Below are 72,089 nucleotides of genomic sequence, written 5' to 3'. Positions count from 1 at the left end.
CTGTTAAACAACACCCCCATCCAACCATACAGCTCAATCAATGTGAATTGTTCCGCAGAAACCTAATCCCTGCCACCCGCCGCCGCGACACGAAGTCAAACACAAGATGGCGGCCGTCGCGCGGATCACGTGACCGGCACGCGTCAATCCCCTCCAGTGGTGAGCGCGGGAACTAGACTTTCGCGGGTAATTCTCTCACGCTTGACTGCGCGAATAACGTGGAATAATAGCCGCGCACAGATATATGCGTTCGTTGGGATTCTAAATTAAACTGTGTGGACTGTAAATGGGTGCCATTTTTCTTCTTTCTTTTTCCCACGAGAGGTCGTTGGTGGCGTGATAAGGGAGATATACATTTGAAGGGAATATCCTAGTGGAAGTTGTCTTTAATGGAGGTTCGGAATAGGTTGGGGGGCGAGGAGGAGAGGCCTAGGCGCATATTTTTCAATTAGGGTGTGAATTGGTAGTGGAAACGGGGAGGGACGGCGCGAATGCGGTTTGGAGTGAGGAAAGATTGAGTTTTGTTTTGGGGAAGCGAGGTAGACGAGGGAAAGTTAAGTGGGAATATTGGGAGTTCCATTCCATTTGGGTAGAAGGGGTGAGAATATTGAGGTCTACACGGGGCAATGCTACCGTGATATGTGTACGGTCCTAAGCGTGTAGGCCGTCCATCACTTCGTTGCACGCGTTTCGTTGACAGTTCGCGTGTATTATTGGTTTATGTTAGGTCATAGCAAGAGTGACTATGACCGATGCCGGGCGACTGCATGTATTTCCCTAAGTTGAATCAACCTTGTGTCGCTGTAAGAGCACGTCAATTGTTGTAATGTCCTCTACACACCGATATTCAAAAATTCGTACGTCATATCTACGGTCGTATGCAACGATGAGAGAAATGTAGCATCACGTTCTATGAAGCGTGTATCGTGTCATTGCCTTGACAACATCGGAGACGTTCCACATGTATACAGGAGTGATGGTTATCAGTGACGCTTACATGGCCTGCGCACAATTGCAACTCATTTGTTTCTCTCGACAGATTGTAAATTCTCATTCGTTGTCTGCGTGCAGAACTCAAATCGATGATGGCTATTTTTTTTTTTTTTTTGCCGATTTTGTGAATAACTAGAGTCCCCTGCCGTTCGCATGTGATTTGCGAATGAGTTGAGACATTTCTTTTACGGATTGAGACTGCGGACAATTCTTCGCCTTCTCTCTCCCCGTTTCTTTAATTTTTTTATTCTGCCTGTGATGTACAGAGGTTCTAGACAGCCATGTAAAGTTTCGAGGGTTACATGTTCTTCTTCGTGCTCCTGCTAAGATGGCGGAGGCACTGCAGTTTCCCGTTTCAGTGTCTTCCTCTCTCGCAAGTGAGTCGTATCTCCTTCCACGTGTAACGGCAATAAAGTCATTATCGTCGTTCGAACATTTATTTTGGTCCCGGAAATAACTTTTAGATTTCTAAGGTTTGTGGACACATTGCATTTGTGATGTGTGCGCAACAAATTAAAAATGTAAAATGAGCACGTATATTCAAAGGCTGTTTCAAAAGGCAGTTTTGTGATTCGCAGTTGATGTCTTGTATCATCGACATGGCATTGCGTATGTATCACATGCCGAGGAGTAAATATGCCTACATCTAAAATAACATGGTATGACGCGAATTCACATTCTATGCAGTGCAGTTCACACACCACTAAAAAGGGCCGGAACACAATATGACTCATATCTTAATTATATTACTAAAAGAACTGCGAAAACACGGACACACACGGATAAGTTCTCAATTGAGTGAGACTTTGTCCTTGTGCGTCTGTTTTCTTTCTATTCTGTTTCTTCTTTTTTTTTCCCATCACTTGTACTCCCTCCGCAACGAAAACGACCGTGCCAGCATCGAACTCGTGCCCAAGCGATCATTTAATCCAGCCACTTTCAAAATTTTCGATACTACACAACAAAGAGATTACTCCCCCCTTTTTTCTTCTTTCCCACTGCTAAATTTGTACAGATGTTGTTCGGTCATGTAATCTAACGACCTTCCCCACCAGGCGTCACACGCAGCATGTTTACCCAAGTGGTATGTTGACACATGTCGTGTATTGTACTTCATGCAGTAGTGAGACAGGCGCCCATTGAATATCGGTGATAAATTTATTATAGGTCTCTAAATGGCCTTCAACGACAGCTTTTTAATCCGGATACGGATTAAAAGAGGCTTAGTAGCGGAACGGGCTGGCCGTATAAACGCCGCATGTGTGGGCAGTGCTCCAAGTTCGTGTTCCCCATTGTGATGTTTCCGGTTGTTCGCCCGGGTTGTAACATATTTTCCGTTATGAGGGGACGTCCTTCAGTGACGCCGTTCTGTGTCTTATTTCTTCGTCATTAATCTTCTCAAAATTTAAGCGGGGGGAAAGAGATGGGTGGAAAGGGCGTGGTGTCGAGGAAGTATGTGTTCTTGCTGCTATTGAATTATAGCGGGAGTTGTCTCTCCATTTGATTTAAAAAATGAGGAAAAAGAAATAAAAAAAGACGGAGAGAATGGCTCGACGTACACAGAAAATAGTTTTTTCTTCAACTATTCAGCTTGTGTCCCCTCAAAAGCAGGACAGACTCAGAGCAGGACATCATGACCCGCCTCATAAAAGTTGGGTACGAGTCTCAGACTCATTCTCAATTACGTGTAAAATCGACTCCAATTATATTCATTCTCAATTCTCTCGTGCTTCCACCCAGGGGAGGAAGACTTATAGTTACCCTTTCGTCCTTCAAGATAGGAAAGGTTCAGAAATAGGTGCTTGCACCATGAAGAACTCTCGATGAACGCTTTTTTTTTTTTTTTTGCGTGTGTGTGCATTAATTGGGAACGCTCAGATTGGCGGGTTTTACTGCCAGATTTCCAAAAGTATATGTGTTCCACAGAGTCCCGTGGAAGGAGATTCCAGAGTGGAACACACCTTGCTGATATAGATGTCTGGCCCGTGACAGAGTACTTTCTTGATGCCAAGGAGTCATCTGACTATCTGTCCAATGCAGTTCGTAGCATTTCACGACTTCTTATGTCTATCACTTGTAGCTGAGCAGAATGTGCTCCACGTCACTTGGCACGCTCCACATATATAGGGTGCCGTTTTGTATGATGCGGCTATCCCGATACGATATAGGAACGCATGACCAAGGGAGACCGCTGAAGTAATGATTTCAGTACTCTACAGGCATCCTTGAAGGTATGCCATACGTGAGGTGCATGATATACCTTGTGGAGCTAGCTGCCGCGTCAGTTCCTCGCGTTCAACCAATCAGCTTTCGCTCAACCAGTTCAACCAACCAGTTCGCTCCGTGAACATACGCTGGTGATAATCTAAGCTTTGCAGTCATCTACCTCGTTGCCGCGGATGCTCACGTCATCCGGTATCCGGTATGTAGCCGGAGACCGCGCTCTCTGTCAAGAGCGAGTGTTAGTAGCCCGCTACCGGTAGCCCGGTAGGCCACCACGTCTACCGCACCCTATCATCAGATAAGATTCTGAGTCACGCCCTCTGTCATTGGTTCTGGTAGGCACGGTAAGTTAACGGCGACGTTATCAGCGGCCTACCAACACTCGCTAAGAGCTCCGGTAGCTTTCCATATGACTCACTTTGCCATATGGTCATAGCTGTTTCTTTTTTTTTCTTTTGTGTTAGCGCGGCGAAGCAACTGTGGCGCTGAGCGGCGTCGAGATGTGGACAGGTGGAGAGAGGACAGCAGGAAGGAGGAGGGGATATAGGGGGTTAGTACGCGTCCTGGACCGACTTCAGGGGGAACTTGTGCCGACATTCGTCTGGAAAGTACTCGGGAAACCCAGGGAAAACCTCAGACAGCACAGTAGGTGGTAGGATTCGAACCCACCACCTCCAATAGTCTTCAGCATGACCTTGGCTACCACCAAGGAGCGGGACGCCTTAACCTGCTCGGCCAAGCAGCTGATCCATTTATTTGGACTGATTTGTTATTTTTTAAGTGTCATTTTTATCCGATATCATCTGAAGACAGCGCAGAAGCTCAAAGATTCCCTCCTGTCAATTCAGAGGCTTGCAATCTTTCACTTCCGCAAGTACAACCGGGGAACCGGAACCGGAACCAAAACACCGTGGGCCAGTACGTTGAAGACACTCACGCACATATACGAGCATTATATTTCCCTAAAACCCTACGCTTTTTTTTTTTTGAGCCCTCTCCCCCGCTCAACCTCTTATATATAGTCTCTAAACTATCGTCGGCTCCTCTCAAGCGTGCCATATGGCCCTTATTTGTCTGTCCAGGTGGGCAGCTAGAGGTCGCCCTTATACCGGTTGCTATGGACACCGGATAATCCTGCCTTTTACCGCAGCTATACGCTGTGTGCCCAGGCAGATCGCTTTCAGTAAACAAATATTCCGATAAGCACCGTTGACGTCTGCGCCCATATTATGAATATGCAGACCCCTCTTCTGAGCGCGCGGCCATTTCATTTGGTGTTAGAGCTTTATTTTTTTCGTTCGCCATTGTCGAACGTGGGAGACCATCCGAGATTTTGTCGATTCAGTTTCGTGAATCGGGATTGAATGAGGGAATTAACGTTTTTTCTTTGTGATCGTGCGAATAAAGATATTCGAGGACTATTTTGCCTCTGTTAGGAAATCGTCTAGGAGTAGTCGTGGACTCATTCTCTCGGTGCCTTCTCCATTCAATGTTAGGAAGGGACATCGTCCAAAGACTTTGTTCCTGCCGTTCAAGGGATTTGATACCAACTATGTTGTGCATAACAGAGTCCACCATGATCTGACTGCTTTGTACAATACTCGAATGCGCTCTGTACACCAATGAATAGGCATACAAAAAGTAGGAAGTAAATAGACGGAGTCTTCCTTACATTACAGCCAATCGGCCCTACAATGTTGTGGTCAACTCGCCAGGCTCTTGTGTCTGCTAGTACCTGCTAACTGCGAAACCATCGGCCTTATGCCCGATGTAAAATATTTTAAACACCCTCAACCCGAAGGGCCACTGTGACAGTCACCTCAGTAAGGCCGGCTGAAATACCTTGAAGAAGGCACTTGGTATCTTCTTGAATGTGAGGAGGACGAGAACGGTCCAGGCCTTTCGTTTTTCTGTCCCTCACTGTTTCTTCCTCGTCCCCCTCTCCTCTGACTCAAGGACATGATACCTTCCTTACATTAACACCAGCTCGCATGCTTACAGCTCCTATGTTCAATCTTCTTTCGATTGTCAAGAAAGCACCGCTAACACATCGCTTACCTGAGTTTAGTCACCTACCTTCGTAACACCATTTCGAACTCCAATCCATGCCTGAGTCGGTACAACATCCGTCAATTGCTGCTGCTTCCAACACCACGATAAAGAGGCGGGAGGTTGAACTCCTACCACCAGCAGCACTGTCCCATGTCTTCCCTTGCTTCTCCGACAGACCTTTCGGACAGCTCCTGGTCGAAGGCGGCCCAGGACGACACGCAAACCCTCTATCATCTCACACCTCCCAGCTGTCACCTCTCCATCTATCCGCATCTGTTACGTCGCCAATAGCCTCAGTTGGTTCGCGGTGCTAATACCGAATAAAGGAAAGAAGTATGGAAACCACGCCGATCACGCTGCGCTGCAGAGGGGGCACACGACGCGAGGTCCTTCCGCTGTGTGATGTGGTAGGGTTTTCACTCGTATTTATAGGTTCGGACTAAAGTGGTCAAAGAAGTGCCACTCCAAGACGCGAGCCCCATAATCAGCCACACAAGTGCACAACTCCACTCAATACATGAAGGATCCACTTCGCACACGTTATACGTATACAAACATACACAATGTACGCTATATGGATTTCGTCAGTCGTTGAGTCAGGTGTGTGTGTGGGAAGCATCTCTTGTTGGTCCTGCTTCCGGTCATCTGGCTAAATCTGGATATTTTTTCCTCTGAATGTAGTCGGCCATCGTGCAAACGTTGATGTGAAAACGGAAAGAGGTGTTAATAACTTTGAAGCGGATGAGCAAGTATCCACCGTAGATGACATAAAGCAAGTAAGAGTAACAACCTAAAGACTCGAAATAAATCACCAACAGTGAAAAAATTGTAAAGATTCAGTGCACACATAAGGTAACAAATAGGACACTGTTTAATAATGGAATAAATATTTATATCTATAATCAGATAGTTTCGCAGTTGCTGGAGCCACTTTTGACGTTGTATCTCCAACAGCACGACCTATCGTGCGAGAGAAAGGTCCTTGACTTTGCGCGGCCTCTAGACACTCTTCCCCTCCTTCAGAGAGCACATAAGTGAATGAGGGATGTTGACGTCATTCTGTGACGTGGAGAGTCCGCCGCAAGTAGTGTCGCGCCGTGTCCGTAGCAAAACGAATTTGAGAAATGAGACCTCGCGTCTGCTTGCTATGGTGATGCTACTGTGACCGATTCCGTGTTTTTTGTTTCTTTCTTCGTTTTCTTTTCTCTTTTTTTTTTTTTTGCTGGGCATAGCGAGCCGCCGTAGCGCAGGCTAACCTTTCACTCCTTGTTATTTTCATAATAAACATATACCCCCCCCCCCTTCCTACGTCACACGCACCTGATTATATCACCCCAGGTGATCGAGCCTGAACTCAAAGATGGCGCTGCACGGCTCGTGACTGCCTTTTCAGGCTGTTTTTGTAAAACAGCCTGAAAGAGAGACACAACACAGCGTATACGTTGCGCATGATGGCTCCTGATATACTACTCAATTAATGATACAGGTGTCGTGTAATTCGAAATCAGAGTTCGGACTCAAGAACCTTTGCTTTCGAGATCTCCGAACAGAAGCCTGCATCTCTATACTCCACTCGTGAAACCCTTTAGAGACTATTATACCTCCATTTCTTCTTAACTTTCGAATTCCGGATCGCCTTGTGAGTTCTAAGCCGCGGATTTATTTGAAAGGCGAAATCCAGTTGAGCAAATAGGTGAAATTAATCCCTTTTAGTAGCAAACAGTGGGTTTGTCAGCAGAGGTGGACCGAGGGTGCCATGCCCACCGGGCGAGCGCGGCCCGCACAATGGGAGCGGAGCGGGCACGCATGCATACAAAAGGGGCGAAGCAGTCGCCCGGCCAGAAAGGATCACCAGCAACACGCACCTGCGGGCAACTGATGGTGACTGACTGCGTGGCATGCATGACCCTATATCCCCCGGGGAGGAGGACTTGACCCCGCTCTTTTTGTTCGTGTGGCTGCGATAGGCGAAGGTGACGAAAGGATGGACAGGATGAAAGATAGGATGTGCCAAAGGGGGTTGAGAGGACGATATTGATATCTAACTCTGGACGATTCGCTTGCGAAGGCATTCTACTTGCCATAGGAGATTAGAGGACCAATAACAACAACAACAACTACATGAGTGACGGTGGAATGAGGTGATTCACCGCAACAATTGCGATACCATACCTCGGTGCACGTAGGTTAATATACGAGTGGGATGACGATGAAAAACATGAGACATACACACACGCACACACACACATGACAGAGCACATAGCGAATGAGACTGATGATGAGAGCAAATGAGAGGGGGCGTCATAGCGGTAGGTGTAGGTGTAGTGCGGTGAGGTTAAAGAGGATCAATCAATCAATCAATCAATAATTTATTTAATCTAGAACAGGTGAGGAGTTGGGAGAAAAAGCTGCAGAACAGCTTGACAGGCTCCCAGGCCGGTAGACGTGAAGAAGCTATGAAATAAGACCAGGCATTGGACGGTGTTGCGCAGGGTTAGAGGATGAGATGAATTGAATATCGCTCTGTGCAATAATGATATGAGTAGAGACAGGGAAAACTGGAATTATGGAAATGATTTTGGTAACTAGAATTTGCCGCACCAATTTTCGAAAGCAACAGTGCAGTTTTTTTTTTAAATGTAAAATGGGTCAGTATACTATTTACCGAGTTGGGTGGACTTATCTTGAAAGTGATGTAAATTAATTTATATCGTTATTACAGAGAGCCGTTTAAATAGTAATAGGTGATTAGAATCAGCGACGTCGTATGTGCGATGGGCTCTATTAACTGTATGTTTTTTTTTAATACTGCCAGGAAGGCAGGAACAGGAAGAGAAACCAAGCATTCAATTACTCGTAAACTTGTTGTATCCCACTAACTACCAGCCCACATTCGAACACTATTGCAGAAACGCAAGAAGTTTCACAAGTTAGGTGCTCTGAATCCATTCTTTATGAGTAAGAGGCAATAATCAAGAAACGTAGCAATTTTACCAAGTGCGGTCAACACAAGTGATAAAAAGATAAAAACACTGAACCTACTGTTCATTAACGTACGAGTGTTCTTGAAGTAGTCTGCATTTCGTCAGGTACAAAATCACTTTTGTATACCTGACGAAATGCAGGCTGCTGCAAGGAATCTTGTACCTTAATAAACAGAAGGTTCAGTGTTTGTATCTTTTTATCACGAATAGAGGTATAATGTAAGGGCTCAAAATAGATTTGGAATCATTAATTCACGGTAGAGTTCGAGGTAACTCGTTACAAGTAACTCGTTCATGTAACTAAGTTTCTTTTTTTTGTTGTTGTTGGTAACTTGTAACTTAACTCGATACTTTTGCGACGGTAACTTTCAGAGGAACTCGTTTCTTTTTCAGGTAACTTTGCCAAAGTAACTTAAGCTAAGTTCCAAGTTACTTTTAATCGGCCTTTCACTCACGTCCACTTATATTCTTGCTTTCTCTCCGGATCTTTCATGGCATTTTAGGCCATAAAACGTGATATTCAATCTATGACAGTATTCTATTCAAGAAGTAAGAATCGCTGCCCTTGAAATGACGCTGAACCATTGTGTGCCCAGCGTTGGAATTGTTGGACATAAACGAAAACGATCTAAGCGTGTTGCACTCCTCCGCAGGCAACTCAAGGTCGACCTCAACTGCTCACGCGCCCAGCACCTGTGTAGTGCTATTTTGTGTCCGAAATACCTTAGAAGTAACTCGTTCTTTTTTTAAGTAACTCCGTAACTGCGAGTTACGTTTCAGGCTGAAGAACTCCGTTATTAACTTCGTTACATTTTTCACGCGGTAACTTAACTCGTAACGAGTTCTTTTTGACGGGTAACTTCTCGATCTATGATTCACGGTTCTGTGCGGGTGACCGTTCTAAATTTGTGTAGCAGGACACATAAGGAAATGAATTGGTTGTCAATGAGTCGCCTTAATTTGTACGTATATTACAGTAATGCGTTCCAATTCACGCTCTGGTTTACGAAATTTTTCTGCTGGCTATTGCGTAGTCATGCCATTCTTATCCTTTTAAAAGGTGTCCAACTGTACGTAATTCTACCGCCGTTTTCTGGGGTTGTCACCTGAAAGCCAAAAGTAAGAAACGCAGCTCGGTATCAGTGATTATTATAATTTACATCATTAAATAAATAAACAACTGTAAAAGCTTCCACGTACCCTTAAATTCGAGGCAGTGCTCGCGCCGCGAAAGCTCTTCTCCACTCTTCCCCACTTACCCCTTTCTAGCCCTTTCTCTCGTCATATCTGAGGGCGAATATTTATCGATTAAGAAATTATTAATCTGCCCTCCATAACAGCCCAAGGCTAATTTAGACAACAGCAGTAGTGACACCAAACGGACGGTGACTCAACCCCTTGAGGTCACGGCAGCGTCAATGAAAAGAAGGCTTATCCCTTTTATTCCCTCTTTTGGTCTCGTTTTCCCCGATCTTCCGAAAGCCCCGGGGCGAGATGAATGGCGGGCACAATAAACGGTTCGATGGTGAAATTAAAGCCTTCATGAATACCATCAGCAGCCGCTCAATAAAAGCCCCGCGACAAGAAAAATGTTTTCCAGCAATTTATGCGCCTCTGTCCTGGGCCGGGCTTGACTCTCGTATCGACTTTCATGACTGGCCGCAAGGGGGAGGTAATGTCGATGTCGATCCTGCTCGCTTCTAGTGCGTTTCTGATTTGTACTTTTTTTTTTTCGGAGAACTCCGTAAAAGCGCTCGGTATTGATTTTGTCTTTCAGAGCATAGTCACAAAGAAGAGAATGAAGAGGAAAATAAAAAGAGAGTCAAAGGGGGAAAAAGTAGGGGAAAACGGGGACTTGATTTTTCCCGCTGTTTATGGCGGAAATAACGAAAGTCGTTTCATATCACTTTGTGTTTTCTTTTCGGTATTGCCATTGGTTTTCGATGGTTACTGATTGTTACAAGTAAAAGGGATATATTTGACCCAGTTTAAGTGGAGTTCTTTCCGTATCGATGTGTTATGTGCAGGACATTGTAACGAGGTGTCCTTACTCTATAGTCCTTGCGCACAAAACTGCCACTTCACGAATCACAACGCACAAATGTCCTTCCTTCGTTAGAAATCAGCCAGTGCCAAGTTTCAAGCACCGTGTATCTCTGATAATTTATTGTCTCGTTCTTTTTTTCCCGAACTATCCTCTGGCAACAGCGGCTCTCTTCTTATGCACCGCATTTGTCAGTAGCTCGGAAATAAATCTCGCCTTATAGGATTACAACACTCGGCTTCAGTCAAAGGGTCGCTAATCCCACTTTTGTCCGCCGTTTTGGCTTCAACTTTCCCCCACTGTTGCTAACGTCTTCCGCCTTTCACGTCGTGATACCCTCTAGTGAGCAAAGCAGTTCTTCCACCCCCACCACCGGTCTCAATGGCGGAATGCACGGAATGTAATCCACCTGTGCCGCGGAGAATGCGGCCGCTCTGTTTGACTGGTCTTCTTTCTTCTTGCGGTCAGCAGCGAGCAAAGGGTCTTCCCCCATTGTTGCCGCCAAGCGCGTGGGGCGCATGGGTTGCCAGACTGCGTTGCGCCGTGTGCGAAACACGCTACTGTCGGCACTTCCTGATGCTTCTCGTTGCTTCTTCATTTTCTTTTTCTGCATAACCTCGTCGTTCGTCCGAAGATAACCCTCCTCTTATTACCGACATTCCCCGGAATACTCCAGCGGAAGATGCGCAAAACATCATAGCTTTCTGCTGCCACGTACGGCGCAGCCACAAGATATTCCGTAGCAGACGACACGGAAAGAAGGTGTCGTCTGCTAAGTGAGATGTATGTCATTCGCGACATTCCAGCACCGTGCTCAAAATAATGAAGAACGCTCATGATGCTCAACATAACATGCGGTGGAACCCTGGGAGCAGTTTGTTGCTTTTCCTTCCGCTAGGATTATTCCTCCGGGTTGTTGCTTGTGCGAATAGACTAGCTGCTTCTCTGACTAAGGACACTAGTTTCGTTTTCCACGGAAGCTACAACCGTACGCCATCATCATCGTCATCATCATCAAAATAAAGTTATTGTTCGTAAGCCGTAGGTAACAACACGATATGGTCACTACAGGAATGCACTATAGAAGCGTACATGTGTATTTGTTACAGCAGACCGCAACGTTTCTTTGAGCAGAACGACGAACGTAATAATCTGAACGCGAGGACTATGTGCTCCCAATGCATAAAATTAACGGATGACATTAACCACATTTCATTAGATACTGATTTTCTCCCAAAATTTTTAATGTTCCAGAATGTAATATGCCTGCCGCCTCGTTCTTTCAAGGTAAGACAACGTTACCGCCATTGCAGCGGTCATTATGCAATAACTATACAGGGTGTTTCAGTTAAATCCCCGGGCTAAATAATTCGCGAACGGGTGCACCAATCCACGAGCTTTCTTTTTTACAAGTATCTGTCCGATACCACCTACAAGCTGCACACCGTGTGGATTAGTGGGAGGCGCTCATTATTAAGATAAAAATGCAAATGAGTTAAGTAAAAAAGCGTAACTTCTAAAGCAGGGCGCTGTCGGCATTAAAATGGGTACTACCCCATTTGGGATCTTCAGTGGACACCTTTTAGAGAAAAATCTGCCACCGAAGCGGGTCATTTGTTGCAGTAATTAATTAGTTTCGGTTTACGTATTTTTGTCGCGGCTTGTCGCTGCGAAGCGCAAAAGGACGCTCTTTCACTCCCTTATCCATCAATGAATTACGTCCTTACACCAATGAATTACACCAATGAAATACGCCCTTTTGCGCTTCGCCGCGACCAGCCGCAAAAAAAAAATAAAAAAAATACGTAAACCGAAACCAATTAATTACTGCAACAAATAACCCGCTTCGGTGGCAGATTTTTCTCTAAAAGGTGTCCACTGACGGTCCCAAAAGGGGTAGTACCCATTTTAATGCCGACAGCGCCCTGCTTTAGAAGGTACGCTTTTTTTACGAAACTCATTTGCAGTTTTATTTTAATAATGAGCGCCTCCCACTCATTCACACGGTATGCAGCTTGTACGTGGTATCGGACAGATACTTGTAAAAAAGAAAGCTCGTGGATTGGTGCACCCGTTCGCGAATTATTTAGCCCGGGGATTTAACTGAAACACCCTGTATAGTGCAGCAAGGCACTGTTGAGGCGATCGGAATGCGACGTAGTCCGAAGTCCGTCAACACCTGTGCCCCTAGTTTTGGTTAGTGATGTGTCAGACGCATTTATCAGTTTTCTCCGCCGGCTCCCAAGAATGTGCTCAAGGTGACATGGCGTCTCAACAGATAATGTGGCGGCATCTTCTGTCCGTCTGATAACCGTATCCAAGTGACTGTGTGTATGTCGGTGTGTGTGCGCGCGCGTGAGGCGATATACTTATAGTTGGGGTCATTATTTGATCGTTTGCCCCGATATTGGTTGCCTCATGTGCTTGACACATATCGGATAAGAGCTTACAAAATAGGATGGCTCAGCCCAGGAGCAAGGAGAACTCCTGTGAGTAAGACCTTCCTGTAAAAAGGAATATTAGCTTGGTAGTAACACTACTGTATACATATATGGGATGCAGGTGAAAGGAAGTCAAATGGCCAGTCAAAATCCAGTTTTGGCATTGGTTTGATGCCAAAACTGGACACCGCTTTTGCGTGACCTCCCCATGCAAAGATGTTTTGTAATTGTCCTAGGAGAATCTGTTTATTGTGTAAAACTAAAGTGGGCTACCGAAAACGATTTTTTTGCATTTCGTTCGGACACTTCGCAAAAGGTAAAAACCACAAATGTACTACTTACTAAATAGGAACAGTGAAAAGAAAACTTGGCCAATCTACACTTTTGGAAAATTATGCGAAGTGCTATAACCTGGGAAGCTAAAATACTATTTCTGGGAATTAAATACCCTAATTAGGATGATCCGATATAGAACACAGGTTCTGCGGCACATTCCTTGTTTACTTACCATAAAACTTGGGTAACACCGACGCCATTGCTGCCTGACGTGGTGACGTCATGTTTAAGAACTTTTGAAGATACCTTAAAAAAAAAGAAAAAACAAAGATTTATAACGTTGAATCCTGCGCACTATGGTTTGATATCATGATTAATGAGGTTATTGGACATCTACATTCTTTAAAAAAAGGTGTATTATAACCCCTTTTTGGGGAGTACACCCTTGCCACATGTATCACTCCCTTTGCAGTGTAGAATTACTCTCCAGTAGGGAGTTGAGGGGGTCTTCTCACTCTCCGAAGGAGAGTGGGGGAACTCCTATTTGAGAGTAATTGTACACTCTAAAAGGGAGTAATGTGTGTGGCAAGGGTTACTCCCAAAAAGGAGTACCTTTTTTAAGAGTGTAGGACATAGTCGAACATTGGCACTTTAAAGGTGCAATGAGGTGGCATTGAACGTGGTCGCAAACCTAGCTGTCTCATTCGTCAAGCTGTCGATCAGGAGTCACCATGCAAAATGTTTTCACCGTGGGATGTAGTGCCACTGCGCAATCAAATTTACGAAAACCGTCTAGAAAGCTACCGTGGACGGGCGACACGATCCTCGCATGACGTCGAAAAGTCCCCGTGCCATATTCTACTCAGCGCACGTGCTGCTGCTCTGGTCAACGTCCCGAGTCACATGTTCGGCCCTGCCAGGTGGATAGTTGACGTCACGACGTACCCTCCTCCTGCCCTCCTCCTCTCCTCTTTCGTCTGCTGTCACCGTTCTTTCACAGGAGCTCATTTGGAGTGTTGCGAAAACACGCCGAAACAACAAAACTAAAATATAATAATGATAATAATACTATAGAGACCAGCTGCAAGCTCCCGTCCATTTTTGGTTTGCTGTTTCTGGCCTTGGCAGACCTAGACCGAGAAGAGCGCTTCTCGCATTTCAGAGGAACACGAGACGCCGAGCGACTGAGCTGAATGCGCAGTGCTTAGCATTCTCCACTGCCTGTATACGCTACGATGGTTTGCCTCTGCACTAGGGTTTGGTCGCTGGTAAAGTTTGGAGAACCACGTGACGAAGTCTGTCCACTCACGAGGCAGTAATAATGGGGTATTCTTAGGCCGATGGGGGACCACAGAAGAGACGACCTGCGCCTTGACCTTGAAATGTTATCCTCTTAATTGGGGTAGGGCAATGATGTCGCTCCACCTGCAGTATAGGGCTGTTGCAGCAAAGTTTGCGCAACGCCACCCCACCTCACCACTTCATCATCACAATATATATGTTGTTGTTGTTGTTGCACAACGCCATTTCGGGCCCGATCGGCCACGGATCCAAACAGTAGGGAGTTCATCAGCGGGTTCTGCGTGGTGTTTCGAGCGGTATGCGTCAAGGAGAGCTACAAAATCTGTAGGAAACCCACAGAAAAAGCGGTGCATCTCGCCAGATGCGAACAACTCGAGACCATGTGTTTCAAAGTGCCACGTCGTCTACTAAACTACCGCGCGTTGCGTATTTTGGGGTGCTGGTGTTGCTGCTCACTCGCGCCACCTGGCCCCCAGAAACAGGTCTATAGGGAGAGAGGGAAGCTGAGAAGCTGCGCAGATAGCTGACCTATTTGCCTGCTGTCTTCTCTCCATCTGTCCACGTCTGTACGCCGCTCATATAGCCACAGTTGCTTCGCGACGCTAACACGGAATTTAAAAAAAAATCTTGCATGAAAACACCCGCGCGGCGCATGTCGCGTGCATCGCTAATGTTATACATGCACGCAGTTTCCCACTCGAAGCGGCGTACTATCTCTGGCTGCGCGTTATCAAGCAACCCGCCAACCGCAGTGGCAAACATCGTCCTCATCAACGCCTCCTCATTTCTAGTCCCCATGAAGACAATACAACCCTCTCATAAAAGAACGCGCTCATCTTTTTACGCCAAAGATAACGTCTGCCCAACTTTCTCTATCTCGCTCTCGGAGGAAATGTCCAACCAATCACGCGGCGAGATGGCGCGGCACTTCCGGTCTCGGCACCGGAAGTGCTCGTACGGCCGTCCAATCACCTCTCGGAACGCACGAGTGACTCTCCTGCCGGACACTTTAGCCGTCGCCTCGTAAAAGTAGGAGATACGCGTCTCATTTTATTGCCATCTGTTCTTGTTTTTCGCCCCCTTTTTACGAGTTTTACAGCCCGAAAGGGTTTCGCGAGAGGGATCAGTATTTTACGAGGGTCGTAAAGAATGTCGGGAGATGTTGGCGGGGTAGATGGCGTTGGTCGCTAACCCTTTTTACGCGTTGAGGTAGTAGGTAGTACGGGGGCGGTAATAAACTGGGGGCGAGAGACGGAAGACTGGTTAACAAGTTTGACGAGTTTGATGCTCTGGTCGACCAGCGCTCTCTTTGGGGTCGGTTCCGGAAGCAAGACGTTGTTTTCCGGTTCTATCTGGTCCTGTATCAACGTTCCCTTCTTTCCCTTTTCGGGAGGGAAATATGGGGCACGATATCATTGCGAGTTAGGTTAAATGCCTATCGATTGCACTGCGCTGATGCGATATCTCTGGGCTTCCGATTTTGGCACGAGCTTTTGTAGCCCTACGGAGTATTAAAGGCGAAGTGCTTCTAGCAGATGTATGAAAGCCCTTCCACATTGAGAGTCGCCATTTTGGATCAACTCTTGGTCAGCTACGGCAACTTGAACGCAGTCATGGGAGGGTAGAACGGTGGTTCATGTAGTCGAAGTGGAACGCCCTGCTGTATGATTGGCTTGTACTTTTGACGTCGTCGGATATGCGTGCCCGATGAGCATGGCGATGGGGTTGACGGCGGGAGCGATGTCGAAAGTAAGGTACATGGGCGAACGTTGGGCATTCTGTGCCGAGTGTTAAAGCTTACCACCATCTCATCCGTTGCCATTTACTAGTCTAATGGATATCCCTTCAACTTAGCGTTCAACTGTCATTAGTGTCATTAGTTTTGCACCTTGTCTGTGCGTCTGCATCAATACTCGCACACCCGCAACAATAGCGGCCCTCTGTTGCTCTCTATCTCGTTTTATTTAATTTCGATTTCGGGTATGGTCGCCGCCCTCAACGACTTCCTAAAAAAAAAAAAAAGACAAACAGGTGAGAGAAAGGAGAAGCTGTGACGGCGCAGACCCACCCCATTTGCACCCGCAACCGGAAATTGCAAACCATGCCAGCCCGGAACTAGTATAACACGGATACCGGAAGTCAAGCCGAAGAAACGTCGATCGAGTGGTGGCGCTCTGTCCGCTTTCAGTGTCTTTTTATTTATTTATTGAAGCTGCTTCATGGAGAACACAACTCACGCTGCATTCAATGCACAAAAGGCTGACATTTATTCGGGATTTTTTTTCTTTTTTTTTCATTGTCAGGGCATAAATGTGTCATACATAGCGTGCACTTTATGTGTGGAGAATGCACGTGTCGCGCTATAAGCTTTGTGTATAGGTGTTATTAACGGGAGATGTTGGTCTATGTGCACACTCGTGTGTGAAGCTCAACTTGTGAACAGCATCAACGCTTAATGGCGTCTATATTTGTCACCTGTCAGATACAGCTTCGATGGAGTTCCGGTTGCTTTTGCTGTAAGTTCAGATGACTTAATTTCGGGGCCACGGCTAATCAAACAGACCCTTGTACGCTATTATTTTCGCTTGCAGAATTTAGTGCGTATACTCGACTCTACGTAATGTACCGTTTTAATCGACGAATCAAATCAAGGTAATGATGTGAAAGGAGTGAATTTAATACCCCGCTGGGCAAATCTGCCCAGAGGTGATTGTGCAATGGAGCATCATGTGTGGGTTAAATATCACAATGAAGATTCCGAAGCCAGGACTACGGTAAGCCATGATGACTTCGTCGACTCTGAAATTCGAAGCGTCATGGGAAGAAACGAATAGGAAGATTTTAAAGGGAAAGTTCGCTCACTGACATCGTTGGAATAAATATGACTGGCAAGAGTATTTGACGCGAAACAACGCCCCTTCTTCTTCTTCTTCTTTTAACTGGATGTTTGCTGGAGCTATGTGGTGACTTCATATGTCGCCTGCAGCTCCATTTCTTGTAGGTGGTATAGGTGATATCCACAGAAAACTCTTTAGCATGTGTCGTTCTTGAGTGAATGACACGTGATACTTTTGCTTTGGGTCTCATGTTTTTGAGTTCAGGTTTAGAAGCGGTCTGCGATGCGGCTTTCTTTAAGAAAAACGAATTCCATTCGTAGTTAGTCGTGACAGTTGACGGTGGACCAGCGCCTATGGAGGAGCAACCGGAGAATCTCCTCATCGGCTCCAGTGTTGCAAACATTTTAGACGAACGATCCGTCAAGGTAGCCAACCGGTTCCGCCAGAATCCGCTACACCTTGCGATGAAGCTGCTAAAATCCGCTAAACGCTGAAAAGTGCCTGAACATGTTGAGATTTATGTAGATTGCACCTATATTTATCGTGTTCAGAAGATTGTTTTGCATTCTCGTTCATTTCTTCTTTCCGACGTTCCTGGCAACTTCGGGAGAGAGGTCGTACTCGAAGCAGCTCTTCCCATGCCGTCTCAAGCCTGAACGGATTGCCAGGATGGCTTCGACCATGTCTCACTATATTTTATTGCGCAACTTGTTGTTTATCAAGTTCAGCTAGCTGAAGGTGCGATGAACAACAACAACAACAATAAATGAAGAAGTGATGATGACATGGGGTGCGATGAAGATCCTTTTTGAAGTGCAGAAAAAGCGCGTTCTTCATGATAGCTGAACATTTGGACCTATGCATCTCATATTCCTTTGCCACAGCACAGGATGATCGGCGGTCAACACTGAACTGTGTTCAGAAATAAAAAGCGCTGACCTCTACCTTGACCCTCATGCGCTGGATCGGCTTCTCGGGGCGATGCGGCATGTCTGTTGACGGGACGTGAAACGTCCCAGTGCCTTTCTGTGCTTTGCGCTGTCTCTGGTGCCGTCAAGTCTGAGTACTTCGCACCCAGCACACAGCCACAGAACCGGCACTCCATCGTCACTGTCCCATCTGCCGCCGTACTGCACCGTAGCCATGCAATAGCAATGCAACGATCCCGAAGCCATTCTTTGCGAAATTTTTTATTGTAAACCATTTTTGACATTTCGGGGCACACTGCCACAGACGCTGGTGAAACAGAGAAACTAACCCATGGGAACTCCACTTCGCATTGGGAACGGCAATCGGCCGACTTTGTGGGCTGCTACAAGGGGCAGCAAGATGTCGTTGCGCATACAAACTTTAATTCGTGTTCTGGCGCAAAATTTCCCTCCCTCGCAGGCTATATGTCGTCATCTCCCCATGTAAACAATGCTGTGCTGGGTGACAGCAACATTTAAGACCTTATATTAAGGTCATTTAGTAGTTATGGCCTTAATTTCGCGCCTTAAAGGGATAGTCGCATCCGGAAGCGTGTTCCGGAACTATTATGGTCATGTTCCCTGTCGTTCATAATGTACGCCGGCAAATTTTCTCCGCACAAATCCACTTGGTTGACTCAGAAACGATTTTTAAATGTTCGCGCTTCCGGCGCGCACGGCAATCCCCGCAAGGCGCCGACACTGGATGACGTCACCCGGATAAACCAACCATCAGGAGGCGCTCCTTCCCGCCGCAGATTCTGTGTGTGTCTGTGCGTGCGGCTGCCCCTTTTTCTTGTTGTCTTGTCGCGTTTGCTTTGAAGTACTTTGAACCATAGCGTGTGGCCTAGGATTTCACGCCGTTGACGTGCGATGTCACAGCCAGGAAACCGGTGCTACGTGCTCAGGTGCAGAAAGACTTATAACGCGAATCCCGAGCTTACATTTCAACGACCTCGCAATGGCGAAACGAAACGAAAGTGGGTGGCAGCGATCGCCAGCCACTACTGTGGTGTGGCCCAAGGATTGAATGTTTCACGCGTCTGTTCCTGCCATTTCGCCGACGACGCCTATTTTGATGAAGATGTATTGCAAGTTCGGCTTGGGCTCCGGCAGAAACAGAAGCGGCTGAAGATTGACGCCGTGCCTACCACCCCTACCACATTCGATCAGGAACAAGGGCAGGAACCAGTAACGGAGGTAAGTGACAATTTTGCGTGGTCACAGCTATACGCTGCGATGAAAAATGTCAGTTGTCACAGTAAACATAATCGCGAACACCTGGCCTCGCCGCCGATTGTAACGTCACAGTCACACCGGCTACTAATGTACACAAATTATTACAATGATTGCAGCATCCTGACGCAATAGTACGCGTACTCTAGAGAAAAAAGATTGGTGTGTTGTTGCTGTGCTAATTGTTGCCAGTATTATGCAGGAGTAACGTAACACTCCCACATGACAGCATTATTCTAATATTATTGCAGCTAGTGGATGTTTCTACAGTTCATAGTGTAAGCCTGATGGTAGCATTCAGGGATGTGAAAGCATCGCAATCTGTGTTTGGCTACGTCCGAGACACTTGCATCAGTATTCTACTGCAGCCTTGTTGCTAATTTCTGACTCTATTTCAGGCGGCAGCAAGCACGTCAACGGAATCAACTGGATTTGGTATGTTTTCTCAAGCCACGAAAATATTGCAATTCTTTTTGCACGTCCCACAAAATAATGGATATGTACGAGCCCTGAAAATTGTAGAGTTCTGTGAAAGGAATCTTGTGTGATGCAGCAGCCAGCGTTTATAACGTAATGTCGACAGGAAAATAACTGTGCCAATGAAACAGGGACCGCAAAGGGGAAGATTTATTTGCATAGTCATTTTTATATTTGTTATTGTACCTGCTAGGCCCTCAACATATTCTTTTGAGTGTTAACACTCAAGGCCATATTTCAGATGTGGAGGTCATGGCTGAAGCAAGTGCTGGGGACCCACTTCACGGCGCATCTCACAAGGGGGTTGTCATCCCCTGATTCCAGGAAGAGGAAAACAATGGACACAGACTTGCATAGCGTATTAGTACACCAGATATGGATCTGCCAACATGAACCCTCCTAACATCCCTGTGGCAGCGTACCTGTAACCGCCCAGACTTCACACCACATTAATGTAGAACCACGGCACAACATAATAAAATAGCTTAGGTTTATTTGCCTCCCATACATAATGGGAGGCAAATAAACCTATGCTATTTCGTTATTCCCACTCCGTCATACTCCACTGTACAATAAATCGATACAATTATAGGGTCATTCTTTATTCCCGTCCCTACACCGCATTGAAAATCTGCACAGAATTCAAAATATTCCCACCTCGGCACTAGCTTAGTGCAGTACAGTCTGGATTTGATGCCAGAGCTAATACTGCCACGTGTAGTAGTTTTTGCTGTACAGATGGGTCGACAGTCTGTTGACTGCAACTGGAGATACAGAGTGACAAGACAAAACATCCCCCACACTGCAATGACGAAAAGACGAAGATTGCTGTAAGACGAAAATTTTGCTGACACAGGCACACTTCGTGTAAATGAGCCCTTGGTCATCCCCCTTGCCTCCCATCAGAGGTTTAGGAGGATACTATTGGTGTCTGGTGTACGGATAAATCTATCCGTACACCACACACCTATAGTATCCTCCAAAACCTCTGATGGGAGGCAAGGGGGATGACCAAGGGCTCATTTACACAAAGTGTGCCTATGTCAGCAAAATTTTTGTCTTGCGACTACATGTCTCCAGTTCCAGCCATCAGTATGCACCAGCTTGTCTCTCTGGTCAAGACACCCTTGCTTCGATGGTCGTAACGCTGATAGCCTTGATAGGACGTAGATGGGAACTCCCTCCTGATGGCTCGGACAACGCATCCAGGAACCTGTCGTCTGTTCCTTGGACCAAGGTATCCCCAGACCCATCTCGTGAATGACGAGTATGCCGTGAACCTCAGGCACCTGGAAAAGACAAATCCACATGACATTTCTTTTTGTTTAGCATTATATCTTGTGGGCATTTGCATACCTGCCAAATCTCCCACAGTGTTGGGAAAACAATGGCCAGAACAGAAGAACAGACACTCTCCCAACCTTGGAGTTCAAAGCCTGTGCATTCCTTTCTTAGTTCCGGGGTCTCCCGCATGTTGAATGTGGAAGGTTGGCAGGTGTGCAACATAGTACAACAGAAAAATGGTCCGCCTCTTTCAGGATGAACCCGATTCTAACAGCTAACTCCCTCCCGAACCAGCTTCCCTCCAATTCCGGCAAAATCCAATTTCTCCCAAAATATATTACTCTTACATTCTTCAGTAACATGCTCCCCCCCCCCCCTTTATTGGCACCTCAAATGCTTCTGTTTTCAGACTTGTAAGACTATCCTTCAGAATTCCCACTGGATATCTGTCAATCAGAGTTTTGTGTTGCCAATCAGGCCATGGCTAACTGGCATAATTGAGAGCATATCGAGAGTGTTTCTTCACTTTTCCTAATGGAATTGTTGGACCAGGATTCTGGGTCGTTCCACGGCTGTCGGCCACGCTTATGATTTATGGGGGACAAACTGGTGTAGGCCAAAAGGCTGCTGAGAATGTATACAACCCCTGTCCACTTTAGGTTCGACAATTTGCGTAACCAACAACACCCGACTAGCACCCGAGTTTACCCTTCCGAATCTTGATGGGAGGTCATTTAAACCGAAAAAAAATCATTACGGTCGTAATCACAGCAAACGGAAGAGCACTGCAGCAGGCTTACCTGTGGTCCTGGGGATTGAGTCGCCTAAAATGTTGATCATAGCGGCAGAATTGAGGCGCGTACACCACTAGAAGCTCCCTACGGAGGCAGATGTCCCTGAGTAATGGGTGTTGTGTTATGAGTGAGCCAGAAATCCCACATTGGACCCCCTCCGATCTAACCCTGGGAACGAGGCTTAGACGGAAGTGAGCACAGTCTCGAACAACTGCGGGGGGGGGAACCCCCCCCCGGACCCCCCCCCGCGCGTGTAAAATGTACTGACCTAACCTAACCTAACCTCACTACAGAATATGCACATTACAGCGCAATTTATTACTAGCGACGCGCGACTTCCGGTTAGCCTTGTTCCCAGGAGGGGGGTCCGATATGGGAATTTTGCAATTTCGGTTGTGTTATGCACTGCACGGCGGCACTGTTGCACATTTCTACCACCCTGGCAACAGAATGGCAACACAGGCGCTCGTCGGGCTCCTGTGGGTCGCAGACTCCACACAGACACCTGCCGACAACAATTTCAACATTCTAAACTGTTTCGCACATCCGACGGCAACCATGCAAAGAGATACGTCACCTGAAAATGTCATCCCGCGGGTTAGCCGCAGCCACATCTCGTGCCTGGTCGGCGGGTTCCAGAGGCATTGGGTCCGTAGAGTATGGGTCATCATCCAGCATTAACTCGTCGCCGCTACCGCTTACATGTTCATCAGAATCTCCCCCAGACAGAGAAAATCACTCTCGTTTTCAGACTCCATGTTTGCTACCTTCGCTTCGCGATCGCCAAACAGGCGCGCGGCTCGCATTTACCCAGGGCGTGCGCTGATTGGCTTTATCCGGGTGACGTTTGCTCCCACTTTTAGAGAGCGAGGGCGCAAGGATTCCGGTTTCCTTTTCATCGGATTGCGCGAAAAGTACGCCGCGGATCGAAATGGTATTTTCGGGCCCATTTCAGTGCTCGGCAAGGAATTAGAATTCGCATTAGTTTCGAAATTGACCTCGGAGAATGCGACTGTCCCTTTAAGGACAAATCACTTCTGCCGCGCGAGTATAGCACGAGATTACGGCTCTAACTCTACTATATCAGGCCTTAAATGTTGTCGTCTGACAGGGGTATTGGTGGTGTGTGTGTTCTCCAAAACGATAGAAGAGATTCATGAAGAAGAACGAGAGACACGGACAAGGTGTGTCGTCTTCTGTGTCCGTGTCTCTTGGTGTTCTTCATGGATCTGTACCAGCTAGCCTGCATCCTTTCCCTTGTTTCATAAAACAAAGGTTCTTAAAAGTGAAAGAAAGAGAGTGAATCGAAAGTGAGGTCCTTGCGCGAACCGCCGTCAGATAGTCAAGTTTCAGGTGACTGGTTTCGGTTCGATGAGTAGCATATTCTAGAGGACAAATTGATTTTTCGGGCTTTTCAGCGAAAATGTAGCGAAAGTCTGAATCAGCTAGGGTCCACTGAACTCAGGCAGGACACCGCCAGAAAGTCCGCTAGCCGCTAAACAAATAATTTTCCCGCTAGATGCAAGCCGAATCCGCCAGATCTGACGGGAAATCCGCTAAATTGGCAACACTGATCGGCTCGCTCGGCCATTTCGTGACGTGTCTGCATCCTCTCCCACACTTCCTCTTCGCGTATCCTCTGCTGCGGGACGCAAATAATTCTGCAGCAAGAGAGAAGGAAGTCGCGCGCCAAGGCCACGCCCACAATTCCTTACCCTGACGTCGCGCGTACGTCTTTCTCCGCGCGAATTTCAAACCATGTGGATTTTATCTATATAATGCCGATAATAAATTATAGAGTTGGAGTCGGTGAACAGTGGAGCAGCGACTCTGTAGATCAAGGAGTACGTACACCACCCGTAAAAACAGATACACTTATATTCGAATTGCGACGCTTGAAAAGCGAATTATCCCTTTGATGAACTTGACATTTCGGGTCACTTTTGAGGTTCTGATTTGGTGAGGCTAACTGCGAGCAACATCCCCCAGAATACTCCAGCAGGATGCTCCAAGTACTTCAAAGAATACACTTTATTCGCGAGCGCGGGCGATCAGTATTTTGTGCTCCTCTCTAACCATGGGCAATATCTCTGAGCTCAGCCACAAGATATTCCGTAGCAGACGACAGGCGGGACGATGCTGTCGTCTGCTATGTGTGCAGTGCGCCACTCCCGATATTTCGTCGCCGTGCAAATGCCCAACATGAGACGCGGCGGACCTTCCGCACCGCGTGCAGTCTTTTTGTTCGACTAAAATATTTCGTGCGATGTCGCTCGTGTGTGCACACGGTAGCCTGAGTAAAAATATTCCCTTGTCCCGACTCCCGAGACCAGATCGAATTCAGCTTACGTCTAATCGGATCGCGAAAACTCGCTTCAACGTATATTTGATAGATGCTCATGGCATTTTCATTTATGTCTGCTTACAGTCCAGATTTTACGGCAAATGAGGTAACAACAGAAAATCAGATCCGAGTCGGCCGGTATCGGAAAGTCGGTACCGATGCTATTGTGACGTGACAGCAGGGTGCTATACGCCAGTGAAGCTACAAGCTCCCCGTGGGCAGCCATTTGAAAGTGGTCACGTGGTTCTGTAAACCAATAGGAACGGCCAAAGCTCCCCTGACGTCATCGCAATGTGCTCAAGAGTCTGTATCTGGTGAACGACTAGATCTTCCATCTCTATCACTCAATTTTGTTAATCACGAGACGTTCCGACTCCGTCACTCGCAGTACCAGCAAATCACACGCTGCAAAATGTGCAGCCTGAATAAGAAAACCGTACACTGTCTACTTGACCGCTGTTTTGCTTCCGCGCCGCAGCAGGGCGCCTGCGTACGTCATCGATGACGTTGCAGCGGTCAGAATAAGTGAAGAGTGAAGCATAGTTGAATAGTGAAGCGTGCGAATAGACGCGGTTGTAAGGTGAATTGATTAAAACGAAACATAAACAATCAAGTGAAATCAAACGAAGACTACTATGTAATAGACCACCCAGACCTCCCGTCGGTCAATAAAAAATATTTCACTGTGTCCATCGTTGCCTGTTTCACTCTCCACCTGAAAATCGCTAAGTTGCCAACATTGTGGCAGACAAAGAAGCCGCGCCCGAAGCGCTACTGGAAACGGCTTATCAGTTAAGCTAACAAGATTTTGTCACACACGCCATATACGGAGGCTGTATTTGATCTAGACGTTAGATAAGGAAAGATTTGTTCTGGAGCCAGGAGTCTTATCGGTTCCGTGATAGCGAGTTCTGTAAGGGCGGGTATATGTTTATTCACACAAAAGGATGTGTCAGCCAGGCTTGCTACTCCTCAAAAAAAAAAAAAAAAGAACAGGTGCGGGAGAAGTTGCGATGGCAACGATGTGCTGCGGGCGGTGAGGCTTGCCGCCTGTGCTTCAGAGGGTGGTCATCATTTAGGTGGCCTTGAGGTACTCGAAGAGTGCCTTGGTAAAGTAGAATATGGCTGTAGGATATTGGCTATTCGAACGAATAACGATATTTCGTCACAAAGCTGCAACGCATACGAATGCAATAAGTGGGAAAACAACTGTACAAGTTCGTCATGTTATAAATTTTTTGTATTTTTTGGGGGGGTGGGGGGGCGGTGACGGAGCAAACCTATGAGTTTATTGTCCACTGAAACATAATGTATCTGGAACTTAGCCAAATGCTTCCATCGGCTGGGACCTCTTAGTTTCGTTTCTTCGTGCTTCCCAGCAGCGTCGTTGTCCCTTCCTGAATCCCGTAATCTGTGCCAGATCTCCGTCTTTCACGGTTCATTCTACGAGGATTAAAAAGTCAAAAATGTCAAGCTCGTAGGAACGCGACGGCGAGGAACTACAAATATGCAGTTTCAAAAATGTGCAAAAATTTGACGGACCCTGTGGCACTGCCACGGTGCGTCGTCCACTTATCAGTGCTGTATAAATCGAGGCCCGATGTGTCCTTGCTTGGACAGGCCTCTACAGTACTGTGTAACACCGTAGACTAATTGGTCAAAATGCTCAGAAACAAATATAAAGCGTGTATCAGGACGCCGCTTCTACATTGTTCCGCTAAATAGTAAAGGTACTGTAAAGGAGCGGACAAGCTGCTAATATTGGCATTTGAAAGCTTATTCCGAAAGAAACCCACACTGGAAATTTTATGTGCGAAAGAAAACTCTAATATATTTATTAATCACGACCGAAATCGCGGCGAAAAGACGCTGGGCGACGCCTGGTGGGAAGCAATCGCCTATTCGTCGAGCAACAGTGTTATGGCGAATAGACGAGTTCAGAAAATCCCAGTGCTCTTTGCGCACGCATTGCATCCTGGGTGCTTGCTGAGCGGGGGAACGAAGCATAGTCCTTCACATTTCGCTTTCGCTGACCTAGACACGTCCTGGACAATGGACCGGTAGGGAGGAAATCGGAACAATTTGGAGGCCGTCCGTTTCTTTCGTATTAGTGAACTCCCACAGTTCAAAGCGACGCTAAGCACTCTGGGATTTTCTGAACTCGTCTATTCGGGTGGTCATTTTATGGCAACTTTTTTTTTTTTTTTTTTTGGCAGGTCCCGAGCAGTCATGTTCGCTTGGTCAAAGTATGCCTGTATGCCTTGTATGCCTGCCGCTTTACAGTCCCTTAAAAAAAAGGCAATCTCTGCTCAGTTCATTCTCTCTTACAAGGGGAGAACATACGAAGCCTCTTCTGTTTAGGAGTGCCTGCGTAGACTGCACTGGGTTTGTGGGGAGGTCAGTGCTTGACCAGTGAGATCCTAACGCCCGTCGGTCATAGTATGGCAAGTATGCAAACACGACTGCTGCCGTTGTCCACAATGCCCGGTGGCGCCCTCTGTGTTTGCACGACCAATTCTGTTCATCAGAAAGGGTTGAGCCCCATCTTTGCTTTCCTGTCGTGTGCTCCGAAAGAAATGACAGAGGAGAAGTCAAAGCTAATCCAGCGGAGGGTCAGTGGGTTGGGAAAAGAGCACTCGCCCTGAGGCTGGTATGGAAGCCGTTTGGCATACACTGGACGGTGTTGTGGGAAGAGTCAGAAGAGATTGACTCGAATCGACGCGATTTGTGCAGGCATTCAAAATGCTGATTTAAATACGGAAAATATATACATAAAAGGATCCTTGATGAAATATGCCGTCATTTGTCGCGAGACGGAGCTACTTTGAAGAAACAGAAGTCTGCATGTTATAAACTGGGATTGCTAATTTTTCACTGTTCAGTGCTGCATTCAGGCTGTGATGATGCTGTGTGTGATGAGCTTGCCCTTGTATCAGCAAGAGATCGCTCAATTTAGCTGCACTCATTGGCCCCTATGAAGATCCTGTGCTCCATCGTCGGGTTCATGGACTTCCTGTCGCCCACAGGATTGCTCCAGACGCGTTAATTCTTTCTCGCATTTTCATGCTTCCTTCATCATCTTCATTTAATGTTCCACGTGCAATGGGGTAGGGTACCGCACCACCGCGGTGAAACACCCCCATCTCATCGTCATCATCTATTGTTGTTGTTGTCATGCCACGAAGTAGACCCCTACTCAAGAAACGTCACCGTGCGTCCGTGACGCGATCATGACGTTGGTAGACATATAGTGAAACCGAAACAACGCGCACGGACAACGGCGTCGTCTCATTGGCCGAATTCCTTCACACAGGTTGCGGGTTGCTTTCGCGCGGGTCGCGTGGTTCAGTGGTTAGTGTGCTGCCCATGTCACGTCCCGGGCTCGAGGTTCCCGGGTCGAATCTCGGTGCCGGCTGTGCTGTCTGGGGTTTTTCCTGGGTTTTCCTCAGACGCTTTGTCGGCAGATATATGTCGGCACAGTTCCCTTAGAAGTTGGCCCAGGACACACAGCGTCAGTCGTGGCGTTGCCCACCTCTGGGAGGCCGACAACGAGCCCTTTCACAACCACCACCACCACCACACAGTCCACACAAATGACGTCGCGTTTGTTGCCATTTGAGAATTCTGGCATACGAGGCTCATCCGCACTAGTAACGCGTGTGTTCATGGCTTACCACCATGTGTACGAAGCAGGCCACAGGCTGGTTCTCCGGTGGGTTCTAGCCCATTGTGGTGTCGTCGGTAATGAGCAGGCCGACAGCGCCTAGGGTGCCTGAATGCGCGCTCTCTCTCCTCCTCCTTGACAGGGTGGGGACAACGGCGGAGGTGCCGCCATGTTCACTCACAAGCGCCGCTTGCAGCTATGTGTTCTGATAGAAAATTTCGCCTTTCTAAGCTTTTTCCCACTTTTTTTCAACCATTTTCTGCCAAAAACACACTTCCAATGACGAAGTCCCGCCTCGCTCCTACACAAACAGCGGCAGTCAGTGAGCGAAAATGGCGTTCGGCGGTCACTGGGAAGTCTCCACCCTGTCAACGACGACGAAGGAGGAGAGCGCGCGCATTCAGGCACCCTAACAGCGCCGCAGAAGCAGCTCTCTCTATCGGAAGCGGACGAGTATTCCACTGTTGAGGGGAGACCGTCGTTCCATTCTTCGACGTCTCATGACAGCCCTGGCTTTCCGCCAATGGAGGAACCGACATTCTCCCCCCAATCTATGCTGAGCAGAGCTGATCCAACGCTCGCTTTCCGCATGCCACGAAACACCTCTCGTCAAGATGCTGGGTTAATTCATCGAACGCGACTCGATGTGTCTTTTACAGCTGAGTGGCGGTACCGCCTGAGACAAGTTGACTCTCCCAGATGCTGTAACTGCGGTGCTCTAGAGGATCTGGAGCACATTTTTCTTCATTGCAACACACTACCAACCGTCCCGAACCGCACTCTCCGGCTCTCTTAATCAGCTGGACTCTCGACCCCTCTCTCTCTCAAAATTGCTTGGTCCCTTGCCAAATCCATCCCACCGACGCTCTGCCCTCAAAGCTCTTTTGACATTTCTGGACACAACAGGACTTCGATCCTTATTGTGAAAGGGCTCATTATTTCATTCCCCACATCACCACCAGCGATGGGGTAGAGTATCGCCCCTGGCGATGAAACTCACCATTCCTCATCTTAAAAATAAAGTAGTTGTTGTTGCTAGCTTTGTGGAGAGACACCACGTGTACTCCTGATGCTCATGAACATGGAAGAGTCCGATAGCCATCTTTAGAAAAAGCTTTCGAAAAATAGGGCTACCGATAGACTGCAGCAGAACAAAGACTAATAATATCTTAGCGATTAGACAAAATGATTAAAATACGAAGTGCAGGAATTTATTGGCTCATTGCATCGTCCCTTTGATTTTTTTCTGTATTAGTTCCAGTCTACGAAGTTGGCGGCGCTGTTGTACAATCTGTCGTCATTTGTTTGTAAACAGTGAGAGGTCTATTACGTAAGTGCATAAAAGTTAGTTGCTCTCGACACTTCTGCTTCTCAAATCACTCATTTCCCTCACACTCTTTTGTGTACCTCCTTCTCTCTCTCTCTCTTTTTTTTTTTTTGAAAGGGCCCGCTGCCCCCACTTAGTCAAGACTCTCCCCGATTCCTCCTCACTCACAGACCCACTGTTATTTACCGAGCCGCAGCGCCAAGCAGTCTGCCAGCGCCGAAAGATTGTGCTTCACCTTGGTGCGTGTTTTTTTTTTCTCTCCTTTTTTGTATTTTCTTCGTTCCCCCGTAAGCACACGCACACACACACACAAAAAGGAGAGAAAAAAAACACGAGCAATACCGAAACCAACGACGACAATAACAAAAAGTTAGGAGCCCGTCGTTACATGTGCGTGCCTTTGGATTTTGGACTGCTCTGCCATTGTTGGCCGTCTTTTTTGTGCATCGCGTCCATTTGAAGGAGAAGGTTTGGTCCGCTTGGACGCCTCAATAGGGAGGGCATGGCCATTTTGCAACTGATCCGGCTGCACGTGCGCCCCCTTTCATTACCGTCACTTCTGCCCCCTTGTGTTCTGCCCCCGCGGTTTGGTTCACGAATTCCATGCACACTGTTCGACAGTAGAAGATGGGTTGAGGTATGCGAACGACGCGAGAAATTGCGAGCATTTCCTTTGCAGCGGAGTTGTAGGGAGGTGGCTACCGGTGCACGGTGGTGGGGGGCGCGCCGCTGCTGTGTTCCGTACGTCTGTAACAGCTCCCGAGGCCAGGGCGATCGTCCTCCGTACAGGAAAAGGACGTAAGAGGCAGACACGAGCCAAACGTGAATTTGCTGAACAGCATCCGCTAACGGCATCCGGTTAATTAGGCGATGCCCGTTTTTTTTTTGTCTGTGCGAACAACAGAAATATGCATCTTTAATGGGCACCTCTGGAACGTAGCGACGGTACCAATATAAATATGTTACCGCGGAAGCTACACATTTCCTTCAATACCTAGAAAAATGTTGGCCGCTGTAAGTGAAACAGAAACAAGCAAGCGTGCAAATCATGCAAAAGTATGCCTTATACCATACGGAATGACATACACACTGACCGATCACAATAAAATTGTTGTTGTTGAGGGAGCGAAGTGTCCCGCAGTCACAAGCCAGAGGGGCGGCCGCTCCCTTGCTCCAATCTTCTGACGTCCATGGATAGCCAGCATGCGCGCAGAGCACCGGCTGTGTTTTCCTCATATGCGTAAATGCAAATATCGGCACGGTTCTCTGTGAAGTCGGCCCAGGATGCACTATCCTCCCTGAGCAGCATCGGTAAATGTAGCCGTTGACGTCCTATCTTTTAAATAATATTTAAAAAAAAATACTTTACGCATTAGTTGGTCTTGTTCCTCTGTACCTTTTTGTGTTTCTTTCCGTTTTTGTTTCGTTCCCTTTTTTCTGTGTAAGTCATTATAACAATGACTGTCCAACTCAAGTATTATAGTAACTGCGATGTATATATAGGTGCTCTACTACGTCGTTGTGCTCTGTGGTCAGCAGAGCCCTTCAGTTTACTGATTGGTATATGCTGTGGAGAGAGAGAGAGAGAGAAAAAGCACTCGACAACCTTTAAGCCAATTGCAGAGGACCGACACGAACGGAATACGACAAGGCTACTTTGGTTCGCATTCTAGGTTAATTAGTCTTATTCTATGCGTACGATATTTCTACTCAATCAGTACGTCGTGTACGAAATTGCCCCAATTTATAACTGTTATTTTAAGGAAGGACGTGGCACAGTAGAATTAACTTCAAACACAAACGCATATCCATGACTAGCATGGAAACGCATTTCGATGTCCAGGCACCTAGCGAGAGAAAGCAGACGAACAAAGGTCCTGAATCAGGGCTTCCAGGGTTCACCCAACGTGCGTGCGAGCAGGTGATAGGCCACTGATAAGATAGGCCGCGCAGATTGTTGCCAGGATACTTGGACGCCGTTATCAGGTCCCCAGACACCAGACCTACAGCGGTCGTCCGGTAGTGTTCCCTCTGTGCTCAGAGCGCGCGAGTCAACCTCTGTTCCATAATTTTTGTATTGGATAAGACCAGCTCCGTTGTCTGCGTTTCGCTATCTGTAGTGTTGGCTTCAGTACTGGATTGCTTCGATTTTGCCTTTGGCTACATCTAGCAACGGCGTATGTTTTAGTGATTTGCGCCTACACTGTGTATTTTCTGAAGGTTTCGTCGACGTTTGTGCGGTAACTTTGTTCCTGGCAACCTTGATGTACAAAGTTGAAGGGCTGTGCGACTGGAAGTATACTTCAACTTTGAAAGCTCTGGAATCTTTCGGAGTCGTCGAACCAGTGTTTAGAGGACACCACGTTGAAAACTAACGACGTCGACAGACTTATCATCTTGATGTTTTCACCTACAGCACCAGGAGTGTTCAGAATTCGCCCAGCTGACAAGAACGGGCCGTAGTTCAACAGCAAGCAGCGCCCGAAAGCACGTATTTCTAGCTCTAAGAGAGAGCTCAGAGAAATCCTGGTGCCGTCAACGTGGCCTTCTAAACGTTTTGAATAGCAGAAGACCAAAGTGAAAGACCATACGCTTAGATTTCAGTAACGTATAGCATCTCATCGGTCGCAATATCGCACATCTACAACGCTGTGCAAATACTAGATTCGTGAACTGACCAGATTAGGGCCTATAAGGAGGTGTGCCACGAGGTCCAGGACAGGACGAAGAGCCGGTGGACGAGGAGCGAACCTCTGACTAGCAGTGGCAGCAAGGCAGAAAAGTGGAAGCCGCACTCTACGGTTTACGCAGCACCATGTACGGCGATCGGTGGACGGATTGCACGTACATGCCCGATGGGATGATGCAGCCCTCCGGCTGTGGTCCCATGCAGGAGCCACAGCTCATGGAAGATCCTCTGGAATATCGGTATGCGTTGCTTCCTTCATTCCAAAAGCCGTTTATTTATTTTTTCTTTTGATAAGGTAAGGTCTACACACACGCACACACACACATAAAGAGACGATTATGAGATGGGGCTGATGCTGGCCAGCAGTGGGCGCTGCTCAAGTGCTATTTGTAGATAGTCAGAGATGATGACGGAGATGAGAATTCAGGTGATCAAAGCAGGGTGGAGAGGCCTGGTGATGACAGGAAATCCCAAAGGTGACGGGGACCTTGGTGTATATGAACGCTACCGGACCAGGGGCCACCTTGCCTATGGTAAAGGAGCGGTGGTCGATTGCATGCATTCCGTGCTAGAAGATCTCACGCTCCCACTGGTAGACGTGGCAGTCCATAAATAGGTGGTACAGATCAGCACTGCAAATCCGAATCTACAATCCTGTCTTTCCCGGCCTTTTCCTTTTTTTTTACGAACCTGCGTTAGTCGTGACGTTGCCCGCCTTGCGAGGCCGAGTACGGCAAGCAGTTACATTACCACCACCACCACAGATCAGCACGCGCATTGCATGATGCACAAGGGTCCGATGGCGCACGGCCAAGGCGCTGCCTCATAACTGGGATAAATGCAACATTCAGCCGCATACGGTGAAGAAGAGATGCGTAGTGTCGCGGAAGGCGATGAGGAAGCGACAGAGAGAGAGAGCCGGATCCACCTCGTGGAGCAAAGAGTAGGGTGCCATGTCATGCAACCAGTGTGATCTCATCTTGTCTGCAGAGATAGCACGGACAAAGGCCCGATGGCCTGGTCAGCCTCTTCATTGCCGAGTATATGCCCACATGACCAGGTACCCACTGTAATACTATGCAGTGGCCCAGGTCCAGCAGCTCCTTGTAGGATTCAAGATCTACGTTGTAAAGGAACAATGGCCGTTTTGAGCTCCTTTGCCACGAGGCGTTAGCGCAATGACTTTGTGCTCACACGCAAAGACTCAAATTATCTGTAGATCAATAGCAATCGACTTTATAAAGTTCTCAAATGCGAAAGTGGTGAAACAACCTTTCCGAGAAAAATGCTGCATTCCGTAAAAATTATATAACTAAAGTACTATACGTGTATTCTGTGTATGCTCATGCTGATCATATACAGCTAACACACTAAAATTCAATATTCATTTATTTTATTTTATTTTATTTTATTTTACATTATTATTTTGTGTCTGCTGTTTCACGTAAATTCTGCACTGTGTTTTGTCAGCCTGACTCCGTCCTTTTGCGAAACACAGTTCAGAAAGGAATAAAAATGTCTTCGTCGTGTATTTATAGTGAAATATATCCGGTATATTTTTTCGAATCGCGTTTCAGTAACACAGCAGGTGAAGTTTCTTCGAGGGTTTCCGTACCACTCTATTCGCGTGGTGGCAGCGGTCAACTACTGGCTTCGGATAGTACTTGTAGTATATGTACTACTTGGACATTTTGCTGCGCGTCCCTTTAGTGCGTCCAAAAATGCAAGCGGAAAATTTCTACAAGACGAGTTCAACGGATAAATGAAGGGAACATTCAATTACTTATCAAATGAAGGTCTCCTTTTTCTTCCGCCTCTTCGAGATCCCTTTGACCCTGCTCTGGTGGCTCAAATAGACCTTTTTAGAAAAGCAAGCGCCGCCAGCGGCACGCAAGGTCTCATGGGAACTTCGAGTGCCTCGAAGCATTACAAGACGGCCGAGGCGGAGGAAGAACAACAACAACATTCCCGATGTGCGCAGCAGCAGCGTCAGCCGTGGTAAACCATTACAGAAGCAGACGGCAGAGCAGCGTCCCTCGAAGTTCCCATGCTGCCTTGCGCCGCGCGCTTGGTGGCGCGCGCATCTTTTTAAAATCGTTTATTACGGCAATAAGAAATGACTCAATATTCTTCCTTGAGAACTAGTTTACTATGTGTAGCACAGCACACTGCGAAGACTCATACGTGACACAACGGTAATGTGTTGCATTTACAACCGTTGTAGCGAGTTCACCATGTGAAGAGCAGCGCCTGCTCTATATCAGCACTGCCTAATACCACCATTCATTGAAGACCTTATCAACACTGACACAACAGACTGTGCGTATGCGGTAGACCTAGAATGTAAGACATGTTTAAGTCCATGCATGATCATCTGTAATTCTTCGTTGACGACCCAAAGCGCTGACATCGAGTACCACATTTTGAACATATACCGTAAATCGCGCCTTTTTTCCTTGACCTTTTTTCCTTGGAAGATGTCCTGCCGCTGTGGCTACTAGCAACTATATCGCCGGTCCAATTCGGCGTGGTATGCATCACACACGAGAATTCCTCTTGAGCTCTCAGGATATAAACAGTTTGTAGTGCAGTTGAGGCCCTCTCTGGTGCAAACAACGCGCTCCTCTACCGATAGCTATTGGTCTCGTTAGTGGCTGTCGCTGAACGAAGGAAGACAATGTTGGCTGACTTCATTCGTGGTACAGCTTGGGACAAAAGTTCACGGAACACGGCACTGGCACATTTCTTTATCCGAGCGGTTCCCTACCAGGAACCAGGAAGAAATCGAGTCAGAAACGGTTGGCTGGCTATAGTCTATCCATCGCCCGGTATGGGTGTCGTGTCCGCTCTTGTTTGCTGCTAGAATGTCACTCAAATGGAGAAATGTGACATCATGGTGTTCCATAAACTTTTGTCCCAAACTGTAGCATGCACGAACTAATCGTACTAATGGTACCATGCACGTGGTACAGTAGGTGCCAGAAACATGGTACCAGGTTAGGTACCAGAAACAACTGTAGTAATAACTGAACAAGAAGGTTGCACAACGCGAGTATGTACAAGAACTTTCAGAACACGTTCCCACAACTTTATGTTATTTTCTTATGCGTATATTAAATAAAAATCACATTGTATCTTGCAAGTCTTGTACCTGGTAGCTCACAGCGCAGGTACCAGAGCACTGCTGCAGATCCGCTTGAGCCTGTGACACGATGACGGTATCTGGATGCTAGTCAAGTATACCCGCGTATAGATATCAGTCCAGCAACACTGGCGCTTGCTAAACCATAAGATTCTCCCTGAGAGAATCAGAGGAAAGAAGAAAGCAACCGTAAGGCGACCTTAAATAGAAGATACCGGTTCTAGATAAGTTTGTCATTGATGGTTCTACCTTGAGTTCCGCAGTCCCTTCGAAAAACAAGTCTTATCGGCTGGGCGGCACGCTGTCGGTCTCGTATCCGCTTATGCTTACCTCACCGATGAATACCACCTATCGTCACTCGTGGCAACAATGTATACCGTTATCAATTAAATTTGCTTTTAATATATCCCACCCTGAAATGAAAGGAATATTGCTTCTGAGAGGCGGACCACGCCTTGGTGTACAAGTAAGTCGGTGTATATGTCAAATCTACAGTGGACACCCAGAGAACTTGTGTGATTTACGAAGGTAGAATTCAAAGTTAGTCTTGCATCTACACATAATGACACAGCAACCCTCCCCTCACATGCCAGTATTTGCATGGTAAACACTCGCGAAACCTTGCAAAAATATTTTTTCATATTTATTAAATGCAATATTACGACAAATATACAGAGAAACAATATTACGCCCTTGAAGACAAGAAGAAAAATTGCGCGACTGAAGTTCTTGTTTGAGACATCGAGAAGTAAGTTTAGATTACAGTGCTTTTCGTATCTAAAACCCCTCCAACCACGATATACGGGCCATCTTCACCCCTTTGCCTTTAAAACAATATTCGCTCGTACTTCAACACTTAAAAATTCGTTTTTCGTCCGTACTATATTCCTGAGTGGAATTCGTTGCCTATCGGTATTGTTCGGAGCGAACGTATTACAGCATTCGAAGACCTTGTTGACGACATTTGCGCTGGTTGAGATTGTTAATGTTCCTGAAAGAGTGTTCTCTTTTGTGTGCGTGCGTGTGAACTTGCTTGTTTGTTCCTTTTTCCTTGTTTACACTGTGTATCCCCTTCTGCTTTGGGCACTGCGTGGCTCGCAGTATTTCTAAGTAAATAAATAAATAAATATTTGTAATGCTTCCGGCGAAAGTACGGTTGAAGAAGGAGTAAGTACATGTACTTGCACATGTGACAATATCCAGACAAACAAGCTCAAAGCGTATACAGGAAAAAGCAACGCTGAAACAACGGACGGTTTAGGTATCTGAATAATCCTGGCATGCTCAAATACTTGAAATAGCTGTAATAAAAGAGAACATTCTTATTATTTATACAGTACTCTCTCAATTATAGAGAAAAGGTTTACTTTTACTGTGCACGTGGGGATTTTCTGTCATGCCATGCTTCGCTCACCGCAATTCTGCAAATAACCATCACCTATTTCTGAGATTATTCAAAATTTTCTCGGACATGAAGAGATATATAAGTGCGACTGTTCTGCTCAATCCGCATACGAAATTTTTCGATGGAACAAGTCTATAGGAGCTATTCATCCCACACTCATATACGACGTCACACTACTGAAATGGCCTTTGTTGCCTTTGTGCCATTAAACACATAATCAATCAATCAATCAATCAATCACTACTGAAATGCATCTGCTGATCACCGCCACACGATCAAATTATCATTTGGCCAGAATAACACGTCAAAATAATCTACACGTACGTACATATAAGTTGAACTTGGCTCCCATCATCTACTACATGCCGTTACGATTTGCGAAACCGTTTGAAATGTGCCGTTTATGGAACCGTGTTTCCGTGCAGTATATTGTTTAAGAGGATATGCGGACCCAAACGGCAGTTGTTCTTAGCGTGAAGTGTTAATCATGTTTGTGGACACTTTGCGAGAGCTGTAAAGATTACCTGGCGATTTGTTCTGCTTTTATCTCGAGCACGAAGCCGCTCTGAAGAAGCACTGCCCGGAAGCCTTGCACGAGTGTCATGTAGCTTTACGGGGACCGTAAAAATGTCCACACCCAATTTTCATAAACACAACAGTCTATTTTGATTTGTGAAAGCTGTCAACCGTGTGGCGCACGTAGCATAGAGTTAGAAATGGTTGTCGATGGGGTGTCTGTCGGTGTGTGTGTGTGTGTGTGTCGAGTGTGAAATTCCAGAACGACCGTGCACTCTCGCTGCCAAAAACGATTTATTCTCCTTTGCCTTTCTGCCGTCCTTTTGTACTGTGGTGGTATCTTTTCACAACATTGCAACCGTTCAAATTGACGGATTAAGTAGCGGGCGCTGGCTCTAACTGTTTTTGCTGCTCTCTGTAGCGCCACACATTTCAATCTGAATTATTTCGTGAGGCATTCGGAATCGCGCGTGGTGCAGCCTTAGCCGAGGAGAGGGAACCTGCCATACCTATACACTTCGAAACGTTGAAGCTCTGCGCCATTACACTCGTCTTGTAATCCGTCATCGATGTCACCTGCTTTCCAGGGCTATCCTCCGTCGCTCCTCCGTCCCACTAGCTCTGGCAGACATATAGGCTCGTAATCCCGCCGCTTCATGAAATTCCGCGCCAACGAAGTGTTGCGTGTCCCAAGCTGCCCCCCCCCCCCCCCCACCGGTATAACGAATAAGGGATCTATTCCAACGCAAGTCTTTCAGGAGCTCACTCTGGAACCATCATATGGAACTGGAAACTGAAAACTTCACAAGGCACGCAGCAAGGACGATGATTTTCACGGACACCACATCACACGATCTTCTTCTGCATTCGTCATCCAGGAATCCAGTATAAATCATGCTGTGCGCTTATCGCACCGACGTCTTCTATACGGCTGCAGAGCTGTACACTGTTCTCAATGCCGTCCAGTACATTGCTATAAGCAAGTAACACCTGGTGACTGGTCAATCCTTTCTGATTCCAAGGGCTGCCTTCAAGCACTACGCGCACCTGTGGCCTCCAGTGGTCTCGTGGTCATAGTCACCTTATCGTACAATGCCGCTGTCGCAAAAGGACACACAATCGGGCACCAGGTGGATCCCCTTTACATCGCCATTGCTGGGAATGATGCTGCTGACAGAGAAGCACATTACGCTCACCAACGCGGTCGCGCGCAAATGATATACATTTCACTTCGAAGGATACAAAACGTATGTTGTGTGTCATCCGCAGCTTGGTTCAGTTCCGAAGAGCCGACGTCGCTGCCTGCGCAGAATTGTCCCGAGCCTTTCTTACCGAATCCCGCTGCGGATGTCCCGGCCACTCGAAACTTTGCTTCACAGACTTCGGCTCAATGTCCCTCCGGCCAACGCTTGATAGGCGCTCAACCTTCGTCGTTGTGTTCAACATGTAGTGTGCGTGAAGAATCGGAACATATTCTTCTCGAATGTGCGCGATTTCACACTACCCGTTTGCAACTTCACATTCCCTGGACCGTCTTGATAGCTGACCCTTTGACGTCGTGAAAGTGCTCGGGGTAGGGTGCTCGAAAAAAAAAGGGGGGGGGGGGAATTGCCTGCGATTCATCGTCCCGGTTGCACAGAGTTCGCTCATCACATTAGTTAAGTGCATAGCAGAGCTGTCGTCTTTTTAGACGTTTTCTTTCTTCCGTGTTTTGTCCTCTACTACATTTGGAGTAGCTTGTCCCGCGGCGAGCGGGCTCACATCCCCATATTTTTTCTTCTACCACCACCATCACCACCATCACCAGCATCATCATCATCGTCGTCATCACATCCATAATGAAGGTGCCTGAGCAATGGGCAGAAGACAACGCGATTACACTTTCCCGAGAGAAGAGTGCGCGGCTTTACTTCTGAGGGAGTAAGTGTTACAAAAAAAAAAAAAAAAAAAACATTGGGCATTCAGCTAAATGCGTTTAAACAACCAGTAGCTTTATGAGACATTCTTCCTGGCAGCCCGCTCTCGTTTCAGTGCCATTGTAACTTCTCATATAACTCAGGAAAAAGGTGCTGAGACGCAAGGACTGGAACCTAGACCCCTGTAGCCTGCCTCGGCTAATTCTCATTGTTTACTTCTCTTTCCACGACTGTTACTGACGGACCTACACGACTGTGGACGTTGGTGAGCCCCACTAAGCTATATCGCTTGTCAAAAAAAAATAATAAGAAGAAGAAGAAGAAGAAAAGAAACGAACTGAGGAAAGGTCTTTGCTTTTGGTTGTCTTGCAGACACTCAACGTTATACCTTACGAGTGTTAAGAAGGAAATACAGGTCGCTCATGTTCAAGTAAACACCGCAAGACGTTCTTTATGAATTCGCAAAGATTCGACGTCGTCTCCTTCTGCAGGTAATACCGATCGGTCGGTTGCTCCCGGTGGAACCGAGGGTCTCTATATATCCTTCCACATGACAGACATTGATTCGTTCGCACGGGCGTGTAATTGAACTGGCGCGAAGTCGATTACGCAAAGCCCTGGCTGGAATGGGAACGGCAATTATAATTAGCCGGACCGATAGCTTTATTGGCTCCCGGAGAAAAAGGTGTGCGCGCTTCTAATTACTCTCGTGGGAAGACGGGGAGATTGGGGAGAGATAGGGCGGTATTATAGCGACGGGAGTTTCGGATTCGCGGATCACGGTGGTCATTAAAAGTTGGCCACCATCAGGGAACCAAGTTCCTGCGTGTGAGCTGTGCACCTAATTGGCGGAGAAGATTTCGTCGGATTTTCGGAGAGATAACTATCGATACGTACGGCGGATATGCCGGTATGCGTTATCGATACGTTATTAAATGCGCCCCATGTCGGATGTTCAGTTGCGCTAATGATAAGATGAGTTATCATTATCGTCGTTTAGTGATAAATGTAACGCTCCACGCTCTAAAAGATAACTTCACTGCATAACGTTCTCCTGGGACGACTTGCGTCCCTACGTCATTGATTACGTAACGCCGCCGCGCAAAGCATGCTGGTGGGCACTATCAGCTTTATCAGCCTATCAGCAGACGCGTTTTTCCGGCTTCTTGCCCACCACAGCAAAATATAACCTCGAACCGGTCTTCTCGTGACGTCACATCTCGGATGTCTTCGTTCCGTATACCTTGATTTTGTAGAAAAAGGGAGGCCTACGCCTCTTTGTGACGCCTATGCAGTCGCGGATGGGGATGATGGTTGTCTAGGAGCGTGTCATGTGGTGAAGTTCCCTTTTAAGGGTGTGACTAGAACAGCATCTGCATCGTTGCCATTCATGAGGCAGCCAGTGTCCTCCTTTAATCGTCCAGCATTAGAACTGTTGATGCAGCAAACCCTATATCTGTGAGCAGGTATCTGTACCTATACCACTATCCACACCAGATAACACAAACCTTTGTGAAAGAAAACAAAAGAAACAAAACATTTCCTAAGATGTTCTCCCATGACTTCCTTCGCGGACATGTTTCTGCTGTACATTTCAAATAGCATTCTTTTTACCGTAAAAGTAGATAGCAAATGTCGAGTATACAAGGTGAGTCGAGTCCGAGATAAAATGTATAACACTAAAAAGAAAAAAAAAACACACCAGAGCTTTCTATAAGTTTAATATGTACAAGCTTTCGCGCGGTGGACCACACTTCATGAGGTATAAGAGAAGTGGTACGCTCGTACAAGTACATACAGGGTGTTTCACCTAAGGTGCCAAAAAACCTCACTAAAAAATGAGTAGCGTTGACCCCGTGATGTTCAGTCATGTGGAATTTTAATGCGATTTTTTTTGTCACGTCATGTGAAACACCCTGTATATATACTTGTAAGAGAGTACCACCTCTCTGTACCAGGAAGCGTGGTTCACCACGCGAAAGCTTGTACATATAAAACTTAGAAAGAGTGTTGTTTTTTTAGGGTTATACTGTAAAAGTACCAATATGATGGCAGGTAAAGACTTAAAGTAAAGACTTTAAGTACAATTCCGAGGTACTTTATACCCATCCCCGCTATACGAGAACTCGGAAATGTGTGTCTCGCCAATGCTAACAAACGGTTTATCTTTCACAGGAAGAAGCGTCATGTGAAATGAACTGAGTGCTGCTATTGGTCGTTATTGATCGCTCGGAACAGGCGTCGCTATTGTGGTCCTATAATGGCGGCTAATCTACTTGCACCGGAAGCCGGGAGCGATTTGTAAATTGCGTCACACGTCACTTCCGGCAGGGAGCGCTTGGGAGAACCGGACTAATTTGGAAGTCAAAATAGTGTGGGCCGTGTTGTCGTGTCTACATCTGTACGGTGTAATGCATACGTTAGGATTTTGGTCTAGCCTTTCTAGAGTGTGGATTAATGGTGCAGATCAGAGTACAAGTGGTAACGGTTCTATATAGGGTGGAGGTTTGTTTGGACGAGGTACAGGAATGGAGGACGCTTCCGACCGTGTCAGACACGGAGTAGTTTTTACATGTGTATACTTTTACATGTTCTAATATATCTACGAAATCTACACATGCAAGAAACCAAAGATATAATTTCTCAATCAGTCAAGCAAGAACAAAGTTTTTAAATCGACGCCTCCATGTCATGACGTTCACCGTTCAGTATAGCTCGAGCTCCCAGCCTTTTGTGTACTATCTCTTGTTTTATATATTATATCACGGTATCTTCTGGCTTTTTTTTTTCTTTTTAGACTCGAATACATCGATATGGTGTACAAGGGTATTGTGCAGGTAAACGAGTCATATCCTATAGCTTTCGTGAGGTTCGTGAGGTTCGTGAGCTTGGCTGCGCTGAAAGGCCAGCAATTGTATTTCGGTGCATTGCGGTCGCACTTATAGTCGACTTACCCTTAAATACGTCGTGCTACATGCTTAAAGTCGTCCCTCCGATTAAGTTTTGTGTTTTGCTTTTTTCTTTTTTTTTCTAGTCCCTACCTCACATCGTTTGTTGGGCGAGCGTTTTCGCATGGAGGTAGTAAAGCAAGCCTCCGTGCGTGCGAACCTATAGCTCTCCTCCGTTTCTCCATCATTAACTCTTTTACGTCAGTTGCTACGTCACTCTGGCATAAACGTTGAGCGGCGGCTATGGTTCCTCCCGTAATTTCTGAAGTTCAATGCCTGCGCGTGTGAGATTTAGTCTTTGTACACTTAATTTTTGAACTGGTACCGACCTGCTGCACGTGGCATAGTGGTTAGGATGATCGCTTTCCACGCCGAGGCGGGACAGATGACGCGGGTTCGAGTCCCCGCACCGGCTGCACTGTCTGACGTTCTTTCTCCGATGTTGCTACAGATTTTATAGACGAATGTTTGCACGTACATTTCCCCCTGAAGTCGGCCCATGACGCGCGCTGACAATGTCCCCCCACTCCTTCCTGCTGTCCTTTCTCCATGACGTCGGTACGCCGTTCATAGCCACAGTTGCGTCGCGGCGCTAACAAGGAATAATAATGATAAAAAAATTAAAAAAACTCGTAACGAGTTTTTTGAAAAAAAAGGAAAGTGAAAGATGATTCTTCTTCCTGCATGTTGCGCAATAAAATTTCTACTAAGGTCTCTAGCCAAGAGAGAGGAGGTTAGGAAAGTGTCGAGAGGTTTAACTCAGGCTGAACATCCCGCATAGAATATATGACACCAAGATTGGACACTGCAAATATTATAATTTTGCTATAGGACACATTTGTTATAGCTTGCTATAAGTTATGCCACGATGACATCACAAGTGAATAAAGAAACAGCCAGCAATCGTCATGAGGAATTAACGGTGTTAACTAAATGTGGCAGCAATTCTATGACGGAAGGACACGATCGGCGATTTCTTAGTAAGAAATAGAAACATGCGACTATAATAGGTTTTGTTTCTATGATTATCTTCGTCTTTTTTATGTGATGAGCCTCATTGTCTGAAGAGTATATATCTAGGGGAGAAGGAGCCGAAAAAGTTTCCATCATCGCAGGAATAACTTCGAAGAACAATCTTTGTTTCTTTCGAAATTGACTTAATCTCGCAATGAGAGCTTGATCACATTCCTTACAATGACGTTGCACTGCATAGGAAGAGATTGAAAGAAAAGGAAGGTGTATTAGAAGAAGAGAATGTGTAGAATTCGAGGGTACACGCACAAACACAACAGAAGTATTGTATTCATTGTATCTTCGGGGGTTGCTTCTTGCTTTTGACTGACAATTTCATTTCGGTTGCCGGGTGTAGTTCCGTATCGGGACCACTCGTTTTTAAAAATTACTGAAACGGTTAGGAAAGTAAATATTGCATAGAAGTGGAAGAAGATCATATACTGAATCTAAAAATGTAAGAATTATAAAATTCTGTGGACTAGAAGTTTTCTTCTATGCATTTAAACAACCCCATCTGATCCACTTTTAGCGCAGGAGAAACACGGGAATGCTAAGCCTAACGGATTCGAAACTTGCCGTCTTGCGAAAGATAGGGTCGTCGAAATGGGCTAAATCACCTCACTTTAGTGAGGTTGGGTTAAGTTAGGTTCTACAGATTGGGGGGGGTCTGCCCCCCCCCCCCCCCCAGGCACGCACTAGGCGGTGCGGGCGTCGAGACTGTGCCTCGGGTTAGGTCAGGTCCTCAGCCAAGATGGCGGATCGCCATCAAGAAACTGGCGATAAAATTTAATTTTTATACGTTTTACGCAATATACGAGGGACATTCCTGTTCAATTTCGTTACTAATTACTTCCTCTTTCATGTAAAAGCGTTAGATTTTTGTTTTTATTCGTTTTTCTTTAAAAAAAGCCAGTGGTCCCGATACGGAACTACATCCCGGTTGCCTCTTTTATTGATTCCCGTTTAATTTCTCTGCTTGGTGCACTGTCCAGAAAGCTGTGACCTGGCCTTTGGTAAGCAGACAGAAAATCAATCAATCCCAGGGTCAATCTATTGAATGGCGCCCTACCATTGTGTCCAATTCCAAAATGCAATAGCGAGAAACGTGATTTAGCCATTGTCCTAATCTATTCAGGAGACTACAAGACGCTCGTCCAGATCCGCATTCAACGCTATATAGCGACCGCGGCTGAAAAGTGCGCCGCGTCAACGCATAGGGGGCGTGAGCACTTAATGAGCATGACTACTTTCCTCGTTCACTCGCTGTTGTCCATATCTACGACTAATCGTTATCTCCGCGTATTATCATGTTGAGCTACTTTGGGACATTTGTGGCATCTGGTTGAACGAGTCTCGCTATCTAGGGAGGTAATTGACGGGAGACCCACTCGTTTCATGTCATTCTGTCTGGAGTGCGCCGATCCGAACTTGAACATGGAGTGTGCGCCGATAAGTAAACGATGTGTGGACCGAGAGTGGATACAGAAGTGCACTATTTAGTCTGCGAGTGTGTCAAAGTCATTCATGCCGGTCGAGTGGGTGGTAAGCATGTGTTGCTTGTCAAGTTCACGGTCACTTTCTTTAAGTGTGTATGCTGTGATGGGGTTTGTAAACAGAACTCGAACAGACTATGTCGCTTAGTCTCTTGGACGCAGGATGCCGATGAGAGATCACTCAGTTTTAACGCGGTAATTGATAATTGGTGACTTTAATATGACGTCAGAGGTCCACGGTTTTTGACCACCTGGACGACCTATAACGTAGGTAAATGATTTGTACCATGGCGTTGTACCTGTCACGGCGATGTTCATTTTCAGTGTGAACCATGGCGAACTGTTGTAAGAAAAATTATATCAGGTTGATGAGAAAACAAAGGTTGATCTCTGCAACCCGGATCAGTGACTACGGATATTCATGTGAATAAATTGGCGCATCTTTAGTTCAAAATAGAGGGCCCAAGAAGAGAAGCGACATGGTAATGTCGGCTTGTCGCAACGACATGGTCGCATGCTGTTGAAGGGCGTTACCATAGTATTGGAAACACGAATGTGATTTCTCAATGGTGCTTCATGTTTGATTTGTCAAAAATCCTCTTCAGCTTCTTCCTATTTCTCCTCTTTTAAATTGCTAAGCAGCGAGCAGCTATCTTGTTGAGAACCACGTTCTTATTTCTCTCTGATTTTAATCGCTAAATTTTTAGTGCTTATTTGAACCATAAACCAACACAAGCTGAAACGGGACAACGCGCACCACATGAGAAGCCTAAGCGAACGAGGTTTAAAAAAAATCTAAATCGTAGTACATCACTTGAGAACCACTACCTGAGCAGCCACTTCCACACGCATTCATAAAATGGCCACCTTTATCCCAAATCACGCAATATAAGCTCTAAACCCTGTGCGTACAATCCCACAAAGTCAAAACACTCTCCATCTATCCTACAATAGTGTACAATAGTCGAAGAGAGCAGACAACACTGCGAGTGTACCACGAGGCAGGCCAAAAGTTCCATTCACGAAATATGTAATCTGATCTAAGCGTCATCTTGCAGCCGATCCCTCCACTTCAGTGTTGCCTGCACTTTCACACACATAGCCCTGAGTGTGATCCTCGACCAGAAGTGGGGATTACCAGGGCCCTGAGAGTGTCTTCCGAGAGGGCACGCTTGACTCTTTTTCTTTCACCTCGCAACACCTGGATCTGGCCCAACAATGGCGGCGAGAAATTGTCGGCAGCGCCACCTTTTGTCCCGTGTCCCCCAGTCTTGCCATTTTTGTGCGAGTGTGTCGCCTTTTGAAACCGACCTTTATCTCAGCAAAGCGCTGTGCAAATACTCACTCCCACATTGAAACACCATCTGGAGCAGGGGTGACAGGGGCATTTCGCACCCTCCTAAAAGGGAGCTCCGCTCATGAATTGATAGGCGGCCCGTTTCTGAATCGCAAGTTCCGTGGCGTTCCCTATCCTGGACCAGCACTGGAACCAACAAAGCTCGGAGGGACAGAAAAATAAAAAATCATTACCTATTCCACGGAGCACAATCCAACAGACCCTCATCTTTGTAGAGTTGTTCACTCGAGTCAAGGGTGGGAAAAGAGCATGGCTCGCATTGGCCGACCAGGTCTCGGTCGATGAACCAATAGAAGAGGAGTGCGCCGCGGACCAATTGACGCAAAGTGGGGAATCCGCCCCGCTGCTTTAGAAGTTTATTGATTGAAGGTGGAGGGACCCTTTTACAAAAGACGAAGGATGAGGTGGTGGGGGGATACAGCTGGGGGAGGGCCTGCCATCCTGGGCCAAGTGGTATTAGCCGACTGCTCCTCACCGAAAGAGGAGGACCTCTCTCAACACGTCAGTTTTGTACTCGGTTCGGATTTACAACGTGCTCGAGAGCTTTGCTTGCGAAGGACTCAACGAGATTCCTACGCGAACGGTGCTTGACTTCGGGTGCGCTCCACTTGAAGCCGTCTTGGCACTTGACAGCATGTTCGCTTTGACGTCAACCGCCCAAGACAATGCGCCCTTGTGCAAACCAACAGCGTAGCATCAACCAGTGTTGCTGACAGCTCGTTGCGTTCCACGAGTTCCGAACTGGTGCATCGCCTTGTCCGAGCATCGAACTAGTCCAGTGTCATGTCCTCGTTACGGGACTTTATGATCGCGTCCATCGTGTATCTTGTGTTACGCCAGTCAGTACCCTTCCGAAGCGCTTGAAGGAGATGCCACGTTCCCGATGCAAACAATCAGAGAGATCCCCGTCCCACTCCTAAAAGACCGCTGCCCGCCAGGTCTGGCTGCCGTGCTGCCCCGTTCGGCGACGATCGCTGGTGCGACGTTGCCCATCTCCCTCCAGAACATAGCCTATGTGTCTGTGCTTCGACGCGCAGTGGCTCAGGCCACCGCGGCCGCAGTGGCCGACCAGCAGGCCACCGGGGGTTCGGGAAAGTCGCGTTCGCGGCCGGCTAAGCTTAGTTTCTCTGTGAAGGACATCTTGGACTTACCCGAAGTGAAATCTGGTTCTTCCAGTCCTCAGCTGGTTGGAAACGGACAAGGATTGGTGGATGGTGGTCAACATGGAGGGCTGGGTGACTTTCCGCCGCCTCCGCCCCCGCCGACGCATTCGCTGTACTATGGTGGTGTGTGTTCCGAGCCCCCGTACCGGTGGTTTCCAGCGCCGCATGAGATGTTACCCTACGGAGCCTTGGGTAAGTACAAGCTTATTTGTTCCACGGTGTCCAGTGCATCTCGTTTAAGGAACGGGATGCGTGCATGAGCTCACCTTCAAAGTTGTGGACTCTACAAAACGTAGATGCAATCGTGATGAACATGAAAAAAATTCAATGAGAACGGACGAAGCAGATTCAACAACAACAACAACGAGCTTTCAGTGCTATAGGCATGCAGTGTAGCTTTCTGGCGTCTTTTGTAAGGTGAAAATGATCTCAGTCCGTTGTCACCGATCTGATTGCTATCCGAGCATAAAAACGATTGTGGGGTTAAGATGGCTAAGTGAAATATCTTCGTCTTCTACGAAACCGTTGGGCCCACCTTCCGTAACAACATGATATGAATAATTGAGAAGATATCCATAGCGAAAAAAATAGCTGATGTATCTCCGTGGACAGCAACAACTTTATTTTACGATGATGATCGCCAGGTGTCATGCCATGATGGGCGATACCAGGTCATCTCAATTAAAACCGCTAATGCTACGTTCTGAGCCTTATGAAACACGGCCAACTTAATAATGGATCCGTGAAGTTTTACAATCTATGCAAAAGCTGAGAAGTTGTATCGGGTTGGCTAACAGGGACTGAGGCTTGAGCGCGAATAGGTGCAGGAAATATGGTTGAGTTACCACTGACGTTTTCCTGTTTTGTTCTTACTTCATTTCGATCCCCATTCAGCGACCAGCGTGCTATAAAATTCTTCCTATGTCTTAATCGCAGGGTCCCACGTTTTCGGTTTTAATCGTAAAACACCGAAAAACATACGCCGCGTAAACTTTCCCTCATTCAGTTTTAATCGAAAAACACCGAATACAGAGGGACATTCCAGGACATGACAAAGATAAATTGCTGCACATGCCCAGCAAGTTGTTGATGCAGATCAGAAAACCATACAGAAATACGGTGGTTGTGAAAAATGTCCGTCTACTTTTTCGTTTACCGTAAAACGCCACCTCAGCGAAGAACGCCATGTTGAGCGTCATCCGGAAATTACATTGTGATTTCTATTCGCCGATACCTGTAGTGTAAACCATGTACGCGCCAGGAAAAACATCGACAAACGCCGATCTCTTGATAATTAATAAACATCGAAAAACATACGCCGAATCCGCCCAAAAATAAAAACCGATAAAATAAAAACCCTATACTTATTCGTGATCCGTCGTGAGTTAATAGAGAGTTTTAGTGTACCGTACGCTATCGCCGTTGCGTACGAAAGGGATAGCGTTGGTGGTTCTGCGCACGCGCAAAACATAAAGAGAGCTTCGCGCAGTGCGCAGAACCAACACGCTATCCCTTACGTACGCAAAGGTGATAGCATACGATGCACTAAAACTCACCAATAAGGAGCGTTGGTGCATCGTACGATGTCGCCTTTGCGTACGTAAGGGATAGCGGGATGGTTCTGCGCACTGCGCGAAACTCTCTTTATGTTTTGCGCGCGCGCAGAACCACCAACGCTATCCCTTGCGTACGCAAAGGAGATAGCGTACGACGCACTTAAACTCTCCAATGATACATAATAACGTTGCAACGGATATTGCACGAGGAGAGTGCGGTACAAGGCCCTCCAGGCATATAAGGTCTAAAGCAGACACAGATCGCTAAGATCGATAGCGCATATGACCCACGCATTGGGTGCACGTGCATGTTTTGAGGAATAATCGTGATATGAACGCATAGAGAACTGGAGTTAAGGGCCACTGATTCTGGCTGCGTTACTGGGCACATGATTAAGCCCCACTTACAGAATGAAAGCGCGTTGCGCGGTTTGTTTCTGCTTCTGCTTCTTCTTCTGCTTTTCTTTTTTTTTGTCCTCTGCTAGATCTGGAGTAGCTTGTCCCGCGGTGAGCGGGCTCACATCTCCATATTTTGTCTTCAACCATCATCATCATCATAATCACCTATAGGTTATGCGAAGAACAGCAAGGAAAATTAGGATAGAAAAGAAAGCGCTAAAAATTGGTGTATGGTCTTCTCAAATAGAGCCTATATGGTCACTAAAGCATTTTATGATCGCATATGTGCGTCATGCTTATATAGCGTAAGGCAGATGGAGAATGTTTAGTGTGTGTGCACGTAGTGCTTCCGAAATCGATAGGCAATTTGAGTTCTTGGCATGAGCAGTATATACGTGCCAGCTCCTTATTTCTTTGGGATCCACAAGGCGCTTAAGTATATACTCCCTAATAAGAAGCGTTAATAAGAAGTTCCTTATCATCAGGAATGCAGAAAGCGCTTTTCATTTTGTTTTTAATTTTTGGCATGCCTATAACAATTAAATGTATTTCATATTTAGAAATCACATACATTACAGGGGTCGGTAGTTGCTGGGTTACATACGTGCCCTGTCACTTTTTGGCTCGCAGTATTTTGTTTACGCGTTTATTTATTTATTTAAAGCAAAAAAAAAAAAAAAAAACAGTGACCTTCCAAACAGGCGGCATATATAGCATTTCGAGCACGCGAATTGGTGTCCTATTTGGCGTCTCTTTTCTCTTTATTCGTGTCAAGTCAGGAGTAACTACTAAAAGAAAAGTATAGTAATGTAAAGGAGGCACGATGCCTCGATAACGATGATGCTAGGTACTCAAATGGATGTGACAACAACAGATAAATTAATGATGATTAATGGGGAAATTCACCAAATGAGGTGCGGCCCACTACCCCAAAGGCACAATGGACGGAATAAGATCTGCCCTGATGGAACGATGAACGACGCTGAAAAGGGGTCGACGGTCAGTGGAGTCAGAGAACATCAACAGAACGCTAGGCAAAAACACGACACACACATCATACAGGTACGCAGGCACATCATAGGATAGAGAGGAGACCGCGGTGTCACGGAGAAAAATAAGGAAATACTCGACCATGTTCGATCTGGTTAGACCATGGGCTGAGGATGGTTGCCGATGTGCGGCTGCGATCGATTGCAGGCGACACTGCAGAGCTACTCTTTGGGAGTTGTAGAGATGGCAGTCGAGAAGCACATGCTTGGTATCCGCCAAAACAGCACAGCGAGAGCATGAGTCGGAGCGGCCAACCAGATAATGTGTATAAGTTCGAGAGTGTGTCGGGCAAAACTAGAGAGATAATCTTTAATGTACCAAGTATAATTGAGCATGTTGAGTTCTCTTCGTCCAGAGTTTGCCTCAGCCACGTAAAACCAGTAAAACGTTGCCGGCCCAATGGGGGTCAGAGTTGTGCGTTTTCGATGAATTGCCGCTTAATCCGATTTCGCATGTAAGTTCTATACGTACAGCGTAAAGATCATGCTTGATGCAGGACAGTGTCATGTATAGCTAGTCCACAACGTTATGCATGTATTGTGTACCTCTCCATAGTGGCTAGTTTACGTTATCGACACTGGGCTGGTCCCTATTTTCTGGTCCGGGCGTTTCTATATAGTGTGGTCTGGTCGCGTTTACTTAGATGTTTTCACGAGTCTAGCACAGGTATCTATGCGGCAAGTCTTTCGCAATCCAGAGCAAGTAAATCACAGGTACGGTCCAACTCGTTCGCAGAATCTTCACGAGTTATCAGAGCGAAAGCCTCAAAGCGTGCACCGATATTTCGGAACAGAAATTGTTCTTCTATATATATATATATACTTTATCTGTGAAAGATACCGGCGGCTGCCTCACTAAGGCTTTATAGCTTTGTCCTATACCTCCACGGAATCGTTGGATTTCCCATTTTGTGACGCACGAATTATTGACGTTTTGTAAGTTGGCTTTGTGACGAATCACGTGATATCTAAACTGAAGTATAAGGAAGTAGCTCCCGTAATTACGGACAAGGACAATGTTGAGCGAAGGAGAAGGAGAAGAGGAGGACAGAATAAGAGAGAGGAGACAAGTACAGATAACAGACAGTTACCAACCTCATTGGGGTTTGCGTGGTTCTTGTGTAGAATGTTGTTTTTTCATATCATATATAGCTCCGTGTAGTCGCACAGACAGTGTAGTGTACACTTATATGTTATGTTTGTCAGTCGTATACGGCTTATTTTGACGTTAATTTTTTTGTCTTAGAGAATGAAATACAGAAATCTTGGAAATGGTCATCAGACCAGGCTGATACTGCATGGTGCCACAAACAGACAAACACAGACACAAAGCCTTCGACGGAACATGGAAAACGTTGAAATGTGGCAGTCTTCGAAAAAGGTGGAAACGGAACCAAGTTGCAGAAATGTTTATTGTGATGTAGCGCTAGAAATGTGTAATATTTTCGTAATATTTTAATAAGTTTCGCTCTAACCGAATATGGAGGAGCACGCGCAGCCTGTACATCTTATGTGAGGAGAGACGAAAGTATAAGGGCCAACATTATGAAAATTGTTGCCATCATGAAAACATCCTATAATGCACGACAACAACATCGAGAACAACAACAAAAAAATGTTTTCGACGATGACTGTTTCTCAATTCCTAAAACGTAACTATCAGTTTTCATCTCCATCCTGTGGCTGCTTCACAGAGCAAAGACCAGATGCTCTTGACGATGGCGTCATGACACAAACAGTGTCGACAATGAGATACTTCAATTACAAATAATTGGCTACAGTTTTTGTTTAAATATTTTGCACGTCGAATTTATTTCAGCACTACAAGAAGGGGAACATAGCTCTTTTAAAAGTATTGATGGTGCATGAGATGCCCTGGCACTCGTGATAGATATGTTCTTAGATGGATTTTATACCTTTATGGATATAGGCGGTTTTAGTTATTATTTATTTATTTACTAATTTATTATTTTATACCTCTCAGAGGGAATATAATTTGTTCCCTTACATGCCACACTTTAAACGCCGTGTGGTATAATTTCGAAACTCTAGGAATATTCAATTTTTAGCACTATTTTGGAGTGGTACTTCTTTGTCAAGTGTGTTACAACCTTTTTTTTTAAGAAAGTAAGCGCAACATCACTTTTTTAAACATAATAATCACAGTAGAAGAGACTAAGAAAAAGTAAGAAAACACTAACACACGCACTAAGCCTATATGCAAACAAATATACTAGTGTGTGTCTGCCGAAGAGCGCGTGCATATTGTTCGCCGCGTCAACTCGTACCCAGGACAACTCGTACCACGACATCTCATATCAAGACAACTCCTAACCGGGAGAACATACCAGGGCAAATCATCCCAAGTAAACTCGTATACTGGTCACACTCATCTCATTCCAATTCAAGTCGCGCCGGGAAAGACCATAATGAGGAGAAAAATAATAATAATCACAGACTGTGACTCATAGTGAACAACAACAACAACAACTTTATTTTAAGATGATGAATGGGGGTTTCGTCACGGTGAAGGAAATGTACGAATCCCACAAATAACAGTTACTGGAGCACACTGAAAGGTCGTTGAAGCTCATACATGGGAAATACGGAATAAGGATGCCTTGGTATATGGAGATATCCGGGTATGAGTTGTCTGGTTATGAGTTGAGTGTGGCATGAGTTGTACTGGTATGAACTGTCTTGGTATGAGCTGGGTGCTCACCGGTGCTATGGTGGTGGCGGCGGTCAGCGTGCTATGCGGTGAAGCTCTTTTTTATTTTTATTTTTACAGAGTATATGTTATTGAGCTTTAATAAAATTCGCCCATTCGCTGAAGAGGACGACAACAACAAGAGCCCTGCAGAAATGTGCATTCTCTAAAAATACCGACGTATTTCACCATGTAGGTCGCATAAATTCTCGTAAAACCGCCTCAAAACACTCCTCTCACCTCATCATCCCTTTGAACACGAGCAAGCAGCTTCGGGCACTTTATAAATCTTTATCATATACCGTCTCTCCGTTTATATTATATGCGTATATATAAAACCCGAACAATACGTACATTGGACGGTACATAATAGCCGCATGCTCAGAGGACCGTTTATTTCGTAGATAAGACCGCGGACATTTTCTCCGCTATACGAGCGAAATATACTCTCACATACTTCTCATCGTAGACATTCTTACAAAGGGGGAGGCAACCGTATGCTGTTGATGTATTATTACTCGGGGCTCAAATGAAAGCGAGTACTGACTGATGACTCCCACGAGGTCTTATCGGAAAAGGGGATCACGTCGACAAAGACACACGGCACACACACACGACAACCGTCCCATTGTGAACGGATTGTCATTGGCGCAGAATGTCTCTGCTACATATATGACGGGAGGGTTATATGATGGCTGATGCTGAGCTTTTTGCTCTTCGTGCCTGATGCTTTCGCCGCGGCTTTGCGTTTACGTCGTTTCTGCAGTTGGTGATGCTGTTTGCGGTATTTGTTCCCCTTTCTTTTTACGTGTTAGAAAGGTGGAGGTGCGATTTGCGCTATATATCTAATTGAAAGGGATATATCTTTTCTCTCTCTGCATGCGGAACATCGATGTAACATTTGTGGAATACACGCAAGCGAAGGGTGCATACCTTTGCTTGTGTGTATATACCTATATACTCCTATATATGCCTATATAGGTGTATATATATAGACCTATATATACCTATATACCTTCGCTTGTGTGCAAAGGTGACGTATACCTTTCTTGCAGAACGGTATGTAGCCGGGTTGTAATATTGTTCTTCTTGCTGCAGTATGGTTGCTTCTAACGCTATACACATCAATCTGTGCCTTCTTTCGGGCATGTGATTGGGGTCAATAACACTGTAAGGTAAGAACTTTACATTTGTTCTGTGAAATTAATGCACTCCCAAACTCTGTGGGCTGCGCCGAAGTCCAGTCCTCTTTCGTTGATTCAACAACCGTGAAGTTTAGATGCTTAGTCCTTTCTTACTAACGATGGACAATGAACACTGTTCTGTGCATGTTTGCTGATTATTTTATTATTACACATGTAATTGTTTCGTTATTTTCTGCCTGTTCTCGCTGTCTTACGTGCTATATGGCCATAACTGTTGGCTTAAACATAAGGTAAAAAAATGTCAACCGCTAAAGCTTTGAGAAGATTTTGCTGCCTCCAACAATGGGTTAATAGCTTAACGCGTTGACACAAATATTGAGGACAAATATTCTTGTTTGAGTCTTGGGCATGGCTTAGACGTAGGCTTAGGCTTGGCTTGGGCGGGAAGCTTGGCTTATCGCGAGTGTCCTTTGACATCTTCGTTCGTGATATTCTCATTTCAGTTCTGCAAAATCCCTCCAATAGCGAACAAGATTACAGAGAGTATACAGCGCAATCATGTATATACCCTATAGACCATACTGTAATATTCTCCTTCACAAACATAGCCTTCACGACTGACCCAGTGTTAACCCTTCATTCTCTTCCTGACACACTTAATCCTAATCCATCTACATCCTTACCACGGCAATTCAAACTCCAAACTTCAACCTCACAATTTACACGAAATCTCAGCTATGCATACGTATAGTCGCAATTTCATCCTCTTTTCGAGGAAAAGTCACCTAACGAACATTACCGCCCTGACGGCGAAGGTGCTAATAAATGCCCCTATCCACATCCAAGAACACAGAAATCGCGCGGCTGAAACATAACGGTTCGCTAATGGCTTCTTTGCTGCATCTTCCGACTTTCGCAGGATTTGCCAAAATGGTGCTCCTAACTGCCTCGTCTAAATACAGGGGGCGTTTTGATGCGTCGTTATTACCGTTACACGTTATTATGTAATGGGAAGAGGGGAGGAGGATGTTATGGGCAGTTAAGGTGTTCTGCACGGCCGTTATGGCCACGCTCGTATTATGACTCTGATGATCGTTAGGGTTAAGTGATGTATACGATCATCGGGAAGTAAGTGTGAGGTCGTGCCGTTGAGGTCCGTGTATTGTTTTACTGAGCTCGTATACTGATGATTGCATGTGAGTTCCTTATGGGTGAGGTTCGGAATTAGAATGAGAGCATATAATTTTCCTGCTGGGAGGCGAAGGTGGGAATGTGAATTTAAGGTGTAAATATGTAAGGTTTATCTGTACATATAGTCTCGTTTGAGATTTATGCAAAAATAAAAGACATACAAGAAAGAGGTGACATTTCATTGAGTTTGAGGACGAGACGATGCGAGGTCGACGTTGTCCTCATCGTCTTGTGTGTTCCTCAAAATTTAACCAGCTCACTCAGTGCCTGAACTGGAGCAATTAATATACCGCATGCCTCGTAAATGCATAGTTCAGTGGACAGTGTTCCGGTCGTGCTTCCATATATATGTTACTGGGAAGTTCACTGTGTTCAATTTTCCTGTTCCGATATGTACCGAGTCATAATATTCAAAAGTGGAAAGAACCACGGCAAATATTGATGATGGAGAAGAGTAAGCCAGCATCCTCTTTGGAGACCCAACCTACACGGAGTTTAATAAATAAATAAATAAATCGAATCTTAATTTTTCGCAGCCTCAGATATTTTGATGCGGAGCTTCGAAAAAAAGCTGTGAGCAGCTCGTTCACATAAGCATTGATATAAATGGCTTTACAAGTTAATATTTACGGATTTTAGCCCGTTTCTCTTTGTTGATTGATTTTTATTTGTTTTGAAAAAGAAAAAAATTAGAGAGGTTTGGTACAACTCTCCGTTGAGCCGGCACGCTAGGGTGGCAGGTTTCGCTGATTTTACTCCGTGCAGATTTGTAGGTATCTCGAGTACCGTACCCAAATATACTGTATCTTAAATACTTTTTGTTAGGGTTCTAGTATTGTACTCAGTACCTTTCCCGAAAGGTATTTGTACTCTATTTGAAATACTTTCTACTCAATCCATAATAAATAAATAAATAATAATAATAATAATAATTATAATAAACGAATCACTTTCGTGACCGTTACTTAAGTGTCTTAAATGTACTTTAAATTATTTTTGAAGTATTTACTACTATAACGTAATTACTTTATTTGTACGAAATTTTTATATCTTAAGTACGTTCTCCATCCAGTATTTGGTATCGTATTATAAATACCGATTTTTTAATAGTATGTTCTACATGCCTGGCTCCATGAAGCGCGATATGTCATGAATCACTTCATTGTATTCAATTTTTAAACGATGTTCTCTTTGCTGTATGCACGCGGAATACAACATTCACAAAGCACACGCACAAAAAAGAAAAAAGAAAGAAAAAGAAAAGCTATATGCAAGTACAGGCTACTGGTTATTCTTCCTACGAGGCAGATGACCGTTGAGCACTTCATTTGTTTTCCACCCCTTGTACCTCGCTGAGAGAGAAAGTGTGGGAGAGTACTGGGGACGTCGCCCTAAGAAAACCCAGTTCGTTCCGCGTGTCATTCTGAAGTTCAACCAACACTAATTGCTGGGGGGGCTCCTGCTTCTGCACTTCATGCATCCTGCATTCTTCAGTATGGATGCATTGTATCAGGGAGTAAGATCGAACTATACACACATTGAATTTTCAGGTGATCATCGTCAGAAAGCGTATTGATAGGTAAAGTTGATAAGTAAATGTAAAAAAATATGGAGAAATTGAATTCGGCACCCGACCAATTCTGCAACAAAAAAATATAAAAGAGCGAGAGCGAGAGAGAGAGTGAAAGAACAGAAACGTGTATATTTCGCGAATTATGATTGGTTCTTCTTCTTCTGTGAGTTAGATCATGTATAATCAACATGAATTACTCAGGATTTTTGATAGGACAAGTACATAACGGTAGGGAAGAGATTAGGCTTGATTCCTTTTCGAACAGGCTCATCGGCCTCAAATCTGCTCTACACTTTATAGTTAGGAATTTTGAAAAAAAAAAAAATTGTTCCGTCAGAATGTAATTTGTTGTCGATAACATTCGTAACTGCGCATCTCTATAAAATCTGTTATCTCCGTTATGCATGCTCCATTAAATCTGACGAATTCAATTAAATCTAAATGCTCCCCGAAGAGAAAGCAGTTGATATTGCTGTAAGTTCCTCATCAAATTGTAACACCGTTTCGTCATAACATAATTACGTCATTTTTACGTTCACGCTGGGCTGGCTAAATCATGGTTGAGCATGTTCAGATGTGTCCCACATGTGCTGCATGTTATGTCGCGTAAACGCGCCAATCCCATTGCACGCTGCAGATGTCATGAAAAGAATGTTGTAATTCACGTTGTAATGTGTGTACAGTAAACCGAGGAATCCCTAATATTGCGAGCAGTCTCGTTTTGACGTGGAAGAAACGATATGCTTGTATCACACACTAAAACGCGACAGGAGAAGCCTATGTTGGCACATCCTTTACGATCTCCATATTTTTCTTTTCTAATTCCAACTCCAACTCCAACGATCATGAAACCGCTATCGCAGAAATGGGCGAATATCAGTTTATTCGCCCAACTTCGATATTAACATAATTAATTCAAAATTAATTCATATGCATCCAAAACAGAACCTGAATTTTTTTTATGCAATGCACTAATAACGTCACACTCATTATCATCATCGAGCACATGAATGACATAATCGGATGCGATAAGTGTCCTCGTTGACGACACTCCAGTTACGAGACGCTTGCAAGACGAAAGACAGATACGAAACAGTGGCGAAGTATGGTTCCATAAGTCGTGGCTCCTTTGCAGAAGATCCTGACAGGACAGAGAGGGTCACTTCCGTTCCCTCGAGAGGTAAAACATCGAAAATAGGGACAGAAAACAGAGCAAGGAACGCGAGGGAATGCGACACATGGAAAATAGGGAGGAGCGGCGTCATTGCGTCCCCTCCCTTTCAGGGAGGGCGGTGCCCACGAAGGCGGGGCCTTCGTAATGGGGACGAGAACGCGAAGGAAAGGAAACCGGGCGAAATTTAGGGAATTCGGCGCTTTCGGTGTGGTTGCTGCAGGATGGACTGGGAGCTGCTCGCGTTCGGTGCTTCAGTGCTCAAACTTGGTGCGTTTGTGACGTCACCGGATGTGGTCGCGTATCAATAACCGGCCAGATAAATATGTCTCCTCTACCGCCAACTCCTCCGAATGCACAGTCAAGAAGGAAAACGGATAAATCCTCATAAATAGAGTCCCGCGTGACGCGATCCCGATTTGCGATGCGGGTTGTGAGTCGGGTATACGGCGGGTGTCATTTGTAACACCTGCATGGGCGGTGTGCTTGACGCGGGTAAGACATTTTATAAAAAGAGGACTAGAAAAGGTTTAATGAGACGCACAAGTTGCATATTTGTTTCGTTAATTGCAAAATAACTCGGTCAACGGGTTCAACAACCTTCCAGTCACATAGCCCATCTGGGATAAACTCACAGCTCACGCCTGTGTTTCTTCTTGTCAGGTGCGGATGAAAGTTTGAAGAAAAAAAATGCGGGTTGCGGGCACACCCCGGCGAAACTGATTCATGCTCGTTCATGCTCAAAATATGGCAAATGAGCTGAGCAAGTTAGCAAACGCAGAGCTGAACAGGGAGTGCGCGGGGCAGGTGTGAGCAGGAGTCACAAGTGCCGACGTCTGGTTGCGGGCGGATGCGGGTTGCTTTCTATCGAGAAATGTGGTCTCCTTCGAACCTCTGATCAGTGAGGGAACCCTGCGAAGAGATAAGCGGCGTCTGGTGATGTGCCTGATAATGTGATCGATAAAAAAACACCGTCACTGTGCTTCTTAGAGAGGTTACACTCGAATATCCAGTTATCTCGTCGACGTAGGTCGATGACGAAAATTGCGAACTTAGCTAGTGCCGAACTACACAAGACGTTTCTCAAGGGTTCATTGTTCACAACACGCGCGCACGAAGGGGCAGTAAACTACCACTTCGCTGCCTTGACGATTTTTTAAGATAAAACCCAAGAATACAAAATCACTATAATGTCAGCACGAAAGATAGAACAGCGGAGTATATGTCCTTGTACGGTGGCTGTATGGTATTTAAACGGACGACGTTCATTAAAAACCCAACCAACGTAGATCAAATTATTCTGGTTTGACTGCATGTACTATATACGAATGCGTTGAAGCGCACGTTGTAGGTATATAATTTTTCATCTACTCTTCGGAATACAAAAAAATGTGGCTAAAAAATCGCACAAAAGCTGAATGTATGAACCGTATTGGACAAAAAGCGTCACATAAGCATCTGTATATAGGGTATTGTCTCAGTCTGGCGCTGGTGCATGAGCGTGAGTCTTACTGCTACCTGGTGACAAACGTTTTCCTCTGAATATCCGGTTCAGGGAATTCCGAAACTGACCTTGGAAGGGCCGTGCGAAACGGAAATTGGCAGTAACGTCACGTGTCCTTCAATTTAGTTTCACTGTTAGGTGGGCGTCTCGTTTCATTCCTTCCTCCGTGTCGCACTGTGTCAGAACGGGAACAAGGTGGCGTGTGCAAAGCCCTTTTATTGGCTAAAGCCCGTTACGTCACGGGCTAAGGTATCGCCGGTAGTCGCCAGGAGAAAAGCGAGAAAACGGTCTCCGTCCTTTTCTTTCTTCGTTCCCGTTTCCACTTTTCCACTGCGTATCACGCATGAGGAATTTCAAAGGTGACATATTTGCACGCACAGCTGAACTCTCTATAAGAGAGATATTAACTCCTGACGGCACAGAGTATAGCCCTTTCGGTTCGAGTCTATAGTTGCAGGGTCGAGGAAAATGTGCATAAAAACAGGAACCACGCAAGTGCAACGCTGTATATAATTTAAACACAACAACAACAACAATTATATTTTGACGATGAAGTGGGGAGGTTTTCCACTCTAGGAGTGGAACGCTACCCCATTAGCTATAACTATAAGGTGTCTAATACGGTCTAATATATGAGTGATGACTTTGATGATCGGAGTGGCGATGGCGATCCGATGGGAATGCCCGAGGGCGCTGTCGGGGTCACAATAAGTCCTTTAGGCCAGCGCAAAAAAAAAAAAAAAATGACGTAAGGCCGGCCTGGAGCGGGCCGCGGTGTCCCAAGGGCACACAAGAGAGCCATGCACTCACTTAAAAACTGAAACTCCGAGACGGTGCAGGCAAACCAGCCCCCGTGGCTTAGTGGCTATACTATGATGGCATTTCACGCCGAGACGGGAAGTGAACCGGGTTCCTGAGACGCTTTGAGACGAATGTCAGCACAGTTCTCCGTGAAGCCGGCCCAGGGCGCACGATCCCCCCCCCCCCCCGAGCAACATGCCGCCACACCGGCAGGCAGATCACTCGGAAATAGCCTACCGCCACCACCGGTGCAAGCAAGAAAGAATCGCTTTGAACAGAGCGGCGTAGATAATAAATGCTCGTTAAATGACTAGATTTCTTTTCATATTATTGCCAGAACAGTCGCTACATTCTAAGAAGAAATGGAGTAAGCTAGGAAGTAACTGCAGATTGCAGTCCCCTAATTTGCATGCAGTAACTCCACGTTTTAGTCCCAGGAGCTCTAAACATCGCATAAGCTTCCATGCGTCGAGTGCCAAATGCATCTATTGCCCCAAAAGGCTAAAATTACTCTCGCTTTTTCTTGGAGTGTATGGTTGGTGGAATTCTCTCTCTCTCTGTCCTGGTCAAAGGTTTGCCATTCAAGCAACTGACAAACGTTTCCACTTCCAGCCGGGTTTCCATTTTCGGTTGTGCCAAGAGTAACCTATACGGAAGAACCATATCGATTAGACATTGTCCTCGCTGCCACGGAAGACACATACGTGCAGTAGGGCCGTCCGTGGCAACAGTTCCTCCGTGCGATATATTCTCTCTGCATGTTTACCGATCGGCAGCAAGCTGTGTTTGCTTCCGATAAGTTTGCTGTCCAGAGTCCTTGGCGAGATTCCCCGGGGGCTTCTCCTCTATTAGCTGTCCACGTGCATGCCATGAGGACCATACCTTGCCCGTGTGCGCCGATGCCAGATAACGCCTCCCAGTAATAGGTGTCTTCTTGCTATTGTTATCTCGCGTTGTTCGTCGTATTAAATAAGCTCATCCGATGAGATCGCCCATTGTTAAAGGTGCAAGCGCGTGGGCGGGCCTATATACCCGGGCATCAGCACGACATCCTCGTGTGCCGATAGAAATATAATGTTTTCAAATTCGCAAATAAGCAGTAGTGGCTCCGCAGACGTACCCTAGTGGCAGATATAATTGGCAGCACGCAGTTAATTCAAAATGGTGTCGAAGTGTGCCATTCCTTATGCAGTTCCTTTGACTGATATTAGTGGACAACCGTGGGATTACCTGTCCTAGATGCACTCGAATAGCAAGACGTTGTTCATTACGCACGCCAGAACCTCTGGGGGAATGAGGCCAAGGCCACCGATTGTACTCCTGTCGGGTTCGCAACTCCTGACTTCATCCGCCGTGACCGGTGGCCTTTCAACGTTGAGGTTGTCCGAGAGAGCCGGTACCTCCACTTCTCCCGATGATGGTGCAGACACCACCGAATCGTGCTCAGCATGGAATGCCTCCAAATCCACCCTGCTGCCTTCTGATCCTGTCATAATTTCATGACACGATACCCGAGGCCCTTTTTTGTACAGCCTCTGATGTTCTAGGAAACTCCTATGTCCCGTAACCTTTGGGATGTCAGGAACATGTGTATTCAAACGAATTTATTATGATGCCCTCTGTGAAGCGAGAGGGCACTGAAAGCAACACACTGCTGTCATCATCCGACATCCGGCAAGGGAGAATGCAGGTTTCCAAGCAGACGACAATGCTGGGTGACGTCACGGTATCCTCCTCCGGACGAACCGCCGTAGTATGGAGCTTTTTTTCTGCTCTTCGCATTTCGGTTTCGGTTTGCTATTGTCATCATTTACGAATTAATTACTCGCGGAAAATGAATGAGAATGCTGTATTCGGTATCGAGGGGGTGGTTGGTGCTCGGTATGATGCTCACCTGATTTTTCGAACCTTTTCGAAGTCTACCTATAAGCAAAGCAAGTCGATGGAATAACGTACGGCTGTCCAGTGGTGTGTATAGCCTTACCGTACGGACCCCCGCAGAATAACGTTCCCTCTAGCCTGATAAAGAGTTGGCTAAGGAACGGTGGGATGTTGGCGTTGGTATATCGCATGCTTGTATGGCACTCCAGAGTCCTACGCACGTCTAAAACGAATCTGCAATTATTTTTTCAGCCCTCGGTAACATGGGTGGCGGCAGCGGTTTGGAGCACGTCCAGTCTTCGGTTCCTGGAGACCAGACGGACACCTCTCCACTTTTGTCGACGGCAGACCTCGCAGAGCCCCCTCAGCTGCCGTCGTCTCCCCATCAGGAATCGCTCCCTACTGACGGTACTTCCCTTATGACATCCTCCTCTGTGTCGCCGGGAGCCATGCGGCCTCTGCTAGGTAACATATCGGTTCCTCAGGCTTCACGCACATTTTACCGCATGAAATGACGTGCCAGATATGGCAAGCGTTGCCATCTTTATATATATATATATAGTGGCGAAAGCGACGTTCCTGCGTTGCACGCGCGTAGACAGTTTCACAACAACAACAGCAGTTTCGCGAATACTGGATTGAAATGTCACTTAGGGTTATAGTGTACTGTAATAGAAATGTCGTACATCCTATTGCTCTAAAGGGTGGTCCAAAATCAAGGGGGTTTGAAGAGAAGCTAAGCGACACACCCAACTGCGGAACGAAATGGGGTAATTCCTGAGTCGTCATTTTTGTTTCTATCACAGGACCAGCTAGTCCAAACGACTCGGAATGCTCGAAGCCTTCGGTGGATTTGGCCGTCGACGATTCTCACAGCGAAGACGAAGACGGACTTTCGAAGGCAGGAGACGAGGACCCGAGGACTATGACGTCACAGGGACAGCAGCAGTCTCAGCATGCGCAAAAGAAGCGCAAGCGGAGGGTCCTCTTCTCCAAGGCACAGACGTATGAGTTGGAACGACGGTTTCGCCAACAGAGGTCAGCAGCAAACGTCTACTGCTTGCGCTTCACATTGTATATTACATAGGCACCGTACTGTTACTCTCAACTATCGATATGTATCCCATTGTAGGTATCTATCTGCCCCTGAACGTGAACACCTGGCCTCAATAATTCGCCTGACCCCTACGCAAGTGAAGATCTGGTTCCAGAACCACCGGTACAAGACGAAACGAGCAAGACAAGAGAAAGGCCTGGACGGATCCACGGCCAGCCCTCTACCGTCCCCTCGCCGCGTGGCTGTACCGGTGCTGGTCAGAGACGGCAAGCCTTGTCAGCCTTCGTCAGGGATCAAGTCAGAGATGGGCCCAGGCGTCGCCTTCCCTCCGGACCTCGGTTCAACAGCCGTAGCCACCTGCATGGCGTCGTTCGGAAGCAACGTCATGTCCTACACGCACCCCCTCATCCCACCTCAACACCGGTGGTGGTGAGGGACTGTTGTTGCTGAATGTCCTTTCTCGACCGGTTCTCGGCCGGTTCTCGACCATAACGGTAGCTCCATGCTTGCGTCGAAGGATTTCAAGAATTCGTTGTTACGGACTCGCCTTGCTTGTTCTCTGCACTGTCCTAAGGTTGGAAAAGCCTAGAGTAAGACGTGGAACCTTCGGGGGATGTGGAAGATGGTGATATCATTAGAGAGTTCCGTGTACTGTGTGAGAAGGCCTGCGATTGTATTTGACTGCTTCTAGTCTGTAGGCAAGCTTGTCTTGGAGTTTTGAAAGAGACGTGCGCACCCAGCAGGTTCCGAAGACTTGACTGACTCCTGAACTTGTGGATGGCACAAGAAGGTCACATCAAAAACGAACCAAGTAATCGCACGTCGCATATCACGTGAGGACCAGGTGACTTGTGTCCTAAGTCGCGTGATAATGATGGAAAGTGTTCTTGAGGAAAGACTGGAGGATTGGGCACGTCTGGCAGTTGTTCTAAGGCAACTGGCCTGGTTCTACGGCTGCTCGTGTGGGTGTAGACTTGATGCATTTTTTTGTGGAACTGCCGCGCGTTTTGCATTTCTTGCAGCTGGACGTCCGTTGTGATGAACCGTCCCGTCTCCCAGACGGTATCAGCAACCAAGAGCCCGTCTACAACGTTTTCGTTGGTGAACCACAACCAGACAAATGCTACGTTCTTGTTGTATAATTACCCGGTCGTTTTATACAGCATTCGGTGTCGTGTATGCTGGTGTGGCAGGTTAAAAAATAAGAGGACATGTGAAGTGCCTTAGCCACTGGACGTCCGGAAACTTGCATTTAGATCTCCACGGACGCGCACTGAGATCTTCTCTGACATCTTCTCTGACATCTTGAGTGCCAAAAATATGCCACATACTGCCATCATATCACGTTTTGAAGGTTTTCTGTCACCATTTCTCGTTCCAGCCATGCATATTCCATCATGTTGGTTTGTGAGTTCCTTTTGTGTTATTTTGGCGACATTTCTTCCTCTTCTTACAGCTCCCTCCTGTCGTTTTACAGCACCACTCGAACGGTTGCATAAGGCGAAGCACAACAGGTGCCAACATGTCACGTGATGAAGTGGCTAGGATTACACGAATCGCACTTTCCCTGCAAATTGCTCTGTGTGTTTCATTTCAACAACGCTTTCTCTACTTATATAAATCACAAGCAGTTTTTTTTTTTTTTTACATTTCCGCATTGTGGAAAGGTAGCCGAGGAGATCAGGTAACATTGTTAGGTAGCGAGGTAACGGAGATGCAGGCTGAATATAAGCATCAAGAGATCGAACAGGACAGGAGGAGGGAGGTGTTTGGGGAAGGTGCGGTCAGCCTGCTCAGGGATGGGGTCTCTGTGCAACACGGGACGGGGAAAGAAGGAAAGACGGAGGGGAAAGATGATGGTACAGGAGAGGGAGCGTTGTGCAGTCACTCCTGCTCCGAGATTCGCGTAGTCTCCGAAGAACTGCCTACAACAGAAAATATGAGAACATCCCTTTGAAACCTTCATCGAGATGTTCCTTGTACCAAGGGAACCGTTAGATTTATTTTTAAAGGCGGAATGGTCTGAAACCCGAGCCTCCAGCGCTCGTGCGATGCAAATCCTCTTCGTCCTCCTCCTCCTCGTCCTATTTTAAAATGTTTCATAACAATATTATTTCCGGAAATTTCGAAAGATCCGCAGTTTCCATGATTTTTCGGACCACTAGCGGTGAAGGTTCTGCCACCCTCGTTCTCGGGCGCTACTCGACTGAACAGTATCACCACTGTCACCACTCGAACATTTCGCGAAGACCTCTCTTAGAGGACCAGGTTCGAACCTTCCCGGTTTATTCCTACTTCACAACATAGGCAGGACCAAAACGATGATCCAACATCGAGCGACTGTATTTTCCTGACTGTAACTGTTGCATGAAATTTATCGCGGCCGACAATTCCGGTTGATCAGTCAAGCTGTGTGACGTCATTGTCACTGCCCAACGTTGCCCCCTCTTCCGGCCTCGCAGTGAAGTGCCCTGCCCCGTTTTAAGAAGGACGGCGAATCTGAACCTGAACCTGAAGTGTCGTCTGGTCTCCTTAGCTTACTTTCCTCCACGCACTTATTGCAGATAGTTAATGTTTTCCTCGCGTGTTTTTGGACCACCGTTGTCCGCAAACACCTACATGAAAGCAAATCACACAAGCAGCATGACGGACACTGGCTACATTATGACATCACATGAGGAGCAACGGTTACTCCTGCAAGGGACTGATACCTCTTTCTTTCTTGTTATCTCCTTTTTATGTAACGGTTATACGGCCGTCAGGAAGAAACAAGTTTGGCATTTAGACAGCAAGGTGTCGCAGTTTACACAACGTCCAGGTCGCGGGTCGAGACGCTTGTATAATGAAGTAATAGCGAAGCGCGCATTATGTTGACAACACTTTTACAGGCATTTTGCCATTGCCATACGGCTGTAGATTCTAATTGTACAGTTATTATATATATACGTAAGAATTTTAGATAGTATACATATAAATATATATATACGATTGTCCGAGAGCTGTAAATGGTGTTGTGCGATGGCTGCAAAGCTCCAAACCTGAAGGAATTCTCTAAAATGGGTGCAAAAAAGTGCCGCGTAATAAGAAGATATACCATAACTGCAGTACAAGCAATTCTGTAAGTAAGTATGATTATAATGCCATAACGACGCTAAGAGATTGTCCCGCGAAAATGGCATGAACTCGATCTAGTCTTGAATGCTGCAACGGCGCTTATGAGAAAATTGCAAGCGCTGTCTGGATGCATTACGTGAATACATGTCGTTGCTCTGTAAAAAAAAAGAAACAAACTGTCGTGTTTCGCTGCGGAAATTGTGTTTGTTCTGCACAGAGAGTTTTTTTTTTTTTTTTTTTTTCTGTTCATGACACCATTGTAAATAAAGCAGAGTTCGAAAGTACAGACGCTGTCCTCTGTTGTGTTCCATTTTCAGGGTCCATGCATCTTACTCGCACTGACTTTTTTTGGAAGGATAGCTCATATAAGTACGATGCGAAGATAGATTGGCACTGAGGGAACTGGAGGACGAAATCGAAACCGAAGGTGATTGCTCAGAACGCATCAGGAGCGATAGTGATATCAACGAGATTCCAAGCCAACAATCCAAGCCAATCCAATTCGCTGCGCGAAAAAAAGTTTTGTTTGGAGGTGGTGTGGTGTGAGACATTTTACTTCAAAATGTGCATGTTCTTGCAGCTCGTAGAAGTTCTCTGTACATATTATGCCGCTGAAGGACTGCGGTGAGTAGCCTGTTTCGTACAGAATTAACTCTAACACCCATCCTTCTGAATTTGGAAGCAAAGAAAACCTGTCACCTGTCAGGAACAGAAACGTCTGACAACGGCGGCGGAAGCTCGCGAAAAATTGAAAAATCAATGCCTCTTTTCGGCTGTCAGTCAAACCTTATCACGCAATGCAGCCTGGAAGGGCTGAATGGCATCGTGGCAATGCGAAGGTTATTTTTAGCTGTTTTTTTTTTTTCTCGCTACTAGTGTTGGAAGTGTACGTCAGTTCGTCTTACCTTTTTGAAGTATAGAACCTACGTCTTTCCTGTCGTTCATGTGGCGAACACGTAAGAAATTTCATGCAACGTTTTGGCTTTACGGTTTGATGTATAAGGGTTGAATCATTTTAAGTAACAGAACAAAGTTAATTAAAGTAAATTGCACGCCCCAAACCTAGCTCGCCGAGCTCTCCCACGGAAGAGGCATCCTAATGTTTTGCGTTAATTTCGTCAGACACTGAGGTTTGGTGTCTTCACTTGATTTGTTGTGTTTGACGAATCTGTGGCAGGAAATACGAAGGTTCATAAATTGGCCGGATCGAAGTTCTAGACTGCGTTTAAACCTCCCGCTTCCCAAGGTGCAGGAAAAGAACAAAAACAGAAAAAAGAAAAGGAAATATTCGGACCATAATTGAATTGTGAGGGGAGTGTGGAAAGGGAGAAATTAAAAGCGTCACCTGATGAATTGTGGTGCCCCCAGAAAATATTCGTTAGTGCAAGCCATAAAGTTGTTCATTACGAACGTTGGGGTATTAGCGCCTGTATGGATAAAGGAATGTTACGCCTTTTCTTTGTTTTGTTCTTTTTAACGAAAATTCATAAAGAATGTTGAGAACACACTGGGATATTGGCGATATATACACACTCCCTGCTTCAGTTTGAGACATATGTCCGCCCTGTGACAGGTATGACTTCGAATGCTGCCGAGCTTGCTTGGAACTTGATGGCACAAGCTGCTCATAGACACACGCACGCCCAGTGCACACGTTATACACCACCTTCAGATTTGCATTCACGGCATCTAAAAACATCCACAGACCGACAGGCAGCTCATGGTCTTACTGTCTGGCGATATTAGTCCACCAGAGGAGGAAGATCCCGCAGTCCGGCGATTGTGTGCGCCACAGCAAAACCCGCAAAAACGGAAACCGCCAATATTTCGAACAGAAACTTGTTTCGTTGAAGTCTCTGTTGGAAATAGCGATAGCTCTCGATGTGAGGCTTTCGCTTTGATCTGTTACAACGTAATGTTATTTACGTAACTAATACCTCTGTCAGGCGGGCACACATACGACCTTTAAGGCTACGACATTAAGAAAAGGCCGTATATGCACCGTGCGACACCTAAAGGGGGGGTGGGGCGCTGCTCCATCGCGACAGCGCCGCCAGTCGCGGTCTTGGAATTATCCGACGTGATACCACGCCGCCCGTTCTATGCATTCTCAAATGGAACCATAGCTTGCGTGGCGGCCGCCGTAATTAGAAGGGCTGATTTTCGAGGTGCAAATAATGTGAAACCTTTCAGGGGCGCGAACGAAGAGAGTGGAGACAAACTGCACAGAAGCAACCACCGTAGTTATAATGTATCTAACAGTGCGAAAGCAGGTACAACCTCCTGTCTGTGACAAAACACCTGTAAGTGATACGTCGAGAGGATGGTTATTTAATGTCTCACAAAATCCTGGCTCGCTAGCGAAGAAGCGCTTGCTATAGGTGCATACCTCTGACTCCAGCCACTTGTAACATCATGTTTTTGACTGAGTCTCGTATTCCTTTCATCCTTTTGGCACATCACTGCGCACATATGGCTTCGTCACTGAAATCTACATCGTGCGTCCGTTTTATCCATCCAAATAAACACGTGTGGTCACAACGTACTGTCTGAACTTGTACTGCAGTTTTTCCAGTATCGTCAGATACAATAAAAGCTAGGGAGATCCTCAAAGAAGGAATCATATATATGAGTTTTTACCTCGGCTACCGCCGTGGGCTTGCGACACGACGGTTGTGAGATGGTCGGTGCGTAAGTACTAAACTTTTTGGACAACGTAGAACTTCTGTTCTCACTGTGAGACTCGTCAAGCAAATTACCGGGAGCAATATCGGCTCTGGGCACTGGCGATAAAACACCTCAATCATTATCTCGAAATAAGTTGCCGTTTGATCGGTACATTTGACGGCGATACTGTACCTAGCGGCCGTTTCTTTAATAATATTAATATTTTATTTAGATTTTCTTAATATTCCGTGTTATCGCCGCGAAGCAACGGTGGCTATGAGCGGCGTACAGATGTGGACAGATGGAGGGAGGACAGCAGGATGGTGTGGGGAACAGAGGTGTTAGTATGCGTCCTGGGCCGACTTCAGGGGGAACTGTGCAGACATTCGTCTGGAAAGTCTTCGGAAAACCCAGGGAAAACCTCCCAGCGGCGTTTCACCATCACAAAAGTGGCAACTGTAAATCATTGATCATCTATAGCAGGAACTCGTTCGAGCTTCATCGAAACTAGAACAACAGAAATAGAATATATTCGCCCATGTTGCGCACACCTCATGCATGCGCCGAACGCGCATCACGAACGCTATTCGCTGCGAGTCTAGTGCCCTCGGTGGTATTGGAAGCATAGAAATCACGAGAAATGAAACATGTGGTCCCTATAGTGAAGAGTTCATTTAGGTGCTTGCACAGTTAGCGATGCAACAGTTCCAGTGTGGGAAAATAACACGCTCGCACTTCGCATGTAAACAAAGCTGGCTACGCGGCGGCTATCACGCAGTGCACTTTCTCCGAAGGCCGCATCGCGGCGCCACCAGTTTGTCGCGCAGTCCGTATATGAAATACGGCCTTAAACCCTGGGCTGCCAGACGGTATCCGTGAAGGCGTTTTGCCGGTGATGCCGGTTTTGCGGTCACCGCACACTGCATGCGAACGTTGAATGAAATGTAGTAAAATCACAATTGTTCCCACTATGAGCACTTGGAAACAACGTTTGGTTTGCACTTGGCCAATTTGAAAAATACAACAGCAAAGGATATTTGTTTTGAAGCGATTTCGATGCTTTGTTGTGCGCGCGCAGTCTTGGATGCAGACGACACGGAGTGCATAGTTCGAGCTGATCATTACGAACTGACGAGATATCATGAGAAGCAAAGTGCAAATATTCACCAGGAACTCAAGGCGCTGAGCGCGATAAAAGTTGGCAGAACATTACGTCTCGTAAAGACATTTTATTTCGAATAGAAGGAAATCTGCGCCAAGTTCATGGCGTTTGGTAACGCGACTTTGGCCGTTTCGATGGAACGCCGTAAACTGTCTTTGTGGGAACTCCGTTGTCCTTACATCTCAGTTTCGTCGCAAAGTCCGTCTGGCTGACCGTTTGGCAAGAATTTAACCGTTTGCACTTAAGGTCGTAACCGTTAAGGGCGCAAGTGCGACCGCCTGACAGGGGTATAAGTACAAAACTTAGAAAAAAGGCACATTACCGCTAACAATGGGGTAGAGCATCGCCCCTTGCGATGAAACTCCCCAATCATCATCATTAAAATAACGTTGTTGTTGTTAGAAAAAAGGGAGCAATGGTGATAGAGTATCCCCTCTGGCGTTGGAACACCCCATCATGACCAAAATAAAGTTGTTGTTGTTGTTGTTGTCTTTGTTTGGGAGTAATTTTAGTCATCTTGGGAACTGGGTGCATTTCCGCAACTTTTTCTCCCTTTTGGGACTTAATGCGCTCAAGTTTATATGACTGCGCAAGGGAGCAAACTTCATGGCCAGGGGACTAGAATGGGGTGTAAATGCACCCCAGGGGACTAGGAACTGTAATTGTTCCCAAATTTACTCCTTTTAGTGCACGAATGGAGTTATATATCATGGTGTATGTAGTCGTACCTATAGCTGCCTTTGTAATTCAAAGAGATATATATATTCGTGTCCCTTGTCTTTCTGAATTGCTGTGCATTACCCATGTGTTTCGCATATATAGGTATATCTCGAAATGCGAAATGTTCCTACCAACACTGGGTAATCGCAGTTCTTGCGCGGGGATGCACAAAACGCAAATGACCCTGCTCTCACTGTTGCCAACGGGGACGATGTCGTTAGGTTAATGCAACAGGAAATGCCCGTGATTACATGGGCGTTTTCCCCAAATTGTGTACGTAACATATAGTGGCCACGCCCCCCATATGTCACAGCGGGAAGCACATATTGCGCCCTTCCGGTATTTTGTTGCGCCCTCTAGTGCGGGATTTGGAAAATGACACTGGGAAAGAGACCCCTGCTTGGTTGCTCTTTGACGCATCTTGTCGAGGTGATTTTTTTTTTTAATTTATGCGTTTGAGGGTCAATAAATAGGATAACTAAGGTTGATGTGGACACATATAGATTTCAGGCGGAGCATTGTTATACGAGAGACGAATATAAAAATAAAATAAAAAACATTTAAACATCGATAACTAATTACTTCGTCACGTTTATTTTCGACGTTATTTAGTTGTAAATGAAATGTAATTACTTTTGCAAATATTTTATAATGCACTTGACTTACTTTTGTAATTACGTCGCATGCGATTAGGGATTCAATTTCATTATCATTCTTGAATCTTTCTCGTGACATTCGCGATTTTTATTCATTCACGAAAAAATAAGGCCATTTTTTACCGGTTTAATGACGGGCATTTTTAAGGGATTCACCATAATTTATGTGATGATTTTACAGCCTCAGTTGGAGCATGTTGTTCTGTTTCTGCTGAACACATATTTCTAGTCATCGTACTGGATCCGCAAGCATTGTATTTTCTGTATACCTGTATTTCATTTGTATTTTATTCAATTTTTCCAATTTATACATTTCATTTGTAAAGCATTGCCCTTTGTTCCATCCCCTAGTCTTCAATAACAAGTTTAATTCGTATTTTCAATAAATATTTCCCTATTTGCACTGCGTTCCCCAGGGAAGAAGGAATCTATACATCAAAATTATATATTGACATGAATGTAACTCAATTAGCTCAATTACATTTCATTGTAACTGTCATTCTAATTAGGTTACAATTATTACTTTGTAATTGTAAATGTAATCAATTATTTTTATGAGCATGAAGTTGTCATTATAATATAGTCACTTCTTAAAACTTTTACCTGCTGGATAGCAAATCCTATCGCCTGCCGATACGTCTAAACCGAATACAATGTCTACATGCGCCGACTGAACGCACATGCAACAACTTGGGGCTGCTTGATATTCAGATTATCCTCACCCATCTACCGAGATTAGCATATAGTGGCGGGGAGACCCGGATGAAACCACGTTGGCGGGGTCTAATCCTCGCACCGTTCTCTTATCTGGACGTTAAATAGTAACGGGGCGAGGAGATGTAAA

At 46.0% G+C, this 72,089-nt stretch overlaps 2 protein-coding genes and 1 long non-coding RNA gene across 4 annotated transcripts; 2 read left to right on the top strand and 1 right to left on the bottom strand.

Annotated features, from left to right (window-relative positions):
- The first annotated feature begins 18,706 nt into the window (after nt 1-18,706).
- LOC135375275 (uncharacterized) lies at nt 18,707-20,424 on the top strand. Its single transcript, XM_064608019.1, has 3 exons — nt 18,707-19,320; nt 19,755-19,791; nt 20,075-20,424. Exons 1-3 carry the CDS (start codon nt 18,994-18,996, stop codon nt 20,149-20,151), a joined length of 441 nt encoding a protein of 146 aa, XP_064464089.1. The 5' UTR covers nt 18,707-18,993; the 3' UTR covers nt 20,152-20,424.
- A 379-nt stretch (nt 20,425-20,803) lies between these two features.
- LOC135375276 (uncharacterized) lies at nt 20,804-22,930 on the bottom strand. Its single transcript, XR_010417200.1, has 3 exons — nt 22,489-22,930; nt 21,918-22,416; nt 20,804-21,122 (listed from the first exon to the last, which is right to left on the bottom strand). It is a non-coding gene; the product is annotated as an uncharacterized LOC135375276 (long non-coding RNA).
- An 8,346-nt stretch (nt 22,931-31,276) lies between these two features.
- LOC135375242 (homeobox protein Nkx-2.2-like) lies at nt 31,277-66,326 on the top strand. Of its 2 annotated transcripts, none has more exons than XM_064607974.1 (5): nt 31,277-32,174; nt 46,903-47,081; nt 62,122-62,277; nt 62,676-62,907; nt 63,002-66,326. In XM_064607974.1, exons 1-5 carry the CDS (start codon nt 32,062-32,064, stop codon nt 63,357-63,359), a joined length of 1,038 nt encoding a protein of 345 aa, XP_064464044.1. In that variant the 5' UTR covers nt 31,277-32,061; the 3' UTR covers nt 63,360-66,326. The 2 variants fall into 2 exon arrangements, with proteins under 2 accessions (XP_064464044.1, XP_064464043.1); XM_064607973.1 differs by having other exon boundaries at nt 62,122-62,334.
- Nucleotides 66,327-72,089: the final 5,763 nt, after the last annotated feature.

Source organism: Ornithodoros turicata, unplaced genomic scaffold (assembly GCF_037126465.1).
Source record: "Ornithodoros turicata isolate Travis unplaced genomic scaffold, ASM3712646v1 ctg00000843.1, whole genome shotgun sequence".
In the NCBI taxonomy this organism is placed as follows: domain Eukaryota; kingdom Metazoa; phylum Arthropoda; class Arachnida; order Ixodida; family Argasidae; genus Ornithodoros; species Ornithodoros turicata.
Note: the sequence above shows the minus strand (reverse complement) of the source record. Positions and strands in the feature narration are given on the sequence as shown.

What these genes read in the sequence shown, in the direction of transcription:
- LOC135375275 (XM_064608019.1), top strand. Translation starts at nt 18,994, where the DNA reads ATGTCACAGCCAGGAAACCGGTGCTACGTGCTCAGGTGCAGAAAGACT. An exon ending in GGCAGGAACCAGTAACGGAG is followed by an intron (nt 19,321 to 19,754) that starts GTAAGTGACAAT and finishes ACTCTATTTCAG; the next exon opens with GCGGCAGCAAGCACGTCAAC. An exon ending in AACGGAATCAACTGGATTTG is followed by an intron (nt 19,792 to 20,074) that starts GTATGTTTTCTC and finishes GCCATATTTCAG; the next exon opens with ATGTGGAGGTCATGGCTGAA.
- LOC135375242 (XM_064607973.1), top strand. Translation starts at nt 32,062, where the DNA reads ATGTACGGCGATCGGTGGACGGATTGCACGTACATGCCCGATGGGATG. An exon ending in AGCCATGCGGCCTCTGCTAG is followed by an intron (nt 62,335 to 62,675) that starts GTAACATATCGG and finishes TTTCTATCACAG; the next exon opens with GACCAGCTAGTCCAAACGAC. An exon ending in CGACGGTTTCGCCAACAGAG is followed by an intron (nt 62,908 to 63,001) that starts GTCAGCAGCAAA and finishes ATCCCATTGTAG; the next exon opens with GTATCTATCTGCCCCTGAAC.